Consider the following 72089-nt stretch of genomic DNA (forward strand, 5'->3'; position numbering starts at 1 on the left):
TCGTCCGCTCAACTCTCGTCTTCCGGACGTTGCTATAACTGCTCACGAAGGTCGTGACTGGTTCCGTACCCTAACGATGGAACCAACGCCAATGCGGGCACTGCCAGAAGAAGCCTTGGTGTGGGCAGGCATGAGTCGCTTATGGGCCTCAAAATTTATGGAGCCTATTTTTGTTGACTTATATGAACGTAAGTTATTCTTATTATTTTTTTCTTCTTTTTGCGATGTATTCTATAATTAAATTTTTTATCTCCTCAGGTCGGGGTTCGATGTTCAATGCCCTTTTTGAAGATATGGGTTGTGTCCGACATGGAATCCGGGATGACGGTGATATGCCTATTCTCGAGAAGACTAAGTCCCGCTTCTTTTTTCCAAAGAAGGTGCGGGCTGAGCCCATTGTCTCGAACGCCACCTTTGAAACAGGTGCGTATGTTCTGAATCCTCATCCGCTTTTTGCTATTACTTCTGACGGGACGATCGCCACATTATTGTAGAGTGATGATGACGGCGATAGTTCTGACTTCTCGATCTCCCAAGGAGAGAGGGAATCTGATGACGATACACCTGAACCTTCTTCTGTCTCCCATTTGTTGGCAGAATTAGAGAAAAAGAGAGCTTTTATGGCTTTCCAAGCAGGACAAGCGGGTGGCAAGACTGCGGATGCTGAGGCGGGATCTTCAAAGAAGAAACGAAAAACCCATTGTCCTAAGAAGCCACAGTACAGTCTTGCCGATCTCATTGACACGGTGGAAGGTATATATTAATCCTTTTAAGTTTTATACTTTCATAAAATGTGTATCTTAAAATAACTTTTGTTTTTGTAGATCCACTGATCTTCGGGGAAGATGTCTCTGAGAAGTTGCCTACACCAACCCCTCAAGCTGAACATCAACCACCTCCCTCTCTAGAGAAGAATGTGGAGGATAAGCCTCCGACTCCACCTAGCACTGTTAACACGGAAGATCAACCATCTTCACCTTTAGTTGAGGTTGATGTAGAAGAAAGAGTACCGACTCCTCCAAGTGATATTGCCACTGTAGAGGGGGCTAACGTCTAGTCTGAGATTGACAATCGTTTTAACTATTTTTTTGAGGCTGGGGGTGGTACTGGTGGTCAGAAGGACAATCCTGCTGTTAATGAGGAAGGTTATAGGACTGAGGAGTCTCCTCCTCAGCCTCCTCCTCAACAACTTTTTTCAACCCCAACTCGCCTTAAACCTTCGGGTTCTCGTTACTATGGGAATACGGGCCTGGGTGATACACATGAATTGTTTGTCCCTCCATGGGGGATTACTAACGGGTCACGGTTCTCCCATCCTAGAACTTGTATGAATTTCGTTGGACATTGTACGCTACCCGCTGAGATGGCAGTTCAACGTGACCTTTCCCGCCATGACCTACATACCAACGTGGCCTACCACCTGGCTAATGCTTTAGCCGGTAGCCAAGAAGTCCTAAGTGAATGGCGTACTTTAGGCGGGAAAGTGGGAGAGGCCCGGCGGGCCACTGAGGCTGCCAAGAAAGAAGCTGAGGAGCATCGCATTGCTGCCCAAACTGTTAAGTGGAAACAGATCGATGCGGAGAATGCCCTTAAAAGTGAACAAGATCGTAATGCTGCTGCTGCTGCTCGCCGATGGAAGGAAGCTTGTGAGAAACAAAATTCCCTTCTTGAAGCTGATCGGGCGAAGACCCAAAAGCAAAAGGATGACTTAGCCCGCGCTCAAGAAGCCAATTCTTCATTGGAAAATCAAGTGGCCCTTCAAGGTGCACGTATCCATGATCTCTAGGCGGAGCTAAAGTTGCAGAAGAAGCGAGTCGAACTCAAAGACCAGAGCGCTGCTGAAACTCAGACTGCCTATGACTCTCTTCTTCGAGCTCATGAGGAAGCCACTGCGGAATCAAAGAGTTCCAAGCTCGGGCAGAACGTGCGGAGCAGGACCGTCAGTGGTTCCTTACTCGGGGAGTTGATGCTGTATGTTATACTTTGATATTTGTTGTCTATTTCATATTGTTGATAATGAAAACTTATATTTCTATCCTCACAGGTCATCCGCCATATCAAGGGAAGTAAGGAGCTGAATGATAGTTTTGCCAATGTGATGGCTACCTCCTCTTCGCTGGGCTTCCAAGAAGGGATGAATTATGCTCATAGCAATCGTACATTTAAAGATCATCCGCTTCATGGTGTAAATGTTAAACAAGATCGTGTTAATCGTGTTAAAGAGCATGATACTTTGACCTTTCCTTTACAAGATATGCTCCTGGAACTTGCTTCCTCAGATGACGGCTTGCAACTTTTGAAGATCTATCTTGGTGAAGAGTCTGAAGACGATTCTTCGGAAGATACTTCGTCAAAGGCTCCGGAAGGAGAAACTTCCACAAACCCTTAGAATAGATTCGTAGGTTTTTATTACTTGTAATTTTTCCTTTCTATTTTTGTAATTATTTTTTGAATAATTAATGAGAAAAAAGCTTTTTGACTTTTGTGCACATTCAACTGTTTGAAGAAAAATATCTCTAAAAGATATTTTTGAAATTTACAACTTTTTTGAAATGTTTAAACGTTTGGATAACTATGATGACGTGGCGGAGAGAGAAACTCTTCGAGGACAACTGACAAGACGTGGAGAACGCCGGTGGGTGACAGCCTGTTTGCATTATCTTGAAATTCCTGCCAGACGTGTCAACCATCTGGCGGTCTACGGTTTCTCTCTCCTCTGTCACTTTATGAATCGCATTAATTGCGATGGGTATAAATATAACCCTTGCGATTTCCACTTAATCTTTATCGCTTTCAGATTTCTCCCTAATACACTAGACTTTTCAACCTTCTCTGAGATTTTTCCTCTTTCTGAGATTTCTTCGTCTCTCTGCTGTGAAAATGGTGAAAGAAAAGAAAAATACCCCCACAATTAGTGACGTCGTCGTCTGTCTTAAAGAAGAAGATTATAACGACGTTGTTAACATATATGGATTGACGATGGAGTGGGAGCCAGAACGCCCTGCTAGTGGTTCTATTGCTACGAGTCCGCCTCCGAAGAAAATGGTTGTATATATAGACCACTTTACAACAGGGAACTTCCGGATTCTGGTGACCAAATTTGTCGAATCGATCCTGACCACATATGGGATTCATCTCTCCCAGATCCATCCTTTTGGGATGTTGAGGATTCGACATTTCGAATTCTGTTGCCAATCTCGCAACCTTGAACCGACTGTCGGCATGTTTGCCGTGTTCTATAAAATGACTTTTCGCGATGGATGGTACAGTTTTGCATCCATCGAGAAAAGGACCATTGGTACGGAGTGGCTCCGTAGTCTTCATGGCTGGAAGCCAAAATTTTTCTGGATCCAAGAAGACGTCATTCCCTTCAAAAGACTAAACGCAAGGCGGACGCTCCTATGCCTTTGGTTCCCGCCAGTGCTCATGAGGATAAGGCGTGGTATAAAACGCTAATATCCATGCCCACTCCCCTGCACCCAATTGATGAGGGAGTCATGGTGAGTGCGAAGATGAGCCGATTGTGGCCATTTCCAACTTTGGAACCTTACTACGAGCGGACTGATAAGAGTAAGTTTGGGAATATTTGTGTTTTGCTAATATCCCTTAGATTTCTAACTGTTATAATCGCTTTGTGTAGGTGAAGGTTCCGCCTTCAGCACCTTGTTGGACCAAGAAGGGGGCATGATGGTGCGACGTCCGATTAATCCAAAATATGGTCCTTTTTTAGTCCGGACTAGCAACAACTTTTTGATCCCTGCTGCCAAACTTCGTCCGGAACCATTGGTCTCCGAACCAATGTATGCTAAAGGTGAGAAGTATGTTGAAGAAACCATACTCAAAGGTGAGGGCATTCTACAACCTCGGCCTGTAACTGCCATTACTTCTAGTGGGGTGATTGTACTCTTTTCATCTAGCGAGGAGTCATCACCTTGTGAGGAAGTTTACTCAACTGATGCTAACCAAGCTGTGGGCTCAACTGCAGGTCTTACCCGTCAACGAGCCGCGACTACTCAGGCAGCAGGCCAAGATGACGCTGACGGCACTGCGGAGGTTGAGGGTCCAGGACCTGATAATGTTACTGCTGAGGGCAAACGTACGGTCATTGACGCGGGTGCCTCCAAAGTGGTGGGTAAGCGGAAGTTTAATCCGGTAAAGATTGTCTTAAAGAAGAAAAAATCCAAAAAGACAAATCCTGCTGCCTTGGAAGCGCGTTTAGAGCAGCTTGATGCTGAAGACCTTTCGCTGGGTATGCAAAACCTTTCTTTACTTTGTTATATTATTTAGATTGGAGTATTCCTAACCCTCCATTAATGGTTTTCAGTGAACCTGGACAACCTTTCCGAAGGTATTTCTGGTTTGAAGTACTCACCTCTTCGTCCGCCACCACCGCCTCCTAACACTGCCAAGGAGCCCATTGAGGTGGCGAACGACTCTCCTTTGAAGAACAAAGAGGCTGACACTTCTGAGTGTGCCCAAAGATCGCCTTCTTATTATGTTCATTCTTTTAGAGATCAAGGAGGCGTGAGCATGTTCTCAAATGCTCCGCATACTTCTCCAGCTCCTCAGGAGGAAGATCCCACCCCCCATCAACCACACTGGACATTACGTTGGGATTCTACATTTCGAGACGTAGATGTATGTTTTGAATTTTTGCGGGAGTGTCTTCCTCCTGCTGAGAGGGAGCGTCGTCGCCATAGTGTTCGCCAAGAGTTATTGAACTCCCACTCTTACTATGTGGCGAATGCTATTTCCTCCAGCCAAGAGATAACTAGAGATTGATTGGCGATGAATGAGCAGTGGGACGAGCTGGCGGCTTCTGCATCTGATGCGAAGAAGGAAGCTCTTAAAGTGATGAGCGAAATGAGCAGTGGGACGAGCTGGCGGCTTCTGCATCTGATGCGAAGGAGGAAGCTCTTAAAGTGATGAGCGAATCCCGAGAAGTTCGCCAGGCTCTTGAGGCGGAGAAGGTTGCCCGATCTGCTGCTGAAGAAACCACAGTTGTTCTTCAAAAGCAACTAGAAGAACAAGCCAAAACGGTGGCTGAACAGGCCAAGTTGATTGAGGCTCTGCAGGCTGAATCGGCGGCCAAAGACAAGCGTCTTTCTGATCTTAATGCCAAAAATCATGACCAAGCTTTGGAGTGCGCTGGTCACAAGATGGAGCTTGTCTGGGCCAAGGCGGATCAAAAGTGGCTATTAGCAGAAGCTATTCCCAAGGTATGTCTTTTGTTTTTCACCATAAATAATCTAAGTATTGAAGATCAATTAAACATAGTTGTTTTAATAGGTCATCTCTGATGTTCGGGCTAGCGATGAGTTTGGGAATTGTGTTGCTATCCTTCTGAAAGCTTCTAAACAAGTTGGTCGCCAACTGGGCTTCCAAGAAGGTTACCACTTTGGCTCAACTTCTAAGCTTCCTGAAGAATACATCCTAGCTGGTCAGGATACTGTTGGCATCCTTAAGCAGAAATCAAAGGATTTCGATTCGTTGAAGTTTTCTTTGACGAATCAGATATCTGATCTTGCTGATAAAGAAGACAGCATTCAGCAACTAAAAGTTCTTCTTGAACTTTAGGAAGAAGAGGAAGATGCGGAAGACGCGGAGGATGTGGAAAATGTGGAAAGCAAGGATGCCGGGCACAATGATGTTGCGCCGTAAATTTTTCTGTTTTCTGTAATTGATCTTCTTTTTTGTGTATGCTGTAATCCCATTTGTGTGAATAAAGAAGGTTTGATTTTGCATCCGCTACATTTTGTTTATTTGTCATAATATAAATGTGTATAGGATCTTCTTTGTATGCCAATAAAGGATTACAAGTCATAAGTGAATAAAAAGAAATTTTCTATTAAAAAAGGCATAACCGAATTACAAAAAAATAGAAATACATAAGTTGTAAGTATTCAACTAGGCACGCAGGCCGGAAAAGAAAAACAGACTATATGTAGCATTTTTAGTTGGGCCCCATTCCAAGTTCTAGGGATCTCAGTCCCGTCCAACTTTTCTAGCTTATAAGCACCTTTAGATAAAACTTTCTGAATTTTATAAGGTCCTTCCCAAGTTGGGGCCAACCTGCCCAGAGGCTCTTGCCCGGAGGCTTCATTATTGCGTAAGACAAAGTCTCCCGCATCGAATTCACATCTTTGAACCCGCGAGTTATAATATTTTTGCAACTGTCGTTTGTAATTATGCTCGCGGATTGATGTTAGTTCTCTTCTTTCCTCAAAAAGGTTAAGGTTCATCCGGAGTTCATGATCGTTATCTTCGATCATGAGAACTCTGGCGGATGGGATTCTGATTTCGGCTGGAATCATGGCCTCTGTGCCATAAGTCAAACTAAAGGGGGTTTAGAAATTACTGGAATTTTTCTGAGTGCGGAAAGCCCATAGTACATGGGGCAATTCGTCCACCCAACCCGTCCTTTTAGTTCCTAGTCTGGCCTTGATTCCTTCTTTGATGGTCCGATTAGTTCGTTCAACTTGACCATTCGCTTGCGGGTGAGCTACAGAGGTGAAGGTTTGAGAAATGTGTAATTCTTTTAGCCATTCTTGTAACCCACTGTCCGCGAATTGTGTTCCGTTGTCACTAACGAGCTCTAGGGGTAGGCCGAAACGACATATGATGAATTCCCACAAGAATTTTTTAACACTCGCTGCTGTTATGGAAGCAACTGGTATGGCCTCCACCCATTTTGTAAAGTAGTCGATGGCTACTATTAAGAATTTGACCCGTCCAGGGGCTTCAGGGAAAGGTCCCATGATATCAATAGCCCATTTTTGGAACGGCCAGGCTGAAGTGACTGGAACTAACTCGTTCTTTGGTCGTAGCGTGTTAGGGGCATGCCTTTGGCAAGAATCACACTTTCTGATTTCATTTACAGCATCCAAGTGCATCCCCGGCCAATAATATCCGGCATTCATTAACTTCGCCACGACCATTCACGGGCCAGCGTGAAGGCCACAAATGCCTTCATGAACCTCTCTGATTAGGAAGTTCGCGTCCTTGGCATCCACACATCGTAGTAGTGGTCCGAGGAAGGAACGTCGATACAAGACACCGTCAAGTATTTGATAGTTCAAGGCTTTGTGTTATATCTTCTGGGCCGCTGTTTTTCCTTTCGAAAGTACTCCGGACGACAGGTATGCTGTAATCGGTGTCATCCAGGATTCCACTCCCGTTTGGATCACTAAAACCTGATGTTGCGGGACAGGCGGGCGGTCTAATATTTCGATGCGGATGTCTTTGGCAAAGTGTTCGAAGTTTGTTGAGGCCAATTTACTAAGGGCATCCGCTGATCTGTTCTCACTTCTCTTTATATGAATGACTTTGCAAGAAGAGAATTGGAGCATCAGATCTTTCGCCTGTGACACATATGAAGCCATGATATCATTTTTTGCTTCGTATGTGCCGTTGATCTGTCCCGCAATCAACATGGAATCCACTCGGGCTTCCAAATGCTTAACCCCAAGCTTTTTAGCTATCCTCAAGCCCGCCAAGAAAGCTTCATATTCTGCCTCGTTGTTGGTACTTTTGAAGTTCAACTTTATGGCATATGTAAACTCATGGCCTTCGGGATTAACTAGCCTGAGGCCTGCGCCACATCCCTCACTGCTTGAAGCTCCATCCGTAAATAAGGATCAAATCTGTCCTGATTCCGGGGGTGCTTGGGGTTGTTGCTCAATCAAACATTCTTTTTCTTTGTGTTGCGGGACCTCTGTCACGATGTCCGCCAACACTTGCCCTTTGATTGCTGGCCTAGGTTTGTATTCTATTGCGTGTTCACCTAGTTCGATAGCCCATTTGGCCAATCGCCCAGACAATTCTGGCTTGCTGAGAACGATTTTGAGCTTGTATCCAGTTAAGACATTGGTGGGGTGCCCTTGAAAGTACCTGCAGAGGCGTCGTGCAGCATAGACCAGTGCCAAAACAAGTTTTTCTAGCATGAAATATCTTGTTTCTGGGTCTGATAGTGTTCTGCTGACGTAGTAGATCGGTATTTGAAAATTCTTGCAATCGATCAGAAGGACGGCCCCAATGGCAATGTCTGAAGCTGATACGTATAACGTTAAAGGTTCTCCCGCTTGAGGTGTTGTTAACGTGGGAAGTTCCATCAAACATTTTTTAACTTCCAAAAAAGCTTTTTCGGCCTCCGCGATCCACTTAAATTATGCTTTCTTAAGACAATTTCTTAAAGTTGAAATGAAAGGATTGGACTTAGCTGCATGATTCGCCTAAAAACGATTCAAGGCAATCAGTCGACCATTTAATGTCTGAACTTCTTTGAGGGAAGATGGGGAAGGCATGCGGGCTATAGCTTGAACTTTATCTGGATTAGCTTTGAAGCCCGCATCCGTGACAATCACTCCCAAAAACTTTCCTTCTTCCATTCCAAATGGGCACTTGGCCGGATTCAGCTTCATGTTGATACCTTTCAAGGTTTCGAACGTCTCTTCAATATCTCTCAACATCTGGTCTTCCTCAACACTTTTTATTATGAGATCATCCATATACACTTCTAAATTTCGGCCAATTTGATATTTGAACGCTATGTCCATTAATCGTTGATATGTGGCTCCCGCATTCTTTAGTCCGAAAGGCATCATTTTGTAGCAAAAGGTGCCATGATCAGTGCGAAATGATGTTTTTTTCTCATCGCCCGCTGTCATGCGGATATGATGGTAGCCCTTGTAGGCATCCAGGAAGCATTTGAATTTGAATGGTGCCACAGCATCAACCTTGAGATCTATTTCGGGTAAAGGATAACAATCTTTGGAACACGCTTTATTTAGATCTTTGAAATCGATACACATCCGCCATGACCCATTGCTTTTGGGGACAATAACTGGATTAGCAACCCAGGTCTGATAACGAATTGGGCGGATGATTCCAGCTTGTAAGAGGTCCTGGACTTGCTCATTCATTGCTTTTGTTTGTTCCGGGCCCATCTTACGTTGTTTCTGAACAATTGGCGTAAACAACGGGTTTACCCTTAATTTGTGTTCCGCAATGTTCCTCGGAACACCGGTCAAATCCGCGGGTTGCCATGCAAAAACATCAATATTCTTTGATAATAACTGTTTCAAGAAGTTCTGTACTATCTCGGAAATAGCAGGTCCTAATGTTACAGTTTGATCAGGAAATTTTTTGTTCAAAACCCATTTCTCTGGTTCAGTCTTCACAGTTTGTTTTGGAATTTTGCTTGGTTTTGAGCTCTCGGTTGCAAAGCAGTGCCGATTAACATAAATTATTGCTATGCCAGTGCAAGTTGGAACTCCTACTGCACCGTGTGCTGTGGACGGAAGAGCATTAAAGTCACCAATCGCTTCTCGTCCAAGAATAATGTCATGTTTTGATGTTGCTGGCAGAACCAAAAATTCGACTTCCTCAGTCCTAGAGTGAATTCCGTCACTTAAGGTGACTGGGAATGAAATTACACCCTACGGATGCATTATTTCCCCTCCGAACCCCGATACTGGAGCGTGGATGGGTTTTAATCTTTCCTTACCTTCCTCGTCAAGCTGTTCAAAATATTGTTCATACATAATGTCGGAAGTACTACCGGTGTCGAAGAAGACGTATTGGGAACGGTAGTGTCCGAATTGGGCAGTGATGATCAAGGGGTTTTTGTTATTCGGGCCCCCCTTGATACTAGGAAAGATCACTGGCTCATTCTTCCAGTCCTCATCATCAGACTCCTTCCTCTTTTTCCTTGTATCGTACCCGCCTTGTATCATATGTGCGTTTAAATCTCCGACTTGCTTTTTACTTGGGCCTTGGATATCTCGTGCGGGAGCTTTACCATTGTCAGGTTTTCCACCTTTTACCAAGTGTCCAAGTTTTCCAGACTTTACAGCTGCTTCAATTTCATTTTTTAATGTTCTTCATTCATTCGTATTATGACCAATGTCATCATGATACGAACAACGCTTTTTCGGGTCAAAGAATGATCTTCTCGTCAGTGGCTGTGGTTTTTTAAAATTCACATTCTCCGTGGTGAGAATTTCGGTGGGAGTCTTTGAAAGAGGCGTCCAATTATTGGGCCTCGGTTCGAGGGTCCCGTTTTGTTTTTATTGCCTATGAGGGATTGTGCATCAAATGGTTTTGGTGCTTCCATACTTGGCTGAAGCCTCGACCAGATAGGGCCTTTCGCCTGTCTATTTGGTCTCGGGGTTTGAAACTTGACTTTAAATTTTTGCTTTGAGTTACCACTTCTCAATGTTTTCTCAGTGTTCGCATACACTTTTGCTGCAGTCATGAGATCGTCCCACTCTTTTGGAATTCCATCTCTGCCCGTAAGTGTGCGGACTAAATCATCACATCTGACGTTTTTGCGGAAGGCGCCCCGAAGCATGTCTTTGCTAATTCCACCGATGTTCAGGCTCTCATCGTTGAACCTGGTGATAAAATCTTCTATAGACTCGTTATCTCGCCGAACGACATCTAAAATTTCTGATTGGTCCCGCGTATGTTTCTTCTAGCTGAATGAACTATTGAGAAAAATTTTCACCAAATCGTCCCAGCTAGAAATTTCACCGTCAGGTAACTTTTCAAACCACTCTCTTGCTGCCCCTGTTAGTGTCAATGCGAACATGTGACACCAATAGGGAAGCGTCCAACCACTAACACCACCTACCGCCACAAAATTCTGGAGATGATCGCTTGGATCAGTCATACCATTGTATTTACCTACCGATGTAGGTAAGTTAGCATTAACAGGAAAGGGTGTTGTGGCAATGCTTGCTATGAACTTTGATTTATCAGCGAAAGCCGCGGGGCGATATGGTTTGGTAAAGTCTCGTTCAGCATTCCTATGGTACTCGGTGTGGCGGACGGTGTCATGCGGACGACTACTTCTCGCCTGGGAGATCATCCTACTATCCCCGGTATACATACTGTAATCTCTTGGGTGGTAAGATTAATCGTAACTATCAAACTCGTCCAAATAAGATGGTATCCGCATGTCTATGCGAGGACGAGGGCGTAGCCTTGATAACTCGCCGAATTCTGGCTCCGCCTGTTTGCTGTAACGAACCTGACTTCCTCTCACTATTGATGGAGGGGAAGGAGATCCTCTAGGAGATTCCTCATAATCCAAAGTGCGAGCGTAAAGTTGTTCGTTACGCTTTCTACGCTCGTATTCATCCACCAAATTTTGTTGTTGCGTGCGGAGCCACTCTTCAGGAGTTAATGCTCCTCTGGATCTAGAATTACGTTGGTGAGATCTCACGATGTCAGAATCACCTGAATCATTTTCCAGATCCAATTCTGGCCGTTTCCGGCGAGTCTCATCCGTAATTCGTTTTTGACCCAAATTAGAACCTTCCGGTGCCAAGGCACATCCCATGTTTGTGGGAGTGGGATAGGTTGGTGCTGTAACATTTTATAGGGAAAAAACCCCAGGTGTTACCTCAGTGATTCGTAACCCCGGAGCAGTGACACGTTCAAGAGCACGGCCACCCGGAGTCATGATGCGAGCAAAAAAACTAAGACCCGGAGGTGCATCTGTGTTAGTTACACGTGAATCGGGTACAGCAGTTCCCGTCGGCCCTTCAGGAAGTTTACTCAAATCGAACGAACCAAAAAACCGACAGAGACAAAATTATGCAGTTCTAACACCAACACGGATGGCGCCAATGAAGAAACACGGATCCAATCCCCGGGTATGGGTCCTGGATCCAATGTGACTACAGGGTAAGATACGATAATTACTACCAATGATATGAGCGTGACTTCCCATAGTCCAATGACCGGAACCTGCAAAACAGACACCGTGAGCCTCGTTACAGGAAGGACAAGGGGGGGTCTTCCTGTAACCACCCTCCGGCGTGAGAATCAGTAACGTTCGTAAATGGAGAAAGTACTGAAGTAAACAGACTAAGTGTAGTCAGAATGCAAGTGAGTGAATGAATACCTCATACCGTTTGGCAAGGTATTTATAGCCGAAATATGTAGGAAGGTGATTGGGCCAGCTGTCCTCTTCCAGAAGATCTTTGATAACTGACTAGACGCGTGTCCTCTTGTGATAGGTTGAGCTATACGTCCCATGTGCATGGGTATAACAACCTGGACACGCGTCTCCCAATGATAGGATGGATTGCACCATGGCCATGTGCACGGTTATAACAAACTGGCCAGGTGTCCTTTATTTATTGGTTGTTTAGTTACGTATTCCCCAAGTAAGAATCATGAACCTTCTTCTAGAGAGTATTTGAGTGATGACAGCTGTCCCGCTGGCATTGTCTTCCGGATGTTTAGGCGGACAGATATCCTGTCCTGTGGATGACTTTTGAGGATGCCAGGATGCTTCTGCGTGTGTTGTGAGGACGTTCCTCCTCATTCGTGATATGTGGGTGGTCCATGTGTCCCGCGGGTGGCTTATAAGAGGATTCTCTGTGACCCGCGGGTGGTACTTAAGGGTATTTGGGTCTTTTTGGTATCCTACCTCTACACTAGGTAACAACGACGTCATCACTAACACTTTCATATGACCCCGCCGCGAAACTCAGGAACTCTAACTACCCACCAATTAACACACATTCAATCTTTTATGCTGATTAAAAATGACAAAACCCATAAACATACTTTATTAATAAATATTTCATAAAACATGGTGCAATCCAATATATGCATACGATATTTTAGTGTGCGCCCCCACACAAAAAAATCAAACAAACCATATGCACAAGCAGCAGCGCTCTCGCACTAATAACTCATAACACACCACACCAAACACTACAAAGCAATACGATGAGATAATTTGCATGAACCAGCAGCAACGTGCGGGCACTTCTGTTAGTTATAGAAAAATCATAACTTTGAAATTGATTAAAAACTAAAGATATAGTCAAACTTAAGCTTAACCATAAGAAATGTTGGCGATAGGATTAAATGAAAGCTTTTATTTTAAACTATATTTTCACCCGGCGCGTAGCGTCGCGGTAATTGGTAAAACCTCAATGTTGAAATCATTGGTAAAACCTTAGCGTTCGAAAATATATATTCGTCATATTAACATATAAAAGAATAAATTATTCAAAAATAACATATAAAAAGAATAAATATATATGAAATCATTGGTAAAACCTCATCGGTTAATAATTGTTCAACCATCTCAATGGTTCGCTAATAACCACTAATGGATAACTGCCACCACTCCCATGCCTATAAATCATCGTCACATCCACCGATTCCCGGCGACACTCCCAACTTCTTATATTATTATTATTATTATAATCGCATTTGTGCGTTGACACACCGTAATGGAACTGACAAGTACATTCAAATTCCGTAGTAATTTACCGTTAACAACCAAACTGACGGGTCTACTCTCCGTCGTTTGCCACCGTTTCACACCCCCACCGACATCAATAACCTCCAATCTCCGATCATGTTATCACACGTGTGAACATTTTCCAAATTATCTTTCGGTGTGTGAATCGCCGTCTGACCGGAGTTTCGAGAGATCGCTACGTCTAACCCTTTTGAAAAAAAAAACCACGTGATATTCACCGATGTCATGAGATATGTGTCTATTCTTAGTATTTTTTTTACCATATCGTGCTACTAATTTACTTGCATACTGCCTAATTATGCAAAACTTCATTTTTGCCTTAAAACTTAAACTTTAGTTATTTCGTTTTATACTATATTAATAGATTTATACATGTAAGTGTTATACAATTCATGTTAGATGGCATCGCTTATAGGTGTTCATTTATCATTTTATCAAATTATAACTTACATAACTGCTATATTTTTTTAATCAAAATATATTAAGTTTATCACAATTTTTAAATACTCAAGTGTTTATTTATCCTTTTATCAAATTATAACTTACGTAAGTATTTTCTTTTTCAAATATTAGATTTATCACAATTTTTAAATATTATTTTCAATAATCTTTTTAAATATAAGTTTTAGTGATCTTTTAAAATATTTTTTCACTTTTATTATATAGCTTGATTGATTTTCCGTTTCCATGGCATGGGTATATGCTTTTGTTTATAGAGTAAAGTTAAAATACAAAGCGAGAAAAAAATAAAATGTGTGATAAGGATTTATGACCACATAAAAAATCTCTTAAAAAAATTCGAAAAAAATAATTAAAAAATCATAACTCAAAGTATAAATAAAAATCGAAAAAAATAAAAAATTAAAATGTTTCTGCCATCAATCCCGTTCAATTTTTTTTTTAAAAATACAAAAAAATAAAAAAAAATGACAAAAAGACACAATGCTAAGATCAAAGACACAATGACGAAACTGAATAAAAGACACAATTATAACTAAAAAAAGATACAATAGATCGTAAAATTTAACACAATGTCGAACAAAATATAGCATGTAACAACTCGGGTTTTCGTATATATATATATTTTTATTAAATACCTGACTCGTTTCAACGTTCGGGTTATTTTATTAATTAAATTTCAAGCTTATCAGAAAGATTAATTATTATTTTATTATTGTAAAAATGGTTTATGTAAAATATATTTATAACTTCCAATTTATGGCAAAATTAACCCAAACTCAAACTTTTGTTCAACTTTGTTTCCATCTTCAAACCTTAGGGACTAAACTGCAAATTTCTTATAACCCATCATAGAATATGGTTAACCCGTTAATCCAAACCCGTTTCTTCATAGACCCGATTATAATCAAGTTTCTTGGACCAAAATTCTCGCAATCAACTTGGAAATTGAATTTCTGTACGTATTAATCTTTCCTTAATCGGCCTAATCAACTCATGTATTATGTTAATTAAATCAAATCAAGATCCGCAATTAGTATTATTCTAGCCGACCTAACCCTAGATTTTTTATTCATGTAAACGTTTACATAAACTCAATTAATCTTGTAGCCTCGATCCTCTCATCGTCGCCAACCTTAACCCCAATATTAATTGGATTGTAGCCGTCTGTTTGATCGAGTTCTTTGTCATTCTTTGGCCGCCACTGTTCTATCTCGTTAACCCATCTCAGATCATCGTAAGAGGATATATCGTCAACGTGTGATCCGCTTTCTTCATTCTTATTTTCTTAATCATCCTTAGTTTGTCTATCGAGATAAGTACCACATTCCCATATTTTACTTGTTTTTTCACGTTTTGGGGACATATGCGTAAATTATATTTCTTATATATACTTATACTCAAAACTGCAACTATTGTCTTATGTGTTAACAACTTATACCTTACTTGTTTATGTGCTTACTTGCTTTATATGCTTCCGCATACGGAGAGATCCAGCATAATCTCATAATAGTATGATCATACGCCAGTCGTTATAGCCTTTGTGCTTCTCGACATCTCAGTTACACTTACTCATTTGGTTAATTTGTTATTCTTATATGACTTGTTGCAATTACTTATTTTTATATATACTATATGTACATATAAACTGGTGTGTTGCTCACTCAACATGTGTTGTTGACAAAAGTCTATTTTCTACGCATATGCAGGTTATCGTAGAAATTTAATACAGGTTGGTGAAAACTTAGTGAATAATTTAAGTTAGAAAATAATTAATCAAGATCATTTGTGATATAAGTTGTATTGTTGTATGTGTATGGATTTTGTATTTGTTTGTATTTGATTTATTTGAAAACTTAATTTAATTAATAGATATTTTCATTTAAATAATGTTGGATGATAGTAACCTTTGAAAAGCTGTGAGCAATCAGTTCGCGCCCCGACATTTCCGCCGTAGGTTGGGGTGTGACAGATTAGTATCAGAGCCGGAGGTTTAAGATAGGTCGTTAGAAATTGCCTTAGACACATGTTTAGGAGCCTTATACGTGTCTATCTGTTTACCTTTACGTGTTCAAATTAAATTGTTTACAGCTTTCTTAGATAGTTATTTATTTATTATCTATTGTATTGTTATGCACACACACACACACAAACTCTGAGGCTATGCCTCAATATTCAAAGAAAACTTTTTGAAAAATTAGATTGCTTTTGTTTTCAGGAAATTCCTTAAGAATTACCACTTGTTGTTTTCGCTCGTACACCTTAAGGCTAGGTTATGTGGCATGTCCCTATCACAAATGAAAAGGGGAGAGAAACTGTGAGTTGGGCACTGGCAAAAAGGTTCCAAGAACCAAAGGTAAGACGTTATTCCTTACCAGGGTGATAACCAGACCACAGTACTCGGCCCTATGGACCCGATCGAGACCCAAAAACGCCATATGACTGACACCCTAGGTTGTCAACCGTGACCACATTAGTAGTTGCATCCCTATAATATTTTTAAATCAAATTCACGGTGGTTCGTGGCTAAACTCGGTTTTCCCGATTATTGTGTTCCGTTATTTTAATGGTTAGTTGGGTGAAAAATTCATTGAACCCATGGGTGAAAAATCAATGACGAAATAAACACAAAACAAAATGATAAACAAAATGACACGACGACTTTTTTCACTTGTCATTGTGTTTTTTTATGAGAACGAGAAAGATGGTGAAAACATTTTTGTGTTTTTACTTTTTTTTCGGTTCTATTATATTTTGAGTTATGTTTTTTTTATTTATTTACTTTTAATGGGTTTTTTTGTATGGCTAGAATTTCTTTATATTTTTGTCCCCTTTTATAGAATAACTTGACCCCACCGCATAAATGCAATCGAAGAATTGAAACAAATCTTAGAAAAAATTAAAATCACAGAGGAAAATATTTGGATTCAAAATCGAAATCACGATGAAGCCAATAAAAACCAGATACGTTACTAAATTATTTGAAACCCAAATAGAAGATCTGAAACCCATCTGAGTTTGACTTATCTCTGTTCAATCGGTGTTTGATTTCTATACCTTCTTATCGGTTCAATTTCTGTACCCTAATCGAAAAACTCCTTAGAAGCCATTTTTTTATCTCCAAAACCAAAGAACATAATCATTTTGAAAAGCCATCGTTGGGAAGAAAGAAGAAGGAAGCTGAGATGCACATCATTGGGAAGAGAGAAGGGTTGTGCAAGTTGAGAACAGAAAGACTTGTGTGCAGATAGAGATGGAAAAAGAGGATGGCAATTTTGTAATTTGCTTTTCTTAAACATTTCAAATCCTTTTATTAATTTACAAACCAAACACATGATAACATTTCATTGGAATCCTACACATTCCGATTCAAATTCCAATTCCCTTTCCTTCTAAAAACATTTCGCGAACCAAACGACCCCTAAAAAACACTATATTTTTTCTCTCAAATACAATTAAATAATATTTTTTTACATCTTTATCATTATTTTTTCCTCTCCTTCACGCACAACCACTTTCAAATATATTAAAAATAATAGAGAATGAACAGTGATCCTTCAAATTTACTCATCTCTTTAAATTTTCTCTCCCTCCTGTACGTACTTCCAACCACTCACCTTTCTCTAAAAAATTTTAGAGATTTCTCTTACAAAATTTTTAGAGAACCTGATGTGAAGGCTGTTATGATGTGTTCCCGAATTCATTTATGAAAAGAAAGACAAAGTAAAGAAAGTTATCTTTTCATTTGGTATTTTCTTTTTCTCTTCAATTTATTTTCCTTCCAAATCTTTTCAATTTGGAAATATATAAATTATTTTATTTTACTCGTTAATTTCTCTTCTCTCCTCTCCTTTTCTTTCTAATGAAACTCGAGAACACTTTTTTTAACTTTTCCTTCATTTTTCTTTCTTAAATTAAACTCGGGAACACAACATATATTTTTATTCCTCATTTTCCTTCCCTTTCCTCCTTTAAATAAAATTCGGGAACACCACGTTAGTGGTATGGTGTTATTTTTTTTACAAATGAAAGATAAATGTGAAATTTTATTGTTAAAATAAATATTGAACCTACGTATAAGTATAACTTATGGAATATATGATTATTGTTATCAACCTCTCAATAAAACACACTTAATACATACACTATACATCCGCTAGTATCATATAAATATTCAATATAGTCAGTTTCAATTTCTCTGTCACTATATATATTGTATATGTAAAGTAACTAGAGATATATTAATGAAATGTCTTTTGGCAATCTATGATGAGCCCCATAAGTCTGAAACTTGTATTCCGACTACTCAAAAAGAAAGTACCTACGGTCCATCAGAGCAACCACCATCTTAACACAAATTTGTTTTCAACTTCTGTTTAATTCGTCCATCTAGATATCATTGTACCCCTCTAATATTGTTACGTGTATAGTCAGTCATGTGAACGCATAAATATTAGGCTTTGATTTCTTTTCTTGACGGTTGAGGGTAAATCTTGGGCTGTAAACGAACCAAACGAACACGAACAAGGCCTTGTTCGTGTTCGTTCATTGAGGAAATAACATGTTCACGAACGGTTCGCAAACACTTACCGAACGAGATTTTATGTTCGTGTTCGTTCAATAAGAAAATTAATGTGTTCACGAACGTTTCACGTACACAAGCGAACACAAATAAAATCGGCAGAGCCTAGAGATTAAGACCGATGTATTCATCAATGTTAATAATGAAAGCATGTAAACGAATTGAACGGACACAAAAAATGGCATGTTCGTATTCGTTCATTTAACTTTAAAAGAACACGAACACTTAATAGAACAAATATTTATATTCATGTTCGTTTATTTAAAAATGAACATTTGTGTTCGTTTATTTTTGTTTTTTTTAATCTAAACGAATATCACTGAACAAAGATAAATGAACATATATGAACACAAACAAACATAAACGACCATAAATGACAACAAATTAACAAATATAAAACTTTAAGTAAATGACTCATCCAATAATATTTTATATTTTTTATTAATACATAAACAAACATAAATAAACAGATAGAAACGAACATAAATAAACGTCCGTGAACATAAATGAACGAATGGAACATGTGTTCATATTCGTTCGCTTAATTAAACGAATACAAACTTTTTTTTCATGTTCGTTCATTTATTAAATGATTGAAAATAAACTAACTTCCCATCAAACAATTCACGAGCAGTTCACCTTACATTTGATTCATTTACATGCCTAGATAAATCCCAAGATGAAAAGGACATGTTTTAAAATTTATCTATAAATAAATGGTTTAAAAGGTGAATTGATTAAAAAAATATTTTTATAAGTTTATAATTCTCTATATGTGTAATAAATAAATTATTACGTATGAAAATTAAAATAATCTATCACCTTATGCATAAGATACGGCCAGTACGTTACTCCTATGAGCGAGGATGGGGCATTCATATGGGTAAGATGTATGACTTTCAAATCACATTGTAGCACCATCCTATTTCTTGTGGTTAAGGTGCATGTCTTCATTTCATGGCAAATGCTTGCCACACAACATTGATTCATTATTGGCCATTGAAGAATTAAAATGTATTAATAAAGTTTTACGGTACGTGTGGGTAGGTGTTGTCTGTAAATTTGTGGTTTGTGGGTAATTAATGGTTGAAATGAGGTGTTAGTACATGATTGACCAATGCATGAGTAATACCCATGAGCAATGTTTTAAAAACCGGTGTTTCACTTGTACCGAATTGGGCTAAAAAATGGTACACCGGTTTAACCGGGTTAAATGATTCCAAAATAACAAAATAATCCAAAAGTAAATTCAAATTAAAAACATAGGGTAAAATTAAAATACAAAGACAAAAATGAGAAGGATTTATGACCATACAAAAAATCACTTAAAAATAAATTCAAAAATAATAATAAAAAAGCATAACTCAAAATAGAAATAAAAATCGAAAAAAATTAAAAAACTAAATTGTTTCCGCCATCATTCCTGTTCAAATTAAAAAATATAAAAATTTTCGACGAAAAGACACAATGCTAAGATTAAAGACACATTAACGAAAATGAACAAAAGACACAATTATAACTAAAACAATACACAATAGATCTCAAAATTTAACACAATGCCGAACAAGATATAGCGCAATATTGAGTAATATAACACAATATAAGAAAAAAACACAATGTCAAGAAAAAAAGACACAATCAATGACGAAATAAACACAAAACACAATGATAGATATAAAGACACAACGACTTTTTCACTTACCATTGTGTTTTTTTTATGAGAACGAGAAAGACAGTGAAAACATTTTTGTGTTTTTACTTTATTCATTTTTTATTAAATTTTGAGTTATTATTTTTGTATCTATTTTTAAAAAGATGTTTAAAGGGTTTTCTTTATATAACTACAAATATTCTCATTCTTCTTATTTTTGTTTTCTTATGTAAAATAACTTGACTATTACAAGAAGAAAGAAAAAAAGTTTTGCATTTGTTTGGCTGAAACATCGTCTCTAAAAGTGGCCTGGAATGCGTAAGCCCATACATTAAAGCCCTTGTTCTTCTTTCATTCTATTCAATCGCCTCCCTCAATTAACATGTATAATTTTAAGTTATTGTTGAATTGATTATTGTTAAATTATTCTGCTGGTATTTAGCAAATGGCACTTTTTTCACTGGAGGAGGTTTCAAAGCACGATAACAAAAACGATTGTTGGCTTATTATTTCAGGAAAGGTACGTCAAATTATTATATTATTATTATAAATCTTCATTTGTGTATTTCTATTTTACTGTAATAAACCCAATTTAAACTTGGTTTGGGATTGAATTTTTTTACCCACGGTACATAATAGAATATAAGTGTTTTCATCCTCCCAAATATATTTTACATGTTGTAATGATATTATTATTTAGTGTATGGTTGGTGCTTGTTATTAAAATGCGGGCATCAAGAGCACATAATGTGCATTGATGAGATCACATCACGTGCTGCGATTCCTTAATGTGAGGATGTTGCGCTCTAAGTCGCGTAATGCGTGATGCACACGATGCGATTTGGTAGTTAGCAATCAAAATATTTTCTATAAATATTTTTTAGTGTTTTTTAACGACAAAAGCATCGCATATGTGATGCGTGCTCGTCACACATTGGTTTTTTTGGAACGAAGCGCATGGAAGTGCATCACGCATTTTAAACCCCAAGGTGGTGATACAAGAATGGAAATATATGGTTGGTGTAATGAGAGTGAAAAATATCGGGATGCGTTATAACTAGGCCTAGCAAGATAGGGAGGTTGGGTCGGGTAACTGGTCAGTACGGGTTTGGGTCATCTCTAGTTTGGTTCACGTCAAAATAGGTTTGGGTTAAAGCGGGTTAGATTTTACTTACCAACCGTAGAAAAACTTATATGCAAAATAGTATCATGATTATTCAACATTATTAATTGGATAATAAATGGATGAACTTGAATCAACTACAAAAGTTGTTAAAAACAATAACCCTTTGTACATACGAGCTATCAATCCACATTAACTTCTTTTCGGTGCATTAAAACACAACATAGCTCTATTTTTTATCAGTAATCAGAAAGGATAAAAATAGAGCTATGAAGTGATCACATATCCAAATAAAATGAATACTAGAAGCTCAATACTTCAAATACAAAATCACAATGCTTAATAAGTGAGAAAGAAAAATTAACGACGGATTTAAGGTAACTGAAATTAACATTAATGATTTGATTCAAGTGATCAAAGAGTAAACCAAGCATGTCAAAACAATTGTTAGATTCATTCTTAGATGGGAAGTGAAGTATTACCTGATTTATATCTCGAGAAAGAATTATGGGTGCGTTTGTTGATGGAGTGAGATCTTCGAGGTTTTTGAGGATCAAACATGAGAGGACTGAGTTGAAAGGAGGAAACCGTATCTAATGATGTTTTGTGCTGTTGTTGTGATGTAGGTGTACGATGTTACACCGTTTCTGGATGATCATCCAGGAGGTGATGAAGTGTTGGTGTTAGCCACTAGTAAGACTGTCCCTTTTTCTTTACATCTATCATCACATTTCTTCAATATTTGAAAAAAAAAATATATATTTTGCAGAGAAAGACGCCACCGAGGATTTTGAAGATGTGGGCCACAGTCAGAATGCAAGAAACATGCTCGCAGCTTACTACGTTGGTGATATCGATATAACCACCATGCCACAAAAAAATCAACACAAGTCATTGTCTACAAGCTCGGGACCGCAATCCAACAACATAGCCGTATTGGTTCTACCTTTACTCATATTGATGTTGGCCTCTGCTGTCTATTATTTTGCCAAAAAAGATAACCATGCTTCTGTTTAAGGTTTTGGTATTTACAAACTATGATATGGATGTTAGTGTTTGTGTTTATTTTTTGCTATTGTCATAATTTTCTACTCACAAATTAATAAGATACGATGAATATTAATATTTACTAGAATCATGGTTTCCTGACCAAACTAAACTATCTCTCTTTGGCATACACAAAACCAGTTTGAATAGTTTATTTAGATAACTTTTTGTTAATGAATTATATCAGAATGTTGAGATAAAAATTAATCATTGTTAAACTATTGATTAAGAAAAAGAAAGGCAAAGACTACTCCAATGACCTTAACAAATAATCATTCCTGTTATCAACAACACAACATATATCATTGTTATAAATAAAATTTACACAATTTAAAGAACACCATATTGCTATTGACAAAATGATACATATAAGCATAAGCAGGTTGTGCCTGATGCAACGATATATAGCTCCCATGGTGTTGAGGGTTTTCCAAGAACATAACAGGCCTGAATATAAAAATACAAATAATAATAGCAACAAGACACACAAACTATATGCGCTTTCATATAGTTTCAACAAAAGTGCATGAAAATGGCTAGAAAACGAATATACGTATGATAGGTACCGATGAGATGTGACTGTAATCATTCAGCTCAAGGTCCTAATCTGTAAGGACCATCACCAATGTAGTTGTGACCATCCATATAAAGAGCAGTAGCAGTAGCAACATTCTGTGGATGAAGCCCATCCATGACCATAAACTGCATGTCCTCAGAAGGCTTCCAATGTCTTTTTCTTTGGTTGATGAACCAGTTATTTATTTGCTTTTGGTCCAAACCTGTTAATTCTGCCAAGGCTACCTTCTCTGACTCCTGTATCATTATTGTTCAAAGAGAAGATGAATAAAAATTCATTAGTTGCAAACTGTAGGATACAAATAGGTTCACATTAGACATTAGCAGATGCATATTTAGATGATGCCGCAATATTGGGTACATGCGCGTTGCACTTTTCGTCCTCATAGTCTAAACTATGCCAAAGGATGAAACTTGATTCGAAGATGCATATCATCATATGACTGATCGAAGCCAATCTAAAATATAAAAGATCTAGACACGTACGTACATACCGAAGGATAGGGCCACTTGTAATGCAACTCCCACCAGCTTAAAAGCTTTTGTCTAGCTTCTTTGGGTAGTTTACCTTTCTTTTTTTTCTTGGATAGTTCTTGCTTCAGACTACTTAGATAACCACTATATTTTCTCAACAAGTGATTCTTTAGCTCACGATCTTCAGCTCGTGGATCAACTTCTGTTTCCCCACCACTTGTGTTTTCGTGTTCTTCTTCTGAGGAACCATTCACCTCACATTTACTATCATCTGCTCATGCACAATCAAAATAAAATTGACAAATAAATGTTAAATTTGCATTATATCATACACATAAAATTAACACGCATGCGTTAAGTGATATCAACCAGTAAATTTCATTTGACAAATAAATGGAAGTCCCCAAACATTCTTGTGGTTAAGTGGTATGTCTCAAAATAAAAAAAATGGGTTTCAAATTCTGCATTGCTTCTTTGTCATCTAGAACCATAACCAAAAGAATTCTTAGGTATTGTATTCAAAACTAATCATATAATGTTTTCATATTTTTCTTGGTTGCCAACGCAAGATAATTGCCAAAGTTTTGGAAAATCAGCTTAATAAACATGATATCGATCCTTGATAAATATCGATATTCATAAACATTTATTAAAGGTTGGCAAACAGTTGATGGCCTTTTGGTGGTCGATGAATTAAGTTCGTGGTGTTGCTTCTTTTTTCTTAATTTGGTGCTGAAGTTTGTAGCTTAAAACTCTTCGGTTTTAATTTGTTATTTTTGTATTCAGCATCTTTCTTACAGTGTACTATGTTCTTGGTTATGTCTGTGGGTAAAGATTGTTGAGCTTGTAATGAAAATTGATTATTAGTGTCACGCATCTTTTAACAAATCCTTTAAAGACGGCGTTGCCCATATCTCACTTAAATGAAAGCTCCCGGTACTCCAGTGGTATTACTTTTGTAAAATTGTAATTATATTTGCCAGGAATTTATCGACTAAGTTCTAGCGCTAGCCTACTGATGTCAATGTGTCATTTATCATCATCATTGTACCCAGTAATCCCACCAATAGTAAAGCTATGGTAGGGTTTAAGGAAGGTAAGATTTAGATAACCTTACCTCTACCATGTAGGGATAGAAAGACTGCTTTCAGTGAGACTCCCAGCTCGATACTGGTGTCATTAAATCACATAAATTAACAACAAAGATAAAGCAAAATAAAATAAGAATATCCAGTTCATTAGATGCTAGCTCAAACATGCTTATTGCGCAGTTGAGCACATCTTTTCAAGCATTTATGATCAATAATATGTATTATATATGTAGAGACAATCATGTTATTGGATTGACCAACACAGGAACAGTGTATCAAAACTTATTAAAGCACACGTACAATGTGAGTGTTAAGTGTAACATATCACAAGAAAAGGTGATAAAGACACTGGTAGGATAAGACAACAAAAATCAAAGAAATAAAATGAAAATAATTTAAAGTGTTAAAGACACTGGGAACATGAACATGGAGTAGCTAGCACTGAAATGAACAGCATCCTATGCCTGGCCACTGCAGTTTTCAAAGTCCCTCAAAAATATTCCCACACAAAAGAATGATTTAATCTTCAAAAGATTATAGCACTAGCCTAAAAAGGTTACAAAATGCTCCCGCACATACAATTTGGAACTGGAAGACAATGACCAGATGTTTCCATTCTCTCGAGTTACGTATGAAGTAAGAGATTACATAAACAAAAATATTTATTTTAATAGTTTAACAATGCATATGGTCTTCTAATCCAATAACATAGGGTTATGGTTAAGGCTTGAAATTCTTAAGGTCTTAAAGAAACGTGGATCGACTCACTGATAGACGATCAACTTTCCTCGGGTATGAGTATGCTATTTCACCGATGGTTCTCCGGAGTATGAATTCTTCCACCTACAAAACGAGCAGCACCGTGAACTTACCCCTCAGAAAGGGACAGAGGGGTCCTCTTTGGGATAACCCTCCGGTGTGAGAATAAGAGATTGTAGGAGAAGATAATAATAATCTGAGAGTGAGTAAGGAATTGGAATGTATTTTCTTGCTTACCTCCCCTTGTGGAGGTGGTGTGGTATTTATAGTGTTAGGGTTTCCAATGATTGGGCTCAGATCCCATTAGGGCCTTTTTGGCCTCCTCCTATTGCTTTGCGCCACGTGTCCTTAGGACACCTGGTGCTTTTTCATTGATTATTCTCTGACCCAGGTATTTCACCTGACCCATGTGCAATCACGTGGTAGCACATGGGTTTTGCTGAGTTGTCCACCTTTCATTGGCAGCTGTCAACATCAGCATATTCTTATTCCTTAAAGGATACCTTCTGGAAGGTTGTCTGACGAGCACAATCAAGGTTGTCCTTATCCTGATTTGGATAAGGACGAGGTTGATTATGTGCATGTGTGATATGCGCCTATCCTGAGGATGCGCGAGGTCTTCTCTTTATTCTCACGCGCAGATGTTTCATGCGCAGATGTGATATGCGCAAGCATATGTAATATGCGCCACGCGCAGATGCGCCACGCGCAGATGTGATATGCGTGAGCATATATGATGCGTGAGCATGTGATATGTGCCACGCGCAGATGCGCCACGCGCAGATGTGATATGCGTGAGCATATATGGTGCGTGAGCATGTGATACGCGTGAGCATATGTGATGCGTGAGCACATGTGATATGCGTGAGTATATGTGATGCGTGAGCATATGTGATATGCGCCATGCGCATAGGTTTTGGCTTTGTGCCTTCATGATATCTTGATTTCAAGCCTCTTGTCTATATCTTGTGGGTTGACCAGCCCCACTCGATGTTAAGGCGGGTACATACCTCTTCAAGCCCCCCCAGTCTAATGTGTGTATTGTCTCGCGCGAGCGAGGTAAGATAGATATTAGACTTAATAGTTTTCTCTTTTAATAGGGTTTGTCTTTTCCTTTTTTATTTCTCATCGTTGCGCGAAATTCTATCATTTTGGTTGAAATGAATCGTCCATGTACGTGGTTGGTTGGTGCTGACATGAGTCAGAGATGGAGACATGTGTCAGACTTTTCGTGTGCTCGAGGTGCTATAGTTGCCTTTCATGTCCCCTCACACAGTGTCAGGAACACGTGTCGCGCTCGTGTTGGCCTGCACCTGCGAGCGGGGGCGCGTGAACTCTGATCAGTACCTGTTTCGTTCCCTTTCATGTCCCCTCACAGTGTCAGGAACACGTGTCGCGCTCGCGTTGGCCTGCACCTGCGAGTGGGGGCGCGTGAACTCTGATCAGTACCTGTTTCTCTCTCTCCTGGGCCTATAAAAGCAAGCCTTTTGAGTTATTATTCTTCATCTTCATTGTTATTTCAGAGCTTTTTCTTTCCTTCCATTTTTATTCCGATTAAGGGCCTGTCTTTTGCTTCCAGATTTCCGTTCTTGAAGTAACCTCTGTTTGATTCACAGTTGTATGTCTGATAACCCAGACACCACAATCTCCCCCAGCAAACGCCGTGTAAAATCATTAGTCATGTCCACTTTGAAGAAGACCGGCAAGGGAAAACGGGCTGCCGAGGCCTCGTCGGAGGAGGTGGGGAAGGGCAAGACAGTGAAGAGGTGGGATGAGATTCCCTGCAAATTGAGACAGTCTGATTTCGACAGTCTCATCGCCTCTCAGGGTTTTCTCCCTGAGTACGGCTGTCTGCTCCCGGCGGCCGGGCAAACGGCGGCGGATCCGCCCACCGGCTATATCTCCTTATACTGCCATTTTTTCACTCACTGCAACCTTCGTCTCCCGATGACAAGGTTTATGGGTGCGCTGCTTCAATTTCATGGGATTCACATATCCCAAGTCCATCCTTTTGGACTTGTGCGCATGACTCATTTTGAGTTCATGTGCAAAGCTCAGCGCGAGGAGCCCACCCCTCGGCGCTTTCAATATTTTTATAAGCCAAAAATCCAAGATTCTTGGTTCTCATTCGTTCCTCGCAGTCAGAAGGTCAAGTGCTGCACTGTTTCCTTCAAAAGCCTTCATGACTGGTCTGAGAAATTTTTTTATATTAAGGCTGGTGTGGTTCCCATCCGCATGACCATGCGCGCGATCACTTCTGCGCCCGCGGATGAGAATGTTCTTAAAAACCCAACTGGCGCATGGGTTAATAAGTTGACCGCTGAACCATCCCCCGCCAAGAATATTTGCCAGGAGGCGCTGGTGGGGGTTGGTATGAGCAAGAGGTGGACCGACAGCGCGACTGAGCCTGTTATCCAAGTTGATGGCTTATGTGAGTTATTAGCTCATTGCATTATTTCTGCGCGAATGTAATTCGTTTTGCTGATATCATTTGTCTTGTTTTATGCAGTAAGCAAGGAGTACGTCCACGCCGCCTATGATGAGCATATGGAGGGTGGCTCTGTCGCGCTGGGCGCTGGGGAAGTTGGTTTCCCCGATCGCTTCGATGATATGTTCATCACTGTTGATTTGGGATTTTGCTTTGACAGCGATGCGCCTGGTAGGCCTTTGTACTTATGTTTATGCCTTTAGAATACCAAATTTGGTTAACATTTCTGTTGCACGTATTGTAGATGCGCTCGAGAATTATGAGCTGGAGCTTGCGGAAGAGGAGGTGGAGGAGGAAGCTGAGGTGCCACAACTCAAGCGTAAAGCTAAAGGGAAAACTGGCGCAGGGGCCAGTAAAAAACAGAAGAAAAATGATGCCCCTGTTGCTCGGGATCCTCCTACCCAAGCGAAGGGACTTGAGAAAACCAAGGGGTTTACCTTCAAGTTTTCCTCGTCTTCCTTGCCTCTAGGTGTGGGCAGTCCTCCTGTCCACACGAGGTATGGTGCCGCCACCTCCTCTCTTCGCGCGGCGGAAAAGGGAAGCGGCGCTGCGCCTGCTGTTTCCTCTTCTCCAACAGGTATACTTTGTTTATACTTTGTAGTTTTATGAGCGTGATTCCGATAGAGTTATTAATGAATCTTTGCTCACTCAAATGTTTGTAGAGCCGGCGACCTTGGTGGATCAACCTCAGGCGCAGCAAGGTACCGAGGCTGCGCCGAAGGTTGCTTTGAAGTCCCCTGTTTTACCCTCGAAAAGGGGGAAAATGGACTTCATGGCGATGTTTAACTCGCGAACGGCGGTGCGCCAAGGTATATATTGCGCTTTTATTTTCTGACTTTTTTCTTTTAGATCAAGTCATGAATCATTTCTTTTTGTTGGTTTTTTCATAGGAATTATAGCTGGCACACAAGCTGCTGGCGGCACTGTTGGCGCCGGCGCCAGCGCCGTTGGTTCTGCTCCTGCTCCTACAAGCACTGAATCTCCCCTCATTGGGATTACTAAGGAGCATGAGACTGTTTTACGCGCTGATCTAGCGGCGTCGAGACCTCCCTCATCTCCTCCTGCGCGCAGCCCTCCTCGCGAGACTGGTTTTGATTTTTCCAAGTCGCAGGAGAAAAGACCTGTTACAGAGGATGATGAGGAGGTCAATTTTGAAGACTCCGATGGTGGCCGCGCAAGCCCTGTAGCGCCACGAGATTTCGTGGCGCAGCCTTCTCGTGGGGCTGGCGCTGACTTTTCTGCTTGCTCTCCGCATGTATAAGTTCGTTTTGCTCCGCTGCGCGGACTTCCATATTAGTGTTTAGATGACTAGAACGTTGTTTTGTGTTTGCAGGAAGCCGATCACATATACCGCCCGAGATGGAATATTACTGAGAATAGCTCATTTCAGTCCATGGGTGTGTGTGAAGACTTCTGGGCTCACTCTGTGCCTCCAGCTGAAAGGAGGTTTCAGGAGGACCGCGCTCGCGTGGACTTGCTCAATGACCATCTTTTTGCTGGGTCTGCGTTCTTTGCTGCCTCCCAAGAGCTTCGCTATGATTATGTAAAGGTGCATGATGCTCTTGCGGAGGCCAAGCAAGAGGCTAAGGTATCTGCTTGGAATCTTTCTGACGCTCGAGAGAGAGCTGAGAAACTCCAAGCAGAACTCAGCGAGAACCGAGCAAGTGCCAACGCTGCCTTCGTGAAGCGCGGGCATGAGCTGCAGGCTGCGCGGGAGAAGCTGCAGGCAGCAGAGGCGGATGCGGCCAAGTACGCGCGGCGAGTGCGCGATTTGGAGCTAGATGCAGAGGCGCGTGATCAAACTCTTGTGCAGGCTATCACTGACAAATCTTTATTAGAGAGTGAGGTTGCGCGCCTGAAGAAAGAGCTTGAGGCCGCGCAGGCAGAGAAGGATGAAGCCCTGGCGACGGCAGCGTCTGGCCAAGAAGAGCTCGATGCTGCGCGAGCGGAAAGGAATGAGGCCTTGGCGGCAGCAGCGTCCGACAGAGAAGAGCTAAAACAGACCAAGGAAACTGTTGAGTTATTAAACTCTCAGATTCCTGCTCTTGAGACGTCTGTTTCTTCCCTCGCGCAGGATCGCCAATGGCTAGTCTCACAGGGTATGACTCGTTGCGCTTATGCGATGAAATACTCAGACGAGTTTCAGACCCTTGTGATGGATTGCAACGCTGCCTCGCGCTTGGTGGGTCGAGCTGAAGGGTTTAAGGATGGCTGTGAATATAGCATGCTGAAGAAGAACCCATCCGACTACCCTTATCAGCTCGACGTTGTCTGCGCTGACATGGTCGAGGTGGAGGAGAAGTATTTGAATACTCTCATTCCCATCCTTGAGCAGGTATTTTAACCTTAATGAGTTTACCTTGACTTATTTTCCTAGTCTTTTTGTACTCATACTTTTCCTTATGATTTGCAGATAGCCTCGCTTGCTGACCAGCCCGATCTCGGCGCTCTAAAGAAATTACTTGACGAGTGTGAAGGGGCTGGTGGCGGCGATGATGGCGCGGGCAATGCTGCCTCTGCTAGCGGCTCTGGCGTGGCCAAAGGACCCGCTCCTGACACTATTGTGATAGATGACGACTCCATTCAAGACGAACAGCTTGACTATGGCAAGTTTGGAGATGACGAGGAGCGGGCTGCGCCAGATGCTGAGGGAGGTAATGATGAGGGCGATGAAGAGGCTGACGTTGATATAGAGACTTGAGAAGCCCTTCATGTTTTTTTTTTTATTTGTAGTTTGTATCTCATCATTTTGTAAATTTGTAAACTTCTATGTTTTGGAATGAAATTTTGTTTTTCCCTTATTCGCATCTTGCGCATTCCCCATTCATCTCTTTATATTGCATGTTTGCTTGTTGAATATAAGATATGCTTGCACGTTGAAATTTGAACAAGGTTGTAAGGAAATTATTTTACTTAATCCTTGTCATATTTTAACTGATTTTGCAATATCCTGACTATGCTGACACGTGCCTTGGCGTTTCATTATTCCTCTTTTGCGCGACGTTATCGCGCATTTATTATAGGGAATTATGAGTTTTTTAGCCTTTACGTGTCAGTATGTGTTACTCTGATATCCATTACAATTCCATGCGCGACCTCGACCTAAGACCTTAACAACTATGTTTTGGCATGTGCTTTGCCTTAGTTGTGCTTAGGTATTTTTATGGTCTAGCTGCGCAGCATGTAGGATGGATGTTGTGAGTGATTTGAGCTAAGGCTCGTATTATTGGGCTAAGGCCCTGAGCTAAGGCTCATATTATTGGGCTAAGGCCCTGACGTTTTAGAGTTAAAACTCGTTAACGCGTTTGAGCTTGAAGCTCGCGCATGTATGTTTTACTTCGTTTTATTTTTAGTTTTGATGTCAATACAATGTTGTCATATTGCTCAAAATTAATAAAGGGAAGTGTGAAACATGTATGCAAAAGGTAATAGAACACACATTAAGAGAAAATAGCGCTTATCATTATTCATAATGGCTTAAAAAGCCTTGATTACAAACTTGACAATTTTTACATGAAACATTTTCTAAGCTGTGCTGCGTTCCATGCGCGCGGGATCTTCTTTCCATTCAAATCTTTTAAAGTGTATGCGCCTTTTCCCAATTCTTCCGAGACTTGATAAGGTCCCTCCCAGTTGGGGGACATTTTTCCCGGAGGTATTGCGCGGCTAGCTTCATTGTTCCGAAGGACAAAATCGTTCTTCTTGAAGTGGCATTCTTTCACGCGTTGATTGTAATATTTTTCTAGTTTTTTCTTGTATTTGGCTTCACTGATGATAGCCGCCTCTCTGCGCCCTTCAAGTAAGTTGAGATCCAACCTCCTTTCGTGCTCGTTATCAATCTTACTCATCATGAGCACTCTATGGGATGGGCATCCAATTTCTGCTGGAATCATAGCCTCCGTTCCATAGGTTAGGCTAAACGGGGATTCGCCATTGCTGGTTTTGCTTAATGTCCTGTGCGCCCACAGGACATTAGGTAGCTCCTCGACCCATGAATGGGATTCTCCCTCCAACCTTTTCTTCATCCCATTCAGCAAGCTTTGGTTCGCGCGCTCCACTTGGCCATTCCCCTGAGGGTGGTATACTGAAGTGAAGATTTGGTTGATGCGCAATTCCTTGAGCCAACTGGATATCTTCCTGTCGGTGAATTGTTTGCCATTGTCGCTCACAATTTCCATGGGCAGGCCAAAACGGCATATGATGTGGCCCCAAATAAATTGCTTCATCGCCTCGGCTGTGATTTTTGCTAGTGGCTTGGCTTCAACCCATTTTGTGAAATAGTCTACTGCCACTACCAAAAATTTTACTCGCCCTTGCGCTTGTGGTAGGGGACCCACAATATCGATTGCCCATTTGTGGAAAGGCCATGCGGAGGTCACCGGAATCAAGTTGTTCTTTGGCCGCATGGTGTTTGGCGCATAGCTCTGACACGCTTTGCATTTTTGGATCTCTTTTAACGCGTCCAAGTACATGCCTGGCCAATAGTAACCTGCGCTCATTGCCTTGGCAACCACCATGCGCGGGCCAGCATGTATTCCACAGATTCCTTCGTGTATCTCTCTGATCACATAGCTTGCTTTCTCGGCATCTAGGCATTTCATGAGCGGTCCAAGATAAGAGCGTCGATATAACGTACCATCAAGCAGTTCGTAGTTCTGCGACTTGTGTCTTATCTTCCTCGCCTGTGCGCGATCGTCCGGTATCTTTCCCTCCTTCAAGAATTCCATTAATGGAGTTATCCATGATGAAGGTGTTGTATGAATTACAAGGACAGACTTCGCTCCCACCGACGGGTTGCTCATTACTTCCACCCTGACATCTTTGCCAAAGTGATCGAAGCTGGTTGATGCCATCTTACTCAGCGCGTCGGCAGACTTGTTTTCACTGCGCGGAATATGTATGATTCTGAAGAAGTCAAATTGCTCGATGAGTTTTCTCGCCTGCTCTAGATACAGAGGCATGGTGTTCTCCTTGGCATCATAAAGGCCATTGACCTGTGCTGCTACCAAGTATGAATCAACATGGGCCTCTAGCTTTTTAACTCCGAACTTGTGCGCGATGCGCAGACCAGCCAGCAGGGCTTCATACTCAGCTTCATTGTTGGTGCTCTTGAAATCCAACCTGATTGCGTAAGTATACTGATGACTTTCTGGATCCACCAGCTTGAGGCCTGCGCCGGACCCTTCATTGTTTGAAGCTCCATCAGTGAATAATCTCCAAACATTTTTTTCATTATTGGCTTGCGGAGGGTCTACCTCGCGCTGAGCCTCTTCAATTTTTCCTTCAGGGATTTCTACGATGAAACCAGCTAAGACTTGTCCCTTTATTGCTGGACGGGGCTTATAGGCGATCGTGTGCTCTCCTAATTCCAGCGCCTATTTTGTCAGCCTTCCTGAGAGCGCGGGACGCCGCAAGACTTGCTGGATGTTGTAACCAGTCAGAACTTCAATAGGATGACCATTGAAATATCTATGAAGCTTGCGCGACGCGTGTGTTAGTGACAAAACTAACTTTTCCATGATGGAGTAGCGCGTCTCAGGATCTGTCAGCACCCGACTCACATAATAGATTGGTGTTTGGATTCCCTTGCGATCCACCAACAACACTGCGCCGATGGCGCGCTCTCCTGCTGACAGGTACAATGTTAGAGTTTCACCAGGAAGTGGAGCTGTGAGCGCAGGCAGATTTATCAGACATTCTTTTATCTCACTGAAAGCTTGCTCGGCCTCAGGCGTCCACTTGAATTGGCTTTTCTTTAGGCAATTTCTCAATGTGTTAACAAATGGGGTAGATTTGCTTGCATGGTTCGCTAGGAACCTGTTAATTGATACCAATCTACCATTCAACTTTTGAACTTCCTTCATGGTGGATGGTGAGGGCATGTCAAGGATAGCCTCCACCTTCTCTGGGTTCACCCTGAAACCATCCTTGGTGACCATTACACCTAGAAATTTCCCTTCTTCTACGCCGAATGTGCATTTGCTCGGGTTGAGCTTCATGTTTACTTCCTTTAGGCGCCAAATGGTTTCTTTGATGTCTTTGAGCATTTGTTTTTCCTCCCTGCTTTTAATCACCAAATCATCCACGTAGACTTCTAGGTTTCTTCCAATTTGCTCGTTGAAAACCGCATCCATGAGTCTTTGGTAGGTGGCTCCTGTATTCTTCAAACCAAAGGGCATTTTTGTGTAACAAAAAACACCCTTGTCAGTTCTGAAGGCAGTCTTGTCCTCGTCTTGTGGTGCCATTTGAATTTGGTGATAGCCCTTGTAGGCGTCCAGGAAACATTTGAGCTTAAATGGCGCCACAGAGTCCACCTTCGCGTCAATGTTTGGGAGGGGGTAACAATCTTTTGAACATGCTTTGTTGAGGTCCTTGAAATCAATGCACATCCTCCATGACCCGTTGCTCTTCTTTACCATCACAGGATTGGCTACCCATGTTTGGTATCGTATTGGGCGGATGATATTTGCGCGCAGTAGATCTTCTACTTGCTCATTCATGGCCTTTGCCTTCTCATCCCCTATGACTCTCTTCTTTTGAGCAATTGGCTCTACAGACTTGAAGGTGTTGAGAGAATGTTGCGCCAGGTCTCGCGAAACCCCAGTCATATCAGAATGCTGCCACGTGAAGACCGACATATACGTTGTGAGCAATCTTTTCATTCTCAACCTTGTGTCGTCTGATATCGTAGCTCCAATTGTGATTGTTTGCTCTGGGAATTTTGGGTTGAGAATCCATTCCTCTGGCGCGTTGTTTGCCATTGGAAGTTTCATTCTCCCTTCCCTCGGTATACTTGTCACTGCGCACAAATGATCTCGGTATACAAATGTTACACCTGTTGGTGTTGGGAACCCCAGCGCGCCGTGCGCTGGTGACGGTATGGCGTTGAATTGAGCAATCGTTCCTCTACCCAAGATCATATTGTGGCATGAAGTGGTGGGCAAGACCAAGAAGTTGACAATTTCGGCTCGCTTGTGTTTCTCATCCCCCATAGTTAGTTCAAATTGTATCTGACCTAGGGGGTGAATGATTTCATTTGAAACACCCGAGATTGGTGCATTCACAATTTCGAGCCTTGCTTGGTCTGCTGGATCCAACTTCCTGAAACATTGCTCATACATAATGTCTGATTCACTGCCAGTGTCCACCAGGACTTTTGACACTTCATAATGAGCAATGTGTGTAGTGATGACTAGAGGACTGCTGATAGACGGGCCTCCCCTGATTCTTGGGAAGATTACTTGTTGCTCGCGCCAATCTCCTTGGACTTGCGCGCTTCTCTTTCTCGATCTTTGCCCTTGCCTTCCTCCCTCGGCTACACAGATTCTTTTGAACTTTTTGCTGGCTGAGGCTCCATCTGGTTGTTCATTCTCTGGTCTTGGGTTTTTCACCAGGTGAGCCAACTTGCCTGATTTCACATCTCTTTCAATCGCATCCTTCAAATGGTGGCATGCATCGGTGTTGTGCCCTGTGGACTTGTGAAACTCACAATACTTGCCACTGTTTGATGGTCCCTTGTGGAGTAATGGCTTGGGGCTTTTAAACTGGACACTCTCTGTGCTTAACAGTTGTGAATGCGTTTTAGTGAGGGGAGTCCATATTCTTGGTAGGGGTCTGTTAGGCTCTCTGCCGCCTTCCCTCTTGTCACTTTCTCCGCGATTACGAATGTCTTTTTGAGGCTGGGGTGAGCTTGGTTGCGCCTGCTTTTCTGCGGGAGAAAAACTGGTTTGTTGCAACCTAGACCATACGGAGTTCTGTTTGCCCCTCCTTTCATTGTTGCGCGGCACTTCTGTTTGATGCCCTCTATCTCTTGCTCTATCTTGGGCAATTTGTTTTTCATTTCGCGCGAAGACTCGCGATGCTTCCGTTAGCTTGGCCCAAGTGGTTGGCATGCCATCTCTGCTCACGAGAGCTCTGCGGAGTTGATCACTGCGCTCACCTTGTATAAAGGCCACGCGCAAGAGTTGCTCAGTGATACCTCGAATTGCAAGAGATTCCTGATTGAAACGGGTTATGTAGTCTTCAATGGTTTCATCATTCCTGCGCACGCAGTGCATGATGTCATCGGGGTCGCGCGCGTGTCTGCGCTGCTGTACGAAGTGAGCCTGGAACTTCTCCAATAGCTCTTCGAACCCATCGATTTGTCCAGTCGGCAAGCTTTCGAACCAGACACGCGCTGCGCCCGTGAGGCAGCGAGCAAACATGTGACACCATGTTGGCATCGTCCAGCTTTCTAGGTTTCCAGTGTTGTAAAAACCTTGTAAGAAATCGTCTGGATCTGTTGTGCCGTCGTACTTGCCCAAACCACTTGGCATCTTGTTTTTGTGCTGAATGGGAGCCTTCGCGATGCGCTCAGTGAATTTTGAATGCTTCACCAAGATGGCTGGCCTGTATGGTGTGGTTACGTCCACTTGCCCTCTCGCTGGTGGGTTGTACGGTGTGTACAGATCCATATCGGCTTTAGCTCCAGGCGCTATGTTCATGTGCGCGCGGAGCTGTGAGCCTCCTGCATAAGTATCTCGCGTCTTCCTCATGTTGTGCACTTCTTCATCACTAAAATCAGCGTGTTCAGTGTGAACAGAGTGACCATCTTCCGGCGCGCGCGCCCTTTTTGTTGTTCCTAGAATGGTTTGCTTATCAAACGCGAGCCTTTGTGTTAAGTCGGCTAACTTTTTGTGTTTGACCAGCTCATTGTATTTGTCCATTAAACGTCGTTGTTCGTTTATGAGCCATTCTTTAGGGTCATTGGTTTCAACTTCTGGACCCATTGGTCCTTTTTGTTTCGCGCCAGTCAGATTTTGGAACGTGAGATCGTCTGGAGGAGTTTCAGTCAGGCTATGAGGAGTTGTGATGAAGGGATGGTTACTGGTGGTGCGCGCAGAATCACGCGGCACCCTCAGAAACTGCTGTCCCTCATTAACATCCTCAAGATCAATATCCTCCAGAACTTGATCGCTGTTTCGAACACCAGAAACCATGGTGAAGTTTTTCAGAGAGAACTGATGAGATGGTGATTTTGTTGCCGTTGTAACAGGTGATGGCGCCAATGAAGAAACGTGGATCGACTCACTGGTAGACGATCAACTTTCCTCGGGTATGAGTATGCTATTTCACCAATGGTTCTCCGGAGTATGAATTCTTCCACCTACAAAACGAGCAGCACCGTGAACTTACCCCTCAGAAAGGGACAGAGGGGTCCTCTTTGGGGTAACCCTCCGGTGTGAGAATAAGAGATTGTAGGAGAAGATAATAATAATCTGAGAGTGAGTAAGGAATTGGAATGTATTTTCTTGCTTACCTCCCCTTGTGGAGGTGGTGTGGTATTTATAGTGTTAGGGTTTCCAATGATTGGGCTCAGATCCCATTAGGGCCTTTTTGGCCTCCTCCTATTGCTTTGCGCCACGTGTCCTTAGGACACCTGGTGCTTTTTCATTGATTATTCTCTGACCCAGGTATTTCACCTGACCCATGTGCAATCACGTGGTAGCACATGGGTTTTGCTGAGTTGTCCACCTTTCATTGGCAGCTGTCAACATCAGCACATTCTTATTCCTTAAAGGATACCTTCTGGAAGGTTGTCTGACGAGCACAATCAAGGTTGTCCTTATCCTGATTTGGATAAGGACGAGGTTGATTATGTGCATGTGTGATATGCGCCTATCCTGAGGATGCGCGAGGTCTTCTCTTTATTCTCACGCGCAGATGTTTCATGCGCAGATGTGATATGCGCAAGCATATGTAATATGCGCCACGCGCAGATGCGCCACGCGCAGATGTGATATGCGTGAGCATATATGATGCGTGAGCATGTGATATGCGCCACGCGCAGATGTGATATGCATGAGCATATATGGTGCGTGAGCATGTGATACGCGTGAGCATATGTGATGCGTGAGCACATGTGATGCGTGAGCACATGTGATGCGTGAGCATATGTGATATGCGTGAGCATATGTGATATGCGCCATGCGCATAGGTTTTGGCTTTGTGCCTTCATGATATCTTGATTTCAAGCCTCTTGTCTATATCTTGTGGGTTGACCCGCCCCGCTCGATGTTAAGGCGGGTACATACCTCTTCAGGTCTAATGTTCAAAATTTGATTTAAGAGTTTTCTTTCACACAGTAGAGGATTTCCTCGTTGACGGTGTTACTGGATGAGTCAGACATAAAGTGTCAAAATCATTATGGACGGTTAATATTCCGTCTCAGAAAAGTTCACTCAAGTATTGGAGGTTATTTTAATTGTATAAATTCATATTAAAATTCTCTTAAAATAATCCATATTTATTATCTAATAAGAATTATATTGTTTTTTATTGAAGGGTATACATTACCCAATACTCTATACACTCGTGATTATTAATTAGGGTTTTTATTTTTTCTCCTGCGGCTTAATAATAAATTGGTCAGATTTTTTTTTCTTCAACCGCAGAGAACAATGAATGATAGAAATATGGACAGGCCAAAACTTGACAGTAAACAAACTCCCAGTTTCTTTACCTTTTCCTACACTTGTTATTAAATAAAATTTAGAAGGGACAAAATACATTTCTTATAATAACACTAAAAAGAAAATAAAACCAAACACAAACAATAAATGACATTAATTTATGCAGAAATGGAGAACAAAAATGGAGTTACCCTGAGAGACAAAGATCCGATCAGCATTTGCGGAGGACGAAGAGGATGAGATCGTAAGTGTGGAAAGCTGAGATTCGATCCGTCGCATGAATTCCATAGCTTCTTGGATTGGTCTTGTGAGCTCCTCTTTATACTTGATTAACATGTCATAATATGCTTCCTAATAATTATCAAAATTATCATAAGTTTAAGAATCCAAACCCATATCGATCAACATATATTAATTCACAGATCCAGGCGTCCTGCGTCCTGGGGTTGGTGGTCCAGTGACTGAGACAAAGTCTCTAAACACCCAAAATAGTTTGAGTTCAAGTCCCGGGCAGTAAAAAAAATTCTTTCAGAAAAAGATTTCACGGATCCGGGTGTACGTACCATGAACTGATCGAGCTCGGGGTCTTCGCAGCCACTATTAGCTCGTTGTCGAGCCTCGTACTCTAGCCTTACCGCGGTCAGCCTCTCCAAAACTTCCGGTGGGGCTCCCACCTATACATATATATATAACAAATTAATACTTTAAATTATATGATCTTTAACAAGTCATTTTATTTATTGATTAAATAAGTATTTAGTTAACCTTTTGGCAATCCATGTACGCTTGAAGTAAGTTGGAATAGTGAGGATGAGAAATTATCTTAGCTTTTAGAGCTTGATCATCTTCATTCATAGCGTTATGGGTGCCACCGCTTTCGATCTTTACTACGGGTTGATGATGATATTGATAGCCTCCAGGTACATACAAGCAAGTGGTATCAGGAGCAACAACCGATCCTCCATAGAAGAAAGTTGTGCCTGTAGGTGTATTACTGCTGCCACTATTCTGGCCCATGTAATCTTCCATCAAGAAAATTAAAACCCTAAACAACGAGCCCGAATCGAATGATAATAAGGCGAAATCAAAAATCTTATGAGTGAATCAGATGCTATTTAGAATGAATCAAGTGAATGTTTGAAAATTGATTGTGATAAGGGAGAGAGAGTGCTGCAGATGGTGAATGTTGAATTATGTTTTTGTCTCCAATATTTTCAAACACTTTTCAATTGCTGTGTGACTGCGTGTTAAGTTAAGTAATACATAGAGGAGTAAAACACATTTTCCATCTTGTTGTGTTGAATTTTTTTCCTCTCAATTTCGTAATTACCACACCATTCTATGTTTACAGTATAATTAATTACGAATGTATAATACATGATGAGGTCATGCATGTAGTTAATGATATATTCTCTAGTTCCTAGCTAGGTTTATTATTTTTTTTCTACATGTATAATGTAAAGGGGATGAGAAGTGGAGGGAGACCCAAATTAACTTGAGATGAATAAATGAGACATGATTTGCTAGAGTAGCACCTCTCTAATGACATGGTCTACGATATGAGCTGTTGCGGATGAAGGATTATGGTTATGAATTTTTAGGGTATGAAATATTTGTCTCAACTTTGTCGGGGCATAGATTCTCCTATGTCTTAAATGGACTTTATTATTTCACTCTTTCACCATTTGTACGGTTGTTGGTACATGGATGTTTGTTGTTTGTGTTTTAGAGTATGAGTGTTTACGGTTCAGTTTTGATAGTTTTTAGGTTAAATCGTAAACCAAATAGTTAATAATGGTTTTGGATCATCCACAACCGAGACCGAACCATTGAAAATCAAAACATAACCAAAACGAATTGTTACTAACTGTTTGGTTCATGTTTAAGTTCACGATTTAAACTTATTAATCATTTAAAAAAATTGAATAAATATTAAATGAAAACGATTAGTGTTTTCATGCCGTTCTTGCTCCACTCTCCTTGTAAACGAACTAGAAGAGATTAGAGTGATTCATTGTGGGTTCGTTTAATGGAGATATATGTACGCAAATTCACTATTCAACTTACAAGCAAGGGTTTGAGCGGTTGATGTAACAATTCAGGTTTTCCCGCTATATCATTTGTAACCGTTACCCGACCCATTTACGGGTCCGGGTTTTATCTTTAATAAATTTCCGCATATATCAAGTTATAAATTATTATTATATTTATATTTAAACTATTTAACGTTGACACTTTTAACCCAAAACATAAACTCCATTCTGTGTCCATCTCCAAACTTGAGGGGCCTGTATGTAAATTATATTATAACCCATTTCCATTATCTAGTTAACCCATACCCATATCATTGTTTAAACGGGTTTTCTTGTACCCGAATCAAACAATCAATCAATTAACCGTCCAAATCCGTTTATAATCAATGTAATGATCTGGAAATCGTCTAATTATGTTAGGCGCGGCCTCACCGTCAACCCATTTAAGCCAATTAGACTCGGCTTACTCGTTTTTCCTTTTTTTGACCTAACCGACACCCATTAACAGCTATGACCGCGTAAACGTTGGTATTATTGCAATTAACTGTGAGTATACCTTCCGTATAACGTGACACAAAACCCCGATAAATAATTGAATGCATTCGATCTTTTGATACTCGTTCATCACCATACTAGCGCCGGCCCTGTTCATCGCCGTTCTCCCTCTTCTGTTCGTCATCTGAGGTAACTAAACATAGGGTTTAAATCGCGAAACCGTGTTCATCATTAACCCTAAACCTGTTTTAATCAAACGTAAACGAATCGGGTTAATTGAATTTGCTAGGGTTCTTGGCTAAAGGGGCAAAATCGGAATCTGTTATATTTAGACGATCTGGGTTTTATGCAATCTGAACTTGCAGCTCATATGATTGGGTTGTATGTGTATCAAACTCGGGTCACGGGTTCAATCCCCACTGAACCCGTTTTCTTCTTTTTTTTGGGTTTTATAATTATATTATTAATATTAATGATTACTTAAGATTGTTTAAACTAAAAACCGACCTTTATAACACTCGTTTTTCATATATATGTATTCTCTAAGACATGTTTTCACTTATATAAAGATACTTAAAAACTAACATTTTCATAAATATATATTTATATATAAATCAAGTAATTTTCGTTATAAAACTAAAAATAATATTTTATTATGTTTTCTTAATTCAAAAATATAATTTAATAATAAATCCTTATAAATAAAATGTTAAAATAATATTTCTTTGTTATTAATTATCTAGTTTAATCTTATACTTAGCATGTCCGGTTATTCTCGTTTCTCATAGGCCCTAACGTTCGCGTGTGAACCTTTTTCCTCATTCTCGTCACCTTAATCATCCTCGTTCATCTTTGAGGTGAGTACCACATTCCCCCTTTTTACTCATTTTTATAATGTTTTGGGGACATATGCGTAACTTAGTATATCTTCACATTTATCTATACACAAAACTGCAATCGTTTGTCTTATGTGTTAACTAATCTCATGCCATACTTGCTATATGTTTATGTGCTCAATGTGAACCGCATTCGGAGAGGTCCAGCATAATCTCAGAAAATAGTATGATCATACGCTAGTCGATTTAGCTTTGTGCTTTTCGACATCTCATTTTATTTGCCCATTGGTTGATTTGTTAATCTCTTTTGACTCGTTGCAGCTACGTAGTTTATTATATATGTAAACTGAACTGGTGTGTTGCTCACTCAACCTCGTGTTGACAAACTATATTATTTTCAACGCATATGCAGGTTATCGTTTGATGTGAAGTGTGGACTTAAAAGAATTATTTTAAGGACTTATGCTAGAAGAGTTTATTTTTGAGACTATGAATGTTCATTTAAATTGCTTGATGTTTTGTTTACTTTGAATTCCTTCTTGTAATGAATAATGATGTTATTTGAATTGAATAAATAGATATTTGAATTTTAATAATTGTGTGTGATAGTAACCTTGCGAGCTGTGACAATCAGTCCACGCCCCGGCATTTCCGCCGTAGGTTGGGTTGTGACAGATTGGTATTAGAGCCGAAGGTTTAAGATAGGTCGTTAGAGATTGCATTAGACACATGTTTAGGAGCCCTATACGTGCTTATCTGCTTACCTTACGTATTCTAGTTGATTGTTACTGCTTTCCCTTAGTTGATAAGTTTTCTTATTATATTATTGTCATGCACACACGCACTGTTCCGAGGCTATGCCTCAAAACTTTAAATTTTTATTTAAAATTTAAAATCAATATTAGATTGCTTTTTAATTGCGGGAAATTCCTTAAGAATTCTCACCTGTTGTTTTCACTCGTTCTCCTTAGGGCTAGGTTATATGGCATGTCCCTATCATAAGAAAAAGGGAGAGAAACTGTGAGTTGGGCATTGGCAAAACGGTTCCAAGAACCAAAGGTAAGACGATAATCCTTACCTTGGTGATAACCTGACCACGGTACTCAACCCTATGGACCCGAGCGAGACCCATGATGCCATATGACCGACACCCTAAGCTGTCAACCGTAACCACACTAGTGGTTACACTCCTATATACATTTTTTTAAACCGAATTCACGGTGATTTCGTGGCTTAAATTCGGTAACCTTCGATTATGGTTTTTACGTTATTTCAAGTGGTTAGTCGGGAATCCCGACCATCCATCTGTTAACTTGTTTCGTATTTTTGTCGGATACTCAGACTACCCATATTTTGATTCGATAGTTCGTTATTTAGTTTGGTCGGCTAAAGACGCTTATCGGGCCGAAAAACTCTATTGCATCGATAATTCGTTAATTAGTTGGGACAACCAAATTGCCATGTAACGCTCATGGGCTGTCCAACTCACATTTGTTTTCGTTAATTATTGTTGGGCCATTCAAATTGCCATGGAAAGCTCATGGGAGGCCAACGTCCCTAGATGCATTTCGTTATATTTTTTTTGTGTGAAACTAACCTAACAGAAACTTAATATTTTCAACTAACTTCGTTTCCTCACAAATATTTACACATATGATCCCCAACTCATAAACCTTTACTCTTATTTTCCCGTAGAATGTCGTCACTCAGAAATCACCGTCGTCATCAACGTTCATCTGGCTCACGTGACCACCGTATGGCTGCTTGTATCGCCAAAGAAAATTGCTGCGATCCCTAGGATAGTGACCCAAATTCAAAACATCAGTGCATTCAACTTCTCCCACTAATACCTCTGCTAATGACTACAAACCATCTACCTCCACTCATCCTCACAACAAGAAACGTAAAAACCTTGCTACAACAAGTCCTACTCACCCGCAAGTCTTCTCAAACAAGAAACCTTACCTCGGTCCTTTTCCGTTATGTTCGATTTGTAACCGTCATCACTCGGTTAAATCCCTATGTCGTCGCTGCACCCAATGTAACCGTTATGGCCATCGTGTTAACACATGCCATGTCCCGCCTACTGCACAAGCTGTCCCGCAACAACCTACCCCTCTTGCTCAACCCAGTGTTCCTAACACATGTGGTTGATACCATTGTGGAAACCCAAATCACCTTCGTAATGCGTGCCCTCAACTTACCCAAGCTCATCAAGCCCAATCTACGGCTACACCATACTACTTGACCCATGCTTACCAGGCTCAAACCCATCATCCTCATGTCCCTCAAGCTCCTCTCATCAATCAAGGTCAACCTTACTTAACCCAACACTACCAAACCTCGCAATCACAAGCTCAAGTTTACTAGACATATTTCCACTAAACAACTCTCTTGCAAACCCTTCAAGCTCCAGTTTTTCCAAGCAATGCCGAATAAACCTATCTCAAGTGCTCCTACTCCTGCAACTCCCCATAGTGCCTCAAGACACGTCAATTAATCTACTCAAAAACCCGAAGACTTTTTTTTGTTTTCCTTACTTATCTTAATTTACCTCGTCTTTTATTAATTACGTTTTGTAACGCCTCTTTATGGCATTGGATTATATCCCATTTGGACTATTTATCTTCTATCTAATAAATAAAGTTTCTTTGGATTAGATAGATTGTTTATTGAAGCCTACTTATATCTTATTTCTTTACCTCCATTAAACTTAACTATTTATAAACTACCCTTCTTAAATTTTTAAATATTTATATCCTTACGGTGTCTTAGACATTTCTTTATTTAAATCCACTACAACCTTTGAAATTGATTTATGCATTGTTGATTTTCTAGTGTGATGAATTTAAAACTCCTTAAAATTTTTGTTTCCTCAAAGTCATGTTTTAATCAAACGCTTTGTAAATCCACACGATGGGAGGAATCATGTGGACCATCCGACGACGAAAATAATTATGGTCCGGAACATAATTATCGATGTCCTCGCATGGAAAGCCTGATGCGTAAGATTGTGTGTCATAATAGATAACTGAAGGTAGTTGAGATAACGGTACAAATGTAGAAATGATAAGGACATGGTGGATACGCCGCTGGTACATCCTATATATAAATGCCCTTATCGGAGTTTCATTTGGAGCGTTATTTTGACTATCCAAAGTTTTGTATTATGATTTAAACCATATTTAAAAATTTTACGATGTTGTTATAGTATTTCTTAATTTCGAGTTATCATCAACTCCGAGTTAGTGATGATGACATCGCCAAGACTGCCTTTCTTACTAGTTATGGTCATTACGAGTTCTGTGTTATGCCTTTTGGGTTGACAAACGCACCCGCGGTGTTTATGGACCTCATGAACCGTGTTTGTAAACCTTATTTGGATAAGTTCGTTATTGTTTTCATCGATGAAATTTTGATCTATTCGAAATCCGAAAGCGACCACAAAAATCATCTCCATACCATTTTTGATCTGCTTCGAAAGGAGCAATTGTATGCCAAGTTTTCTAAGTGCGAGTTTTGGTTGAAAGAAGTTCAGTTTTTGGGCCACATTGTTAACGAAAAGGGTATTCATGTTGATTCTGCAAAGATCGAAGCTGTTAAAAATTGGAAGCCACCTACGACTCCCACCGAAGTTCGTTCTTTTCTCGGTTTGGCGGGTTATTACCGTCGTTTCATTCATAACTTTTCCAAGATCGCATTGCCCCTCACCGCTTTAACCCACAAAGGTGAAACCTTTGTGTGGGGGTCAAAGCAAGAAGAAGCCTTTGAAACTCTTAAGGACATGCTTTGCAATGCTCCTATCCTTGCTCTTCCGGAAGGAAATGAAGATTTTATCGTTTTCTGCGACGCTTCTAACCAAGGTCTTGGTTGCGTTCTCATGAAACGAGGCAAGGTTATCGCTTACGTTTCGAGACAACTCAAGGTTCACGAGAAAAATTATACGATGCATGATCTTGAACTTGGTGTTGTCGTATTTTCCATGAAGATTTGGAGACATTACCTCTATGGTACGAAGTGTGTGGTATTTACCAATCACAAGAGTCTCCAACACATTTTTGACCAAAAAGAAACTCAATATGAGACAACGTCGATGGGCCGAGTTGCTTAGCGACTACGAATGCGAAATTCGCTATCATCCTGGAAAGGCGAATGTCGTGGCCGACGCTCTCAGTCGTAAGAAGCCATTCAAATCGATATTTCTTACTTGTGTTCTTGTTCAAAATGATCTCGAAAAGCGTGTTCTCGATGCTCAACACGAATCCGTCACCGAAGGCAATATGTATGACGAGATTCCGTGTGGTGCTGAAACCCAACTTGAAACTAAACCCAATGGTCTGTTTTACTTTTTGAACTGGTTATGGATCGATCCCCAATCGTGATGATCTTCGCACATTTATTATGGACGAAGCTCACAAGTCACGATATTCCATACATCCCGGTGCTGATAAGATGTACGCCGACCTTCGTTATGTCTATTGGTGGCCTGGTATGAAGAAAGATATCGCTTTGTATGTTTCTAAATGCCTCACCTGTTCCAAAGTAAAATCCGAGCATCATCGATCTTTTGGTTTACTCGAGCAACCTCCCGTCCCCGAGTGGAAATGGGAAGGTATTGCCATGGACTTTATCACTAAGCTTCCTTCTACCCGCAAGCAACATGAGAGTATTTGGGTATTGTTGATCGTCTGAACAAGTCGGCTCATTTCATTCCCATCAAAGAGACTTATTCTGTTGATCAGTTGGCGCGTATCTACGTTGAGAAAATTGTTTATCATCATGAAACCCCGTTATCCATTATCTCCGATCGTGATGGTCGTTTTCTTTCTCGTCTTTGAAAGTCACTTCAATCCGCTTTGGGTACTCGTTTGGATCTTAGTACTGCTTATCACCCGCAATCTGACGGTCAATCCGAGCGAACGATTCAAACCTTAGAAGATATGCTCCGTTCTTGTATCCTCGATTTTGGTGGAAATTGGGATATTCATCTACCGCTTATCGAGTTCTCGTATAATAATAGTTTTTACTATAGTATTGGTATGGCACCTTTTAAAGCGCTCTATGGTCGTAAATGTCGATCTCCGATCTGTTGGAACGAATTTGGTGAATCTCAAATCACTGGTCCTGAACTAGTCCAAGAAACGACTGATCGTATTGCTCAAATCCGTCAAAAACTCCTTGCTGCTCGTAGTCTTCAGAAGAGTTATGCTGATAAGAGATGTAAACCCCTTGAGTTTAGTGTTGGTGATTTTGTTTTACTCAAAGCTTCCCCTTGGAAGGGAGTTGTTCGTTTTGGAAAGAAGGAAAAACTTGCTCCTCGTTTCGTTGGTCCTTTGAGATTATTGATAGAGTTGGTCATGTTGCGTATCGTCTCAAACTTCCTGTTGAACTCTCTAATATTCACCCGGTGTTTCATGTTTCTAACCCCAAGAAGTGTCTTGCCGAGGGTAATCTCCACATCCCCCTCGATGAAGTTAGTATTGATGAGACTATGCATTTCGTTGAGCAACCCGTTGAGATTATGGATCATATGGATAAAGTTACTAAGCGAAGCCGCATTCCGTTGGTTAAAGTTCGTTGGAATTCTAAGCAAGACTCCGAGTTTACGTGGGAGCGTGAGGACCAGATGAAACTCAAATATCCTCATCTTTTCGTTACTGATTCTCTAATTTCGGGACGAAGTTCCCAAAAGTAGGGGATACTGTAACAATTCGGGTTTTCCCGCTATATCATTTGTAACCGTTACCCGACCCATTTACGGGTCCGGGTTTTATCTTTAATAAATTTCCGCATATATCAAGTTATAAATTATTATTATATTTATATTTAAACTATTTAACGTTGACACTTTTAACCCAAAACATAAACTCCATTCTGTGTCCATCTCCAAACTTGAGGGGCCTGTATGTAAATTATATTATAACCCATTTCCATTATCTGGTTAACCCATACCCATATCATTGTTTAAACGGGTTTTCTTGTACCTGAATCAAACAATCAATCAATTAACCGTCCAAATCCGTTTATAATCAATGTAATGATCTGGAAATCGTCTAATTATGTTAGGCGCGGCCTCACCGTCAACCCATTTAAGCCAATTAGACTCGGCTTACTCGTTTTTCCTTTTTTTGACCTAACCGACACCCATTAACAGCTATGACCGCGTAAATGTTGGTATTATTGCAATTAACTGTGAGTATACCTTCCGTATAACGTGACACAAAACCCCGATAAATAATTGAATGCATTCGATCTTTTGATACTCGTTCATCACCATACTAGCGCCGGCCCTGTTCATCGCCGTTCTCCCTATTCTGTTCGTCATCTGAGGTAACTAAACATAGGGTTTAAATCGCGAAACAGTGTTCATCATTAACCCTAAACCTGTTTTAATCAAACGTAAACGAATTGGGTTAATTGAATTTGCTAGGGTTCTTGGCTAAAGGGGCAAAATCGGAATCTGTTTATATTTAGACGATCTGGGTTTTATGCAATCTGAACTTGCAGCTCATATGGTTGGATTGTATGTGTATCAAACTCGGGTCACGGGTTCAATCCCCACTGAACCCGTTTTCTTCTTTTTTTTGGGTTTTATAATTATATTATTAATATTAATGATTACTTAAGATTGTTTAAACTAAAAACCGACCTTTATAACACTCGTTTTTCATATATATGTATTCTCTAAGACATGTTTTCACTTATATAAAGATACTTAAAAACTAACATTTTCATAAATATATATTCATATATAAATCAAGTAATTTTCGTTATAAAACTAAAAATAATATTTTATTATGTTTTCTTAATTCAAAAATATAATTTAATAATAAATCCTTATAAATAAAATGTTAAAATAATATTTCTTTGTTATTAATTATCTAGTTAAATCTTATACTTAGCATGTCCGGTTATTCTCGTTTCTCATAGGCCCTAACGTTCGCGTATGAACCTTTTTCCTTATTCTCGTCACCTTAATCATCCTCATTCATCTTTGAGGTGAGTACCACATTCCCCCTTTTTACTCGTTTTCATAATGTTTCGGGGACATATGCGTAACTTAGTATATCCTCACATTTATCTATGCACAAAACTGCAATCGTTTGTCTTATGTGTTAACTAATCTCATGCCATACTTGCTATATGTTTATGTGCTCAATGTGAACAGCATTCGGAGAGGTCCAACATAATCTCAGAAAATAGTATGATCATACGCTAGTCGATTTAGCTTTGTGCTTTTCGACATCTCATTTTATTTGCTCATTGGTTGATTTGTTAATCTCATTTGACTCGTTGCAGCTACGTATTTTATTATATATGTAAACTAAACTAGTGTGTTGCTCACTCAACCTCGTGTTGACAAACTATATTATTTTCAACGCATATGCAGGTCATCGTTTGATGTGAAGTGTGGACTTAGAAGAATTATTTTAAGGACTTATGCTAGAAGAGTTTATTTTTGAGACTATGAATGTTCATTTAAATTGTTTGATGTTTTGTTTACTTTGAATTCCTTCTTGTAATGAATACTGGTGTTATTTGAATTGAATAAATAGATATTTGAATTTTAATAATTGTGTGTGATAGTAACCTTGCGAGTTGTGACAATCAGTCCACCTCTCGGCATTTCCACCGTAGGTTGGGGTGTGACAGTTGAGAAGACTTGAAGGGAGAAAAATAGCCAACTGATGATACATATAATAATACAATTCAGGAGATACCTAAGTAGTATGTTCAAAAGAATGAAACAGAAACCAATACAGTTCAGGAAATCATTCCTAAGCTGGGGTGTTCAAAAAATTCGAATTCGTATATGAAATATCTGAAAATTCAAATCCGAATCCAAATTATCCGGAAAATCGAATTTTCGGATTCGGATAATGATTTTGAAAGTTTTCAGATAGTTCGGATATCCAAACCATCCGAAATATTTTTTTTTAATTATTAAAAAAGAAATATTATTTATAAATTTTAGATATTTCAGATATTTTGGATAATTTTAGGATATTTCGGATACAATTCGGATAATGTTTCGGATATTTTGGATATTTTTGGATATTTCAGATAATTTTCGAATATTTCGGATACTTCGGATAATTTTTTTGGATATTTCGGATATCCGAAATATTTTTAAAAATAGTTCTTAAATTTTTTATAATTATTATTTTTCAGATATTTCAAATATCCGGTTCACTATTCAGTCGGATATCTGAAATTTCGAATTTAAATAGTGAAATCCGCTATCTAAAATCCTGGATATCTGAAACTCCGAATATTCGACTTTGAAAAAACATATAGCAAGCAATATGTTAAAAGATGCAAAAATGGTCTTAAAGGGAATTGTTAGTCAACAAATGGATATTGAAGAGGTATGTACCCGCCTCAACATCGAGCGGGGCGGGTCAACCCACAAGATATATACAAGACATTAGAAATCAAAGATATTATCAAGGCACAAAGCCAAAACTTATGCGCACAGCGCATATCGCATATGCTCAAGCATCACATGCTTGCACATATCACATATGCTCAAGCATCACATATGCTCGCGCGTATCACATGCTCACGCATCATATATGCTTATGCATATCACATCGTGCGTGGCGCATCCGCGCGCGGCGCATATCACATACTCGCGCATCATACATGCCCACCCATATCACAGTTGCGCATGGCGCAGCTGCCCGTGGGGCATCCGCGCGTGACGTGTATTACATGCTTGTGCGTATCACATCTGCGCATGAAATATCTGCGCGTGAGAATAAAGAGAAGACCTCGCGCATCCTCAGGATGGGCGCATATCACACATGCACATAATCAACCTCGTCCTTATCCAAATCAGGATTAGGGCAACCTTGATTGTGCACGTCAGACAACCTTTCAGAAGGCATCTTTTTAAGGAATAAGGATATGCTGTTGTTGACAGCTGCTAAATGAAAGGTGGACAGCTCAGCATGACTCATGGGTTACCACGTGATTATAACCAATGAAAAAGCACCAGGTGTCTCCAAGGACACGTGGCGCAAATCGATTGGAGGAGGCCAACAAAACCCTAATTTGGTCCCAGCTCAATCAGTGGAAACCCTAGCACTATAAATACAGCATCAACTCCACAAGGGAAGATATACAAGAACACAGTCACACAATCATACAGTATTCAGCTATTAAGCAATACTCTCCAGATTCCCTTACTCTCACATTATTATCTTCTCCTACATATACTTATTCTCACGCCGGAGGGTTACCCCAAAGAGGACCCCTCTGTCCCTTTCTTAGGGGTAAGTTAACGGCGTTGTTCATTTTGTAGGTGGAAGAACACAGATCCAGAAGAACCATCGGTGAAATAGTACAATCAAAACCCGAGAAAAGTAGATCTGCTACCAGTGAGTAGATCCACGTTTCTTCAGATATACAAGACACTGCTAACGATGTAGTCTGTTTAGAGAAAATATAAATTAAGTGATAAAAACATATTATTGAAACGAACACTATAGAAATTAATATTGGTACAGTAGAAACTCGATAAATTAATACTCGATTATTTAATAAACTCTCTAAGATAATATTTTTTGTCGGTCCCGACTCGAGGATAGGGTGCTAAATTAATAAGTTGCTAAAATTATAAGATAATACATTTTTGATAATTTCTTTAAACCCCATATATAATATAAATTAATAATTCCTTATATATAGCATATTACATGAATGATTTATGAAGGTTTTTTTGAAAAATGACTCAATTGTCTTTTGCTTTTTGTTGAAATCAATTTCCCCTTGAATCTCATCTCTAATTTTCCTTAGCATGGTAAGAACTTCTGGTGTTGTTTTCTTATAGCTCAACAAGAAATTGTTCAATGTGATTGCCGCTTTAATAGCTTCGTTTCGCGAAGGGGGCTCCATTGTAGAACTTTCATCATCTTCTTCATCGATATCATCTTTATTAATTCCAATAACGCTTTCAATAATTTATTCATCAGTCAACAACTGTGCAACTACATTTTCTTCTGAAAGCTTGAAAGGTGTTTGTAAACCAAGTATTCTACTATAAATTAATAAAATATTAATTAATATATAAATTAATAATTATTAATTTATCGATTAATTAATAACTCTTTTAATTAATAAATTTTGGTGGTCCCAAGTATATTATTTTATAGAATTTATATTGTATTAGTAATGAAGTTGGTCAGCTGGAATCGATTCGGTTTTATACGGTGCAATTATGATAACGCTACTTTGTATAATTTAGGCTAGCAAAAAAAATACTTTGTTTTTGGATACAATTTCATTTTCCAAAAAAAAAAATCATTTCAGACTATAAGGGAGAAAAAAGTTAAATAAAACTTGAGAACAAGTCATAAAAGAATTAATTTTTAATAATTAAAAATTTTCCTTAGCCGGGATAATTTTCTTTTCTACCTTTTAAAAGTCAAATGTAAACCTTATCCCTACTCATTTCTAAATTACACCAATTTTAATCATAACTTGGGATTAAACCCAAAATATCCGACCTAACTTGCACCTTAGTCAATGAGGGTGGCCTTTTGGTGATAAATAAAAGATAGAAAGCTAAAGTTGGCAGGGGCGAACCTACGTGGGTTCACGAGAAACAATTGAGTTTCTGAAAATTACTACAGCTATATAAAAAAAATTAGAGTGAACCCGTTAATAAATTTGGAACGAGACCCATACACCAAACGTAGGGACAATCTCAATGGTAAGCAGTTTTAATTACACACTGAAGTCACATGTTCAAGGTTTTTTAATGGACGATTATATTTTTTACATGTACATAATTTCATCATGTGCTAGTCTAGTCGCTTGCACTGGAAAAGTGAGTAGGAAATAATCGTAGGTCATATAAAGTTCTAGGCCTTAGAATTCTTGAATGTGTTTCCTTTCTTTTAGTTTTTTTTAACTGGGGTGTCTACTTTCTGGCTAGATATGCTCTTTTCATTACCTCATTTAATGACATTCCATATGACTGTTCAAAAATAAAAACTCATGTAAAGATAGCTTCAGCCATCATGTTATATAATTTAATAAGTAGTTCATTGTAGATAGAGATCAAACTGAATTAACATGAGTGGTATCGATTTCGTCTTTTTATGTTCAAGTGGTTCGGAAATGGCTTTATTAGTTTTAGGACGCCCGTTTTGTGATTAAGACATATCACATGAGCCTCAAACGCTTCTTGGAACCGGCTCAATCGAGACAGCTACCCAAGTTGTTGGGTTATGGTCATCGTGTTGAGTACAAGGATGGAGATTCCAATCAAAAAGTTGTGTGTTAGGATAGTAAACGAAAAGTATATACTTTGTAAAAGGTGTCAGATTTTTGTTCGTTTTAGGCGCTTAGAATGGTTAAGCCTAGGGGTGTCAATCGTGTCAGGTTGACGGGTTGATGAATTTCGGGTTGGCGGGCTAGCGTGTTGAGATTCTTCAACCCTAACCAACCCATATATTTATTCGTGTCGACCCATTTAAATTTGTGTCGTGTTCGGGTTGTGTTTCAGGTCAACCTTTTACGTTCATATACGAGTATGAGTAATACCTATTGACTTAGTAATAAATTAAACAATTAATTACTCTAATTCATATAAAACTTATTAATAATTTGTGATAAATTTAATTGTTTTTGTGTATTTATCTCTTATTCTCAATTAATAAATTTATGTTCAGATATTTAGCTCAAGTTAAGAAAACTAATGAAATAACCAGAGAAATAGTTAGAACTAATAAGATAAAAATGTTTGAAGTTTAAGTAAATAAAAGTAGTGTAAAAAAATATTAGTTTTACTTTTAAAAGTTAATTAATATATATGAAAAATTAATACTCTAAGTATTTAACTTTAAAATTTAGAACTTCTTATCTCTAAAATCAAAGTATTAATTTCTCTAAATGTTAACCTACTTTTTAATGGGTCGAGTTCAGACAGACTTATTTTTTAAACATGTTGGGTTCAGGCTGACCTGTTTAATAAAACAAGTCATGTCAACCGACCCCCAACATATATATTTTTTTTTAACTTAAGCCTACCCGACCCAAAATTCCATCACTAAAAATTGGCATTAATTGTTTTGAGTAAAAATTATGCAATTTAAAGGAGGAGACAGGGCAGTTGGGAAAGAGTTCCAAGTGGGTCCGAAAAAAGGCACTAGTCGCGCGGAAACAACGCGGGAGCTGTTTCCAGATTCCCAAAACACCAAAACGTCAATTCAGAATTGTTATTTCAAACCTTTTCTTTTTTACATTTAACCAAATAAAATAATATTTTAACTTCACGTTCGTTGATATTTCGATAGTACAATGGTTTAAGCGAAAAAATAAAGAAGAAAGAAACCATGAAATAAAGTGAATAAAAACAATTCGATACTCCCTCTTATATAAAATAAGAAATATGCGAGGAAACTATAAACGGTAACATCTGTAACTACAACAATCCTAACTATTTTAGTGAAATAGCTTGACTTCCTCTTCTAATGTTTGCTTTTGTTTGTTGTAACAAGCTCTTATTTCGATGTTCGTTTATTTGTCCCTTTGTTGCATGCTATCTTCCCTCAATTGAAGAGAGATTTCCACCTCGTTTGATGTCCAAATTGTTCTTATCGCTTTCTTGAATGAGGCTCCATGCTCTCAGATGATGCCCCTTCCTGCCATTAAGGTCTTGTTAGTCGAGAGGACAAAGTAGGACTCCGATGATGGTTAATTATTCATGCTCTTGTGAGTTGTGACTACTCACGTCATCAAATACATTTCAAATTTATCAAAAAGTTATAATACAAATAAAAGACAAATACAATTGAAAGTAATTTTCAATACGACTACAATAAAGTGACGAAAATGCAAAGAAGAACCGTTAAAAGCAGAATGATGAGGACAGGTGTTATACACAGTTATCTGAAAATAAATTGTGTGTTTGCTGTTAATTGCGGTTTAGGGGTTTTTTTCCAAGTGTTTTCAGCTACGGTAACACTTACAAAAAAAAAAAAGAACACTATAATAAACTTATTAAAGTAAATGATATTAAACATATGGAATAAAAATTATAACTAGTTTAGTTGATGATTGGTTACAAGCTGATTTAATAGATTGTTTTCATATTATGTTGTTACATTGTACAGAGACCTCTTTAAAAGGGCTTGCAAGGGTCTATTAATATGTTTTTAAAGACCTATAAAGTACATCAATAAAAAATGTCACATTACGCCTAACTTTCATGCCAAACATGTGTGCATGATATATAGAGTGATTCGCACCTTAGGGTTCCCAGTTGTTCTTCTACAAAGAGAGATTGTTTTAAGAAAAGCTTTCAATTGTATCCTGCACTAAGATTCCCTTCACCTGCTAAGATTCCATACTCCTGTTGTCTACTTGTCTGCAACAAGTTCAAACCCAGTTTCTTCATATATTTCACAGCTTTTGACATTACAATTGTCTCTTTAGCCTCTAATGAGTTCACAAACTTGTTTTTGTTGTCCAAACGTAGACCTTCTAACCACTGACCTAAGAGTATATTTCATGAACTTTTACATTTCAATGAGTATTATCGGAATTAGGTCGGAAATTACAATCTTTTTTGAACTTGGCACATACAATCAGTGGCGGATCTAGGAATTTTTTTCAGGTGGTGCACTACTTTTAGATGTTTTAATTTCTTAGAGTCGGGTATAAAAAATTCCGGGTCGGTTTGAGGTTCGGGTCGGTTCAATGGTTCGGGCAAAGTTCATTACATAATAAAAATACGATAAAATAATATAAGAAACACCGTCATTAGAAATTAAAAAACGCATAATATAGATAAAATAGTCTTTACGAATTAAATAAAATACTTATAGTTATTCCTTACGAGTCTCATATTTTGAAATCGTTGCATTACTTCTCCATAATAATAAAAACACATCACAGTCCATAATCTTTGCATTACCTCTCTCTAAACAAATTATTCTAACTACTTCTCCATGCTTGAGTGATAATTTTGAGCCTAGAAAAACATGGCAGATGCAAAATTGGGAACCACGAATTATTCTAAACATGGCAAATGTAATTTCTCCTCAAATCACATGGAGGGGATGTGAGGGTTCAAAATCTATACTGTTACTTTCATAAGAAAGTTCCAATCATCATAGACGGAATTAAATATCAAAACGAATACTAATAAAATAAATGGATGCATAGAAAACGAATAGATCACTCAATAAAACCCTAAATTGAAAAAGAACACGCACACAAAAAACAAAAAATCGATGACCTGTACCACATGAATTACCTATGATCGAACAAAGAACTGAAGAATTTGAGAGCTTAAGAGAAGAGCTGTGTGTCTTGGTTCTCAAGGTTGAGCTGTAATTTGATTGTATCAGGGAGGGGAAATTTATAAAACCCTAAATAATATTAGGGTGAGTTAGTAAAAAAACTTTTGAAAGTGGGAATCGAACCTGCGACCTCCGGGTATCAAAACCAACAAGTTACCAGCTGGGGAAGCGCTTCAAATGGCTATAAGACGGTTCCTTCCTAATTTATAAGGTGGTTCCTTTATTATTTTTTATATATAAATACACTATTATTTCAAAACTCGGGTGGTTCTGAGGAACCACCCGTTTATACCGTAGATCCGCCCCTGCATACAATTAGGCATTTAAATAGATTATAACAAACTATATTAAATAATCATATAATAGGATTATATGCCAATGATGGTCAGCGCAGCTGGTCGGAGGTGGGAGGGTTTACTCGCTTGCGAGGTTCCCGCCCGCATGTTGCCCGGGTTCGAGTCTCCCCCGAGGTAAAATTAGGCCCTTTGGGTTGCAAGGTGTTCCCCTCCTCTTGGCCAGATTCGATCTTGGGGCCTTCGGGTTATTCGTGGTCTGGCTTTACCAGACGCTTCAGCAGTTCAAAAAAATATATAATAGGATTATATTATCTCATTCAGCTTACAATCTTGATCTTATTTTAATAAGTTAAAAGGCCAATATCTATGTTGACAAATTTTCATTTTATTTTTCTAGCTGATATTTTTATCAATAAGTTGTTAGACATTTTAATTTTAATATTAAACCATATGACAAGATAGTTTTCATCATTTAAAATGTAACTAATTATGCCTTTTGTTTTCACCTTTGAACATGTGAATTGATGCGGTTAATGATTCTCAGTCCTAGTGGTTGAGGTGAGCCATCAAATACTTTTTTTAAAAGAGAAAGGTCTTGGGTTTATTATATTCCCAATTATGACAAAATAAGGGTTACAGGTTGAGTCAGGAGTTTTTATCATATTTGGTGGGTCTACTCCTGATAGTGGTCTTCGGTATATGAGAAATGAAGATGACCGAAGGAACCAATCGCCAGACAAATGGCATGTGGCCTGTCGGTGATCCAAATGCCGTTCAAAAAAAAAAGAAAAAAAAAAGGTTGAATTGTTACGGGAGGCGAGGAAGGTATAAGACAATTGAAATCATCTCAACTGTGGGAGTTATTCCAAAGGGGACCCGACCTCAATCTTTTCAAATGTTAACTCGGTTCCTAATTGTGATGTTGACAACCAATTTATCTTCCCACTAATCATTAACTTTTTTGGGAAATTATCCTTTAAATTTTAGATAAAACTATTATATTTAGTATCAATTTCTTATACATGTTTTTTCTTACTACACCGTTTTATTAAAGGGTTTATGTTTTTTTTTATTTGTCCTATTATAAATGTGTATTTTCAAAATTTATTAATCAATTTTTAAATTAACATTTATACAAACACAACTAGCATTAATAAATAATATTGATAGACACAAATTTTAAAGACATCATTGTTATTTGGTAAGCAATAAAAATAATCATTCAATCTACTTTAAGTTTGTGTTTTTTAAACCATTACACTTATAGAGAGACGGATGGAGTACTTTTTTTTTCTTTCACTTACTTGGGCAACTTGGCTCTCCAGATTTAAGGGAGTGTAATGACCTTACACGTTAGAAAGTCATTGTTTAAATATGTGTATATATATATATATATATATATATATATATATATATATATATTACAGATAATGACAGTAAAGACTTTGAGAGTGGGTAATGTGAGTGTCCGACCGGGCACACTTTTTCAAGGGCACAAGTTTGTATAAAAAAAATCCTAATATTAAGGTGGAATTTTGAATGTTAATAGATTGATGTATAATTTACTTGAGAGTGGTTTGGACGATGAACCATTGAACCATCATGAAGTTCACTTGGGATAAGGGGATAACCGTTTGTGAAATCATTTGGCAAGACGGCTTACAAGAAGAGTACTATGCAACCCATGTGGAGAGAGGTTCCACCCCTCACCCAACCAATGGCAATGGGTGTTTGTATTTTGGCTCCTGGACCCATCATTATATTAATAATGCCACTGACTGTGTCACTAGCTAGTAAATAGATGGAACGTGATTTGACGTTTGTGGCACCCTCAATAGGCTTTTTTCATCATCCCCATCACCTTTTATTTTTCTCTTTATTTTTTTGGACATTAACATTGTTTTGAGAAAAAAATATATTATATGACAATCCTGAATTAGGCATCTGTTGTATTAAATCATCAAGTTGACGTCAACGTAAACATCAACAAATATTTGTTCAATACCACATCATGATTAATAAATAGGGATTTTGGTTTTCATACATTTAAAAAAACAAACACACACACGAAAACGACATTGTATATATCATTTACTTTTATATAAATTATAGTTTACAACATAAAGATATAAAGATATATGATTAGTCAGTAGCGGTCCAAAATTTTTAAATGCCTCAAGCTAACTATCAAATTGAGGCCTTTTTTTTCAAAAATTTTAAGTATAAACCCTCCTCCTTTTTCTGGGCTTGGGACCGGCAATAATAAACCAAACGTTTATAGTCGGCAGAGTTAAATTTTTTTTTTTAAGTTATTTCGTGTCGGTAAAAAATAATGTTTATATGAAATTTATTTTTCTAGCTTTAATAGATGCAAATTGTTTAATGAAATAATCATAATCAATTTATCCTAAAAAGTTCTTCTCAATCGACAGAAGAGCTAAACCATTTAACCTTTCTTGTGACGTTGTAGATCTTAAATAAGTTTTTATCAAGAGTTAATGCCCATTTTCGTCCTTGTGGTTTGCTACTTTCGCCACTTCAGTCCAAAATTTTTAATTTTGTCAATTTAGTCCTCATAGTTTTAAATATTAGCCAATTACGTCTCATCCGTCTAACGGCATCCAGCTATGCCGTTAGTTTAAGGGTATTTTTGTCTTTCTCCTTTTAATGGTCATTTTAGTCCCTGTGGTTTGATATCTTTGCCAATTCAGTCCAAAGTTTGAAAATTTGTCAATTTAATGTTCAGTTTAATTCAGTTTCTTTTATTTTTTATGTTTTTTGTTTATAACCCTGAAGAGCATAATTCAAGCCCAAAACCATCGAGCAACCTCAAATAATGGTATGCATTTAATCTGTTGACAACAGCAATCATACCCCTTATATTTAGTTTCTAGACATTTCCTAAAATCTTCTCCATGGTGGAATTCAATGGTAAAGTGGTCAAGGTAATTCCCTGAAACCGAATTATACAGAAAAAACTAAAAATTGTTTTGTTGATTAATGTATAATAGTTGATTACGACCCAGATTTTCGTTATGATATGTTAATCTCTAAACCCTAAATATTATGCATTCGTCAAAGAAACGATTTTTAGTTTTTTCCGTACAATTCGGTTTCGCATAATTGCTTTGACCACTTTACCATTGAATTCCACCATGGGGGAGAGTTTAGGAACCGTCTAGAAACTAAATACGAGAGGAGGGGGTATGATTACTGTTGTCGACAGAGTAAATGCAGACTTGTTTTGGGTTTGGATAATGCTCTCTAGGGTTATAGAAAAAAAACTGACTTAAATTGACAACATTTCAAACTTTGGACTGAATTGGCAAAAGTATCAAACCACAGGGACGAAAATGACCAATAACTCAAAATAAAAAGGAGAAAGACAAAAATACCCTTGAACTAACGGCATAGCTGGATGCCGTTAGACGGATAGGACGTAATTGGCTAATATTTAAAACTATGAGGACTAAATTGACAAAAATACAAATTTTGGACTGAAGTGGTGAAAATAGCAAACCACAAGGACGAAAATGACCATTAACTCTTTTATCAACTTTAATTTAGAAAAACTAAGTTCTGCAGAAGCAACGGTCACAAGAATAGTAAATACAATTCTATAAGCAATATAACCATTGACTTGGGTCAACAATATTTGGAGGTTCATTAGCTTGATTCTCATTTAGAAGTTGATTATCATTTATAGTTTCATCATCACTTGTTAGCTCATCAATTGTAGGTTGATTATTTGTAGGTTGTTCATCATTTGTAAGTTCATCATTTTTAGGTTCATTATTTATAGGTTGTTCATCATTTGTAAACTCATTATTTATAGGATGATCATCATTTGTAGTTTTTGTGGACGTGAAAAATTTAAAAACACCGCCTTTTTGTGATTCAATTAAAGCCTCTCTTTTAAGTCTTTTTCTCTTTTTTGCATAACCATATTCATAAGTTCGGTGTCTATGTGACATTGAAACAAATAGCAAATAGCAAATAAATTGATAAATGGGCAGATTCTAAAGCAAATAACAAATATGCAGATTCTATATTGGCATGAAGTGATGACAATATACTAACCTTATTTTGGCAATTCTCCAAAAGTCAAATATTGTATTTGATATGCACGGCTCACGGCTGTCCACTGCTCACAGTTGTCCACTGCAGTCCACAAGAGAGGCTTTAATTGAATCACAACAGTCAACACACACATAAACCAACCCGCAAATCGAAATAAAAACCCAATTGTTTATTCAATCACAATAAAATCTGAGAATGCTAGTAATAGTATAAACAAAGATTGTGAGACTTACCCGGTATATAAAAAGAAGAAAACTGAATCAAAGAGGTAGAACTATAGTCTATAGCCGTTAGCTATTAAATGGTGATTTCATTCTGATTTTCGATTTCCAACAAAAGTCGCTTCAGTTCCATTGTTTTAATCTTCCAGGTAGTAAACTCCATGTCTCCATCCTTCCAGGTTCCATCGACGGCCAGACAAAAAAGCCCTAATATATTTATGGTTTTTTTTTTAAATTTGGGGGCCTTTATAATTTTGAGGCCTAAAGCCCTTGCTTGGCCCAACAAGCCTGTTAGGCCGGCCCTGTGATTAGTGAAAGAAGGGCCTCTAAAGTAGGTTTATTAGTGAATACCAAGTCATTTTTAACTCGTATGTAATGTTGTTTGCTAGTTGTTCCATTTAGCTCGACAAGCAACAATCTAGAGCAAACAAAATTGAACACTTACAAGATACTAGGAATGTAATTAGGTAACAAGATCATGCGTAGTTAAAACTCTTTATATAGGGGCGTCGTGTGACACGTGAAGTCCTCGTCAACAATGACGAGTTTTACAAAAGTGAGGAAGTGGTAAAAACCACCAACTCTCTTGCAATCACTATTATCCTCTCTCTCTCTCTCACACACACACACACACACACACACACACTCAAACACTCAAACAACCCTCCTCCAACTTTGAAACCCAAAACTTACCTATAAGGCTAAGGGTAGTGGGGCTTGGTTGAGCCCCAAGTGATCCAATATATTTGCGTCACGTAGGCGTTGATGTGGCACAGGATCAAGCCCCTCAACCAAGCCTCAGAGGGTGTAGTGGTCCAGGTGATCAGGGGCTTGATTGATTTTTTTATTTATTATTTTTTTGTTATATACACAAATATAAATTAAAATACTTCATTAAAACATAAATAAAAAAAAAAAAAATACATATAAATAGCGCTTTTATTTTCGTGTTGCCAATTCCTTCCGAATACGTTCTTTTTCTTCCTTCATTAGCGCTTGGTCGTATGGCGGTAGGTGGCTAAAGTCTTTGGCTAGAAAAGCCAAACTCTTGAAACAGTTTCTTTTGTGTCGAGCTTCACCAATCGAGAGGAGGCCACTTGACAATTCCTTAGTTTCTTTTTTATAGTCGCCATCAGCAACCGTTTTTTTCCCACGATCCCTACCTGGAGGGCGGCTACAACCTTGTTCTTTCAAATGACCTTCGGACAAATTTAGGTCGAAGTCAATTTGATTCTCCGACCCGCTCGAAGAGACGTATGTGCCGGACGCACTAGTTTTTGTACGTTTTGCCCCATCGCCCACGTCCTCCGTACATAGTTCAATCCATTTCGAGCACTTTCTTAACACCTCCCACAAGTAGCCCTCGTCAAACGTCTTCTCCACCCCGTACCTCCTCAGCACCTCTTGTTTCCATTCTTCACATGTTAATTGGTAAAGCGCGAGATCATCGGACCCACTCGGCCGCATTCGGTTAGCATTGCGGTTATGTATGTTGGTAAATAATCCTACATATTTACGAGTATCGGTCCATCGACCCGATATCATATTATAGGTACGAGCCCTACTCCCCACTTGATCATAAAAACATTCCCGAACCTTGGCCCAAAAAACTCTAGCTTTTTGAAAGTCGGCTACAAAATAAAAAACAAAAAATGTAATAAGTACACACAAAAGTTAAAAGATATATTAAACAATAAAATTCACGAAATAATTAACCCGCGTTCCGATCTTGGGATACTTCAATCCAAGCTTTCGCCAACGCAAGCTTCTCTTATATAGACCATAGAGTAAACTTCCGCTTCTCCGGTGCCGAAGGACCATCCGCTTCGCCGATCTTCTTCCCCTTTTATTTGTGGGATCGTTTTGCCGGCTTCTCCGATGCCGGCTCCGGTTGTGTTTCCGGGACCGAATAACCGGGTTGTGACATCTCAATGAACTCTTGAAACGATTCGTCGTCCATGTAGTTCAATCCCTCGGGAAATTGAGTGTCGTTGATTTTGATATTACCGTAACCCCAACCCGACATGGTTTGTAACTTGATAGATTCTTAAATTATTAGAGAGAATGTAGTGAGAATGGCGTTTTATTATTATAAAATTGGGTAGATATGTATAATGAGTTTGTAAATAAAATAAAATAAAATAAAATAGCCCAACGGCTTTTTTTAAAAAAACCAAAACCTCCCAACGGCTAGTTAGCCCTGCGGTCCCAGCCACGGCGGCCAACCGCGCCCCCGATCACCTGAGGGGTGTAGCGGTGTTCGCGAGCCACGTAGGCGGCCGCGCCCCCGATCACCCCCCACTACCCTCAGCCTAACTTTGAGAGAGATAATTTATGAGAGTGTTTTAGGGCAGAACGACACCCACAACTTTCCCACTACATCCACAATTTTCAAACAACCCTCCTCCAACTTTGAAACCCAAAACTTTACCTATAACTTTGAGGGAGATAATTTATGAAAGTGTTCGACACCCACAACTTTCCCACTACATCCACAATTTTCCCACTACACATTATCTAACATCTCTCAGTCTTCTAGTCATGTAAACTTTAGGTGAGTTAATTAAAAAGGATTAATATACCACATCTTGGTTAACCTAAGTTAGATACTACATTTTTTTATATCTCCAACACCACGTAGCATGGTATGCCTACAACACGAAAACTTCTTTATTCCTTATGAAATTCTCAATGATTCTCAAATGTTGACCCTACAACAGTTACGGTCTCACGACCGTATAATTATAAATGGTTATCGCAAAAGGTTTGACCATTGCTTATATCCAGATTACAATTGGCACTTGTGATCTTTTTTCGTTAGCAAACTATGTCATGACTCGCGATCGAATTTAATAACCAAACTTTAGGTGACCAATTTTAATAACATTTAATTACGTTTTAAAAGAGTTTTATATTAATGTTATATAATTTAATTTTATCTGGTTGGAGAAAAGTTTAAATATAAAATACATAAGAATGATAGGTTAAGGTGTGGTGTGACCGAAGGAGGATACGAGGATGTGGCGTTGAGATGATTGATAATGAAGAATGATATATATAATGCATAGCCTTAATGTTATTAAGGCGGCTCTATTAAGTAAAATTTTAGACTTTTGCTTAGGCTTAGGGCCAAAGGTTATTGGGTCTCAAATTTATTAATATAGTATTAGGATCAAATACAAAATTTCTCTAATGTGAGAACGTACAAATTACTAAAGTAATTATGCTAGATGAAAACATTGTTTTGATACACGAAACAAAGAGAAGCTCATAAATCTTGTCGAAGTTTGAATTAGTTTTAATGGCAGACAACACCAAAATGACTCGCTGCAACAATTGTAGAGTCTTCCTCAATGCCATGATCAACTCCGACTGCATGCTCATTTGGCTAAAATTCAAGGCGATGAAACCAATTAATGAAGGCGAAGGCTCTAGATCAGACATTAAAGATGAAGACAATGGACGATGACAAATAAAAATGAATATTTTTATCATCAAATAAAATGTATTTTCGTTTTCGGTTTATTTATTTGTTTGTCGATTATTTTTTGTAGTTTATTTTATTTTAATAAAGTGAGTTATTATAAATGTTAGTAATTTTTTTTCTATAAAAACCGGTTATTTTAATCGGTTAGATTAATAGCTGAAAACGTTTAGATAGGTTGGGGATCTTTTACTCAAAAAGACTACTTACTAGCCGCAACCTGTTATGACAGAGAGCCAAATTTAGTCATTCGACCAATAACAAATTACAGTTAGTTGCCGATATTTAAATAACCAGTATCTCTATTTATTTATAAGTATCAATTCTTTAACCATGAATTGATGATGGGTCAATAGTGCAAACCCATTTTCCTGGCCCATCTTGCAAGCCCATACTCTAGTTTGTTTCTTTCAATTCCATTGAGATCTTAAGCCCAGTTACGAGGGAGTTGATATCAAGTCAACTATCGGGACAGCGAAAACAAGTTAAGCCTTTAGGCCCACATTTAATTAAGGCCTCCAATTCCAAAAAAACATTATATATAGATATATTATAATGGGTAAATTGAAATTCAAAGTAATGTATTGGTGTGGTGGTAGGCTTGGTTGTTACTAAAGTATAGGTTATGAGTTCAAAACTTGTAATAAGCTAATTTTGTTTTCTTAACAATTATCATGAAAATGCCACAAAATTTTGTTTCGATTTAGGCCTTCACATTCGTGATAGTGAGTGGTGACTGGTGAGTCTCTGAATATGAAGAATGGGAACTAAGCGTGTAAATTTCATTCATATTTTGGGACACTGATTCAAATTGAGACCAAAAAATAAATGTTATAATCAAATTGGTGGACACTGGTCTAATAGTCTATGCAGTCAAATTTACCACTTGAACAAACGAATGTAGTGGGAAAGTCGTGGGTGAACAAAGGGAGTGGGCTAAGAAAATTTACATTACTATTACTATTTCCAAATCTATCTCTATTATTTAATTAATTATATATTACATTTTATTTTATTTTATATACAAACTTTATTTAACCTACCATATCCCATTTTCTATAAATATTACTATCTCACTCACAAACATTTATTTTATTATTTAATTTTATCTTTCTTATACTCTCAAATATTTATAAATTCTACACAGTGAATCTCTAGATATACCTATTATTTCTTTTATGTTTTTTTCTTTTATTTTAATAAATTTTAATTTCAAGAGTATTTTGGTCATTTTCAAAAGTTTAAAAGTAATTTTACGATCACTTACAGTGTTGTAAAATCGTTAGTCGCTTATAGGACGGTGGGGTAAGGACTAGTGATTAATCGGAATTAATCGAATTAGACTTTAATGTATAATTTTCAGTTTATATACACACACACATTTTTAAATGTAATTTTCAATTTTATACATATACACACACATTTTGGTCGGAAATTGGCTGGAACCTTGCTGGAAACCGCTGATTTTGGCTGGAATCTCGCCGATAACCGCTGATTTTGCCCAGAATCTCTCTGGAAACCAACGATTTTGGCCAAAACCTTGTCAGAAAAAGCGTATTAAGTCCGATTAATCTCAATTTTGGCCGGATCTGGCCATTGACCGATTAATTGGCTAATTAGCCCAAATTAATCAGTGAAGTTGGGAAGAACGATTAATCAGGGATTAATAGACGCATAGTCCGAATTTTTGCAACACCGATCACTATTATACTTTCTAAAATCAAAAGTGACATCTAGACGTGTTATGACCATTCATACAACTTTTTCTTTATTTTATAAAAAATAATTTTGTGTTTATAAAAATTGCATATTTATTTTGTGTTTATAACAATAATTTTGTGTTTTTCTTTTTCTTTCTAAAATCCCGCCAGTTTCAGGATCGGTTACCCTTAAGATCTACCAAATCAGTTTTAAAACCGGACCGGTTTGTGAAAAACCGGTTAAAACTGAGAAACCGGAACGAACCGACGTGACCAAGTCGGCCTATCTTGTTTCTAAACCGGTTTATAAACCGAACCGGTTTGAGTCAAACCGGTTTTAACCAGTCAATTACCAAAGCGGTTCGGTTTGGGTTTAAACCCGGTTTTGTACACCTCTATCTATTCGACTATTTTTGCTGGTTTATGTTTCAAGACCCAGCTCCATTAATTCAAGGCCCAAGCCCAACAATAACAAAAGAAACAAAGCAACATCCCAAACCGGATAACACAACACAACTGAGAGTCAGTCATCCATTCATTCATACCAAAATGATGTCGGTATCAGCAATCTTCGGTGTTCGACTCGCCACCATCTCACCGGACCGCCAATCAATCTACGCCGGAAACACAAGGATAGCACCACCAGCCGTCCGTTACAGTGATGGAACTGGAGGGGTAACAATAGAGTGTTCATCAAGGCCACAGAAGAAGGCCACGGCCCATCACCGGAAATCCAGGCCCAAGAAGACCCAGCCATGGGACAAGAACCGTGGGCCCACCGTCTACCCGCCGTTGCCGGATCTTCCGCCGGAGTGGAGCTTCGCCGGTGAAGAGGGTGTGAAAGAGACGTCTTCTGCATCGCCTGCAACTCAGTAGGATTTGTTGTTTATTGTTTGTTTAATTAAGTGCTTGTTTAATCATGTGGATGCTTTTAATTTAAGCAATTACATTGTGATTTTATCTCCTTCCTGTGAAATTTTGTTTAATTATGTATAAAATTGGTTATTTCCCAAACGGGTTCGGGTTAAAACGGCCTCGGGTTGGTCATGGCACAGTCAAAACCGGTTTGGAAGAAAACTGGGTAGGGTTTAAAACCGGTTTGGAGGCAAGAATGTTCGGTCTGTTTGGATTGGGTTGAAAAATCGGGTTGGCGCAAAAATCTTAATTGGGTGGGGGCCAACCCCGTGTGAAGGAACGAGACTACGAATCGGGATACAAACTGGTGGGTTGGGTCAGGTGACTCAGGTCGGGTCGGGTTCTAATCGGTTTGAGCCGGACTGGTTTATGTTGGTGTAGTGGTCGGGTTAAAAACCGGGTTTTAACCCAGGTTACGGGCCTTGCTGGCTATTTTTAGTTACAACTCTAGATGGGATATTGGATAAGTTTAAAAAGGAATTGATTACTTTGATATGGATACGGGATACCCTTTGTTACAAGATTTTTTGTTACAAGATTATTAGTCGCCTTATAAGTAATTTACAACATTATATTGTGTTATTCATCAAATGAGTGTCGAAACAATGTTGTTGAACTTTTTAATATGGAAGAATTTTTGAAGAGGAGCATAAGGTTTGTAAACTGATAGAATCTCTTTTTTGGTTTAATACAAGCACTCAAATAGTGACATTAGAAGTTTGATAATATTATAGTGGTTTTAACCTTTACATGCTAACAAATAAAGCAATTGAACATTAGATAATATGCATAAAGCATATTTGATAAATGTGGTTATTACAATTATCATTAGCTTAGTGTGGAGGGAATGCATGCGGGTTCGTGCGGGGTGGGTTGAGGTGGCAAGGTCTTATTGCGTGGGAACACTGTTTCCACCTCTAGGTACCACAAGATCACACCGAACCGGGACATATTCACACCGGATTTGTTAGGTATTTGACAGAGTTGGTATGCAGCGGAAACACAAACACACACTCACAAACGAAAGCAATAAATGAGAGACACGAGATTTTACGTGGTTCGGTCAACGCGACCTACGTCCACGGGCTGCAACTAGGGTATTTTATTAAGCATGGTACAAAGATTATAATACATGACTAGGTATATATATAGATAACAATTAGGTTTAGTAGAGTAGGGACCAAGAAAACTCCAAATGGGCCATCCACCATAATTAAACGGGCCACTCCTTTTATCTTCTAATTGTCAACCAACGAACCCGACCCAAAGGCCTTCACTAATCCTAACAATCTCCCACTTGAAGGCCTTGCGATAAGCTCTAGCCCACCATTCAAGTACAAAGCAACCCAGTCATTAGTAATATCATTAATCTTTATTAACAAGTCTTCTAAGCTTCCAGTTCTCATAAACAAGCTAAGACTTACCACCTAGTTGTAGTACCCCCTTCAACATCAAGTACCAGAAGGGCCAGTTAAAGCTTCGCCGAGCTCCAACTCGTCAGTAAAAACTGACCCGTCCTCTATCTCAACTGATACGCACGATCCATCAGTTCTAGAGATAACACGAGAACCACCACCACTCTCCTCTTTTAGCAAGAGTTCCCTAGGAGAGATTTTATCAATCGGAATAACGGTCTTCAAAACCCAACGTTGTTTTGTAACTGTTCCCGGAACACAACCCGCGCTCCCCCTGTCACCAAACCTCTTTCCTGTTTTAGACCTCCGACCCCGCTCAACTTGAATCACTTTGGCACCAGGCTCCATTCTTGCAAATTGAACCTTATTCTACCCCTTCGACTCAGCGAACCCGACTTTGTTTTGAGGGACGGTCATACTTCCCTCAGTAGGCACCTGCACCATGTATAATGAACCACACCTGTTTCCACGAGCAATAACCAGACTACCTTTAGTTACCTTCCATTTACCTCCACAAAACTTTCCATGCCTAGTTCATCCAGTTGACTAACAGAGATAAGTCGTCTCTTCAACGATGGAATAACCCTAACATTCTTCAAGTTCCAAACAGTTCCCAATGGAGTTACCAAATTAACACCCCCATGCCCGTAACATTAAGAACATCACCATTAGCAATATGTACCTTCCCAAAGTTACCAACCTTCAGATTCACCACCGTCTCCCCGCTGTGCGTAGTGTGAAACGAAGATCCGGAATCCATGACCCAAGAGTCCACCATACTATCAACACTACAAAATAATGCCTCGTTGTCACCCCGACCAAAGGCGGCGGAACATGCCGGGGTGCAGCCGATTGCCCAAATACACAAGACACTATTTAATATGACAATATTTAATCAACTCATTTATTTCATAAATCAATAATCTACACCTCTCGTTCACACAAACAAATTTAATACAAGTAACATTTATATTGTTCGTTTTACTAATACCCTAATAGTCTTGGTATCGTTTCTCATCATGTCCTCGAGTCAACAAAAGTCAAACCTATAACACATTTCATAAAATAAAGTTTGTCAACACAAAGGTTGGTGAGCAATTCATAAGATTGAGCATATAAGTATATAGTAATAAAAGCCACAAAACTTGTATACAAAACAATAAATAAAAGCTATAAACTTGGATAAAATAGTTATCGCTAAACAAGTTAGCAACACCTAGCTATAAGGGGATGCCAAATAGTCTAGGATTTTATTGACAACTGCTAAACACATTAGCACTACCTAGCTACAAGGGGTTGTCAAGTAGTCTAGGATTTTATAGTTATCGTTAATTGCATTATATTAACGACACCTTGCCATGAGGGGTTGCCAAATGGTCTAGGATTTATAGTTCCACCATCCAAAAGCGAAAAACACATAAGCATGTAAGCATAGAACACAAAATCGAGCAATTATTCAAGTAAAGTATACAATCACGTTTGTGGGTTTAAAGATTCAAGTAAATAAAGCATTTAGTTTGATAAGTATGAAATGTCACCCCAAAACGAAAGATGGAAAAAGGGGTATGAAAGTACTCACCTCGATTGATGAATTGAGAACTAATTAATGATAGACATATAGAAAGCTTGTGAACAAAACGAACGAATCCAACTTGAAACGATAAACACCTTGGCTAAAAATAAATAATGTAATATATTAATGAATTTGAAACCATAATGAAACTATATTGGAAACATTGAAAGAGGAGGTTCGGTTGTAAATCGGATTACCGGTTAATTTGTTAATGATTAGGGACTCGTACTTAATTGACAATTTAAAAATATAATAATATTATTTTATTGGGCTTTTAAATAGGTAAAGCAATATTAAAAGAAACAAGACGGGTTTAAATCAAGAGTTCGGTTTTATGAAAAGTGAATAGATAATAAGGTTTATAATAATGTTATTAATGATAATGATAGTAATGATAATCATAATTCTAAAAGATATGTTTAATATATATATATATATATACACACAATGATGATGATAATAATAATAACAATAATTATTATTAATAATACTAATATAGTATAATACTAATAAAAATAGTTAAAGAATAACGATCTTAGTATTAATTAAAATGTTGTTGATAAAAATAATAATAATAATAATAATAAATAATATTGCTAGTAATAACGATACCATACTCGATGTTGGTTCGATTTCTAAACGAGTTCACAAAATAATTATAATAATATTGCTGCTAGTAATTAATGATAAAATGTGATTTTAATAGATAATAATAATATGATCTTTAATAATATTAATAAAAACTTTAATATTTATAATAATAATGATAATAATAATTGTTTTGTTAAAAGATAATAATAATAATAATAATAATAATAATAATAATCTTGTTAATAATAATAATAATAATAATAATAATAATAATAATAATAATAATCTTGTTAATAATGATAATAATAATAATAATAATCTAGTTAATAATATTGATAATAATAATAATAATCTAGTTAATAATAATGATAATAATAATAATAATAATAATAATAATAATAATAATAATAATAATAATAATAATAATAATAATAATAATAATGGTTGCCGGAATTGATTCCGGCGGCCGGAAAACAGAAACAAAGAGAGAGACTTACTGTGAGAGAGAGGGAGTCCGCGAGAGAGAGAGTTTGCGAGAGAGAAAGAGAGATACGGGAAAGAGAGAGAGTGAGAGTAGAGGGAGAGAGAGAGTGACGTAGAGAGAGAGAGCTGCGGGAGAGAGAGAGAGACAGAGAGAGAGTAGAGAAGACTGCGGTGCCAGCGGCCGTTTTTCCGGTCGCCGGAAAAACGAAACCGAGAGGAGAAGGGGCGTCAGAGGAGGTGTACTCGCCGGAAAAACGAGGGTGGAACGTGAGGGGTGGTCCGTCGGGTTGACGGAGGTGGGGTGGTGGTGTGTCGGAGGTCGTGGGACCGTTGCTCAGGCCGCCGGAGGCGGCTGCTGGAAAATCGAGAGAGAAAGAGTGGCGGTTGGGTGAATAATAAGTTTAGGGTTAGGGTTTGTTTCCTTTTATATGTCTTTTACATATTTAGCAAATGGCCCTCCAAGTTCAATCAAAGTTTAAAATGAGTTCAAAGGTTTTAAAACTAATAATAACTTTACGAAAATCAGTTTGGACCCCTTCGGTTTGTCTTAACGACTCTATAATATGACAAACATCGATTTATTGGTGATCGAGATATATAATAATATTATATAATAATAGATTAGGAAACAAAAAATGTTAAGTCGGTTTTACAAAAATAAAAGTTTACAAAACTAATATAAAACGAGACTCGAATTTGACAAATGTCACAGTATCCCCAACTTTTCGAAAATTTTGTACCGAAATTAAAATAAACTTAAAGAAAAAAAATAATTAGTAACGAATATTTTCTTTAGTAAGATAGTTGCATGAACAATTTTTTTTTTTTACAAAAGAATAACGTCAAATCTTTGCATGACTCGAAAAACGCTACAAATGAGAAACATAATAAATGCACTTATATATAGGAAGTACCAGCGGCGTATCCACCATCCCTTTATCACGATTCGCATTTCCATCATTTTTCTACCATCATCCTCGGGTTTGAGTTATCGCACACAAGTGTACTTACTATGGCTTCCATACGGGGATTTCGATAATTAAGTGTGCACCCATAATTATTTAGATCTTCGTATGGTCCACATGGTTCGTCCCATTGTGTGGTTTAAAAAAAAAGACATATTTATATTTATATATTTTTTGAAATCTTAAACATTTGAAACGTGCATAAATCTGTTGAATTTTAATGAGAATTCTGATAGGAGGAAATGAGAAATCCAATAAAGGAAACGAGAATCCAAAGAGTGAAAATGAGAAATTCGATAGGTGTATATGAGAAGTCCAATAAGTGAGTACATGAGGTCGAGGTAATCAATGTTACAATTAATAATAATGTACGATGAGTTTCATACATGAACAACTTGAGGTTAAAAGAAATTGAGAATTCGATTGCGTGAAATCACGAGGATGAGGTGAGTTTTTGGGGTGACGCATACGTGCATCAATATAAATAAAATAGTATTGATCAACAACCAAAACAATCGATGAAATGTGATAAAACATGAATACGGCCAATATCGTGAAACCATTTATATAATCGTCATTATAATAACGGTTTCTAATAGCGCCAAAACTTGTAGGCAGCCACACATAGGCCGTTAATAGATTAGATAAATGATATAGAATAACGTATAGAATCGCGTTTACATAAATGCTCCATT

The 72089-nt window shown here is 38.6% G+C and overlaps 2 protein-coding genes and 1 pseudogene across 3 annotated transcripts; 2 read left to right on the forward strand and 1 right to left on the reverse strand.

Moving 5' to 3' along the window:
* Nucleotides 1-20428: 20428 nt before the first annotated feature.
* Nucleotides 20429-22123, forward strand: LOC143594351 (cytochrome b5 pseudogene; annotated as a pseudogene). The gene is made up of 3 exons (XR_013146324.1): nt 20429-20503; nt 21733-21799; nt 21876-22123. The product of XR_013146324.1 is annotated as a cytochrome b5 pseudogene (transcript).
* A 290-nt stretch (nt 22124-22413) lies between these two features.
* Nucleotides 22414-39225, reverse strand: LOC143594353 (homeobox protein knotted-1-like 2). The gene is made up of 5 exons (XM_077073680.1): nt 38758-39225; nt 38556-38666; nt 38184-38343; nt 23224-23474; nt 22414-22966 (listed from the first exon to the last, which is right to left on the reverse strand). The coding sequence occupies exons 1-5, from the start codon at nt 39019-39021 to the stop codon at nt 22748-22750; spliced, it is 1005 nt and encodes a 334-aa protein (XP_076929795.1). The 5' UTR covers nt 39022-39225; the 3' UTR covers nt 22414-22747.
* A 26779-nt stretch (nt 39226-66004) lies between these two features.
* LOC143594352 (large ribosomal subunit protein cL38-like) lies at nt 66005-66328 on the forward strand. Its single transcript, XM_077073678.1, has one exon. The coding sequence runs from the start codon at nt 66005-66007 to the stop codon at nt 66326-66328; it is 324 nt and encodes a 107-aa protein (XP_076929793.1).
* The last annotated feature ends 5761 nt before the right edge of the window (nt 66329-72089 follow it).

The sequence above is a fragment of the Bidens hawaiensis genome, unplaced genomic scaffold (genome assembly GCF_021521415.1).
Source record: "Bidens hawaiensis isolate Kalapana, Puna unplaced genomic scaffold, B.hawaiensis_p1.1 tig00043534_1, whole genome shotgun sequence".
In the NCBI taxonomy this organism is placed as follows: Eukaryota; Viridiplantae; Streptophyta; class Magnoliopsida; order Asterales; family Asteraceae; genus Bidens; species Bidens hawaiensis.

What these genes read in the sequence shown, in the direction of transcription:
- LOC143594353 (XM_077073680.1), bottom strand. Translation starts at nt 39,021, where the DNA reads ATGGAAGATTACATGGGCCAGAATAGTGGCAGCAGTAATACACCTACA. An exon ending in TCGGATCTTTGTCTCTCAGG is followed by an intron (nt 23,475 to 38,183) that starts GTAACTCCATTT and finishes GTGCATGAGCAG; the next exon opens with ATGATAGTAAATGTGAGGTG. An exon ending in ACAAGTGGCCCTATCCTTCG is followed by an intron (nt 22,967 to 23,223) that starts GTATGTACGTAC and finishes ATAATGATACAG; the next exon opens with GAGTCAGAGAAGGTAGCCTT.
- LOC143594352 (XM_077073678.1), top strand. Translation starts at nt 66,005, where the DNA reads ATGTCGGTATCAGCAATCTTCGGTGTTCGACTCGCCACCATCTCACCG.